Raw genomic sequence first — 72,089 nt, forward strand, 5'->3', positions numbered from 1 at the left:
GCCGAATCGTTATCAGATTTCTTGATCGGACCGTCTAAAAGAAATAACAACCAGAGCCAAACTGCTATTGCTCCCAAGACGGACACCAACCGTGGTAAAGGCAAATTTATTCCCAACTGGAGCAACGATAACAGAGGCATCCGCAACCAATCTTCTCAATACCGCAAGAATTACGAGGAGAAGAAGAAAGGAGGTCCTCGACGGGATGTTTGCTACCTTTACGGAAACTCTTCTCATGCTGCTCGATTTTGCCCTACACTGAGCAAACTAGGAGCAATAGTTGTAGCCCACCAGCAGTAAGGGCAAATAGCTGCACCAACCGGCAACCAACCCGAGGAGTATGTAGCACCAACTGATGGTGCGGGACAAAGGAAAACAAAGTTGTGGACTTGTTCAATCATATGGCCTTATTCAACCACATGGCCATTGCCGATATTGCTGCCCATCCGTCTCGTGTGAGGCCGCGTGAATCATTATTTATCGATGCAAGTTGAACGGCAAAGACGAGCCCATCATGATGGACACATGTGCGACACATAATTTCGTTACAGAGGAACGAGCTAGGGATCTTGGACTTGTCTTTGTATCTAGCGACACGTTGTTGAAGACTGTCAATACCCTTCCCACTACCATTCATGGCTTTGCTCCTAACGTGCACCTTGCCTTAGGAGGCTGGCAGGGATTGACGGACTTTACCGTTGCCCCCATGGACGTATTCAATATCATATTCGGGTTGGATTTCTGGTACGAGATCAACGCGCTAATATCACCGCGTATCAATCAGCTTTATTTAAGCGATCCTGGAGGCTCGTGCATTGTGCCCCTTGTTTGTGTTCCATAAAATGGAATGCATCTGTTTGCGATGCGGCTTGTGAAAGGTTTCAAGAAAGAGGAGCCAACATTTCTTGCAACCCTGACAGGAATCGTCGAGAACTCCCTTGAGGCAGTAGCATTGCCTCCCTGCATTAAGCAAGTCCTTGAAAATAATAAGGACGTGATGCCAGAAGAACTTCCCAAACAATTGCCACCACGAAGGGAAGTTGATCATCAGATCGAACTTGTTCCAGGGGCAAAGCCACTTGCCTTGTCGCCTTATCACATGGAGCCCCTAGAATTAGAGGAATTGATGAAGCAACTCAAGGAGTTGCTAGAGGCTGGCCACATTCGACCATCCAAGGCACCTTACGGAGCTCCTGTCTTATTTTAGAAGAAGAAAGAGGGTACTATGCGCTTGCGTATTGATTATCGGGCCCTTAACAAGGTCACTGTGAAGAACAAGTGCCACATCCCTCTAATTGTTTGCTGATTTATTTGACTGCTTGGGGCAGGCCAAGGTATTCACCAAGATGGACTTGAGGAAAGGCTACTATCAAGTGCGGATTGCCGACGGAGATGAGCCCAAAACAACTTGTGTTACACGCTATGGGGCTTTTGAGTGGTTGGTAATGCCATTTGGGTTGACCAACGCTCCTGCAACGTTCTGCACGTTGATGAACAAATTGTTCCATCCCTTTTTGGATCAGTTTGTTGTCATCTATTAAGATGGCATTGTGGTTTACAGCAACAACCTAGAAGACCATGCGGAACATCTACGCAAGGTATTCAAAGTACTAAGGGAGAACGACCTGTGCGTGAAACGTGAAAAGTGCAGTTTCGCACAGCCTATAGTACAGATCCTCGGGCATACTATCATCCATGGGGAAATCCGGATAGATAGCGACAAGGTGGAAGCTATCCAAAACTAAGAAGCTCCAACGAAGGTACCGGAACTTCGGTCATTCCTAGGCTTAGCCAACTATTATCGGAGATTCATCTTCAGTTATTCGGTTATTGCAGCCCCACTCACTAACTTGCTGAAGAAGGAGCGCGAGTGGAAATTGAGTGACATATGCCAGGAGGCATTTGAGAAACTTAAGGCAGCAATCACCAAGGAACCCGTATTGGCCCTGCCTGATTTCTCTAAAGTTTTTGAAGTCCAGACCGATGCGTCTGACTTTGCTATAGGAGTCATACTGATGCAAGAGGGCCATCCTAAAGCATTCAAGAGTCGAAAGTTGAACGACGCCGAGAGGCATTACACTGTTCAGGAGAAGGAAATGACGGTCGTAGTCCACTGTCTAAGGACATGGCATCACTACTTGTTGGGGGCTCATTTTGTTGTCAAGACCGACAACGTCGCAACTAGCTACTTCCAGACCCAGAAGAAGTTAACCGCCAAGCATGCCCATTAGCGAGATTTCCTAGCAGAGTTTGACTACACCTTGGAATACAAACCAGGGAAAACTAACGTGGTAGCCGTCATTTTAAGTCGCAAAAATGTACTGGCAACCATTGTTAGCTCAGCGAGCAGTGGAATTATTGAGACCATCAAAGAGGGCATGCAACATGACCCTGTAGCAAAGCAACTTCTTGCCCTTGCCAGTCAAGGCAAGACTCAAAGATTTTGGGAAGAAGATGGTCTCCTATACATCACTGGAAAAAGAGTGTACGTGCCCAAGTGGGCAAATCTCAGGCGTACACTGCTGAAAGAGGGTCATGACACTGCCTGGGCAAGTCATCCAGGGCAAAAATGCACTTTGGCCCTAATTGAGTCATCTTACTACTAGTCTCGGATGCGGGACGACATCGAGGTATACGTGCGCACCTGTCTAGTTTATCAAACAGACAAGGTGAAATCTAAACTCCCTGGGGGTTTACTTGAGCCGCTGCCAATTACAGAGGAGCCATGGGATAGCATCACCATGGACTTCATTATATGTATTCCAAATTCAGAAGGGTTCGGCACCATCATGGTGGTTGTCGACAGATTCTCCAACTATGCAACCTTTTATGCCACCACAGCTGGTTGCAAGGCTAAAGAGGCAGTGCGTATATTCTTGAGGAACTCGTAAAACATTAGGGTGTGCCGAAGCACATTATTAGCGATCAAGACCCTCGATTTACTGGTGCATTCTGGAAGGAACTATTCGGCTTGTTGGGATCTGAACTGCACTTCTCAACAAGTTTCCATCCTCAAACTGATGGACAGACGGAGTGGATTAATGCCCTCCTCGAGTGCTATCTGCGGCATTATGTCAGCGCAAACCAAAGAGATTGGGCTAAACTACTTGATATAGCCCAATTCTCTTACAATCTATAACGGAGCGAAGCAACGGGAAGGAGTCCCTTTGAGCTCGCAACTGCGCAACAACCCAACACCCTACAATCTTTGCCCGTCAATGTCGGATTGAAAATTATGGGTGCATATTACATGGCCAAGACATTAGAGGAACAAGTCAACCTAGCAAGGTCGTATCTTAAAAAAGCGGCCCGCAAAATGAAAAAATGTACAGATTAGAAACGTCGTCCAGTCAACTATAGGATTGGAGACAAAGTGATGGAGAAGTTGAATCCATTGAAGTTCAAATCACTGCGAGGCGTACATCAAAGTCTGATGCGCCGATATGAGGGGCCATTCGAGATTGTTGCCAAGGTGGGTATAATTTCTTACCAACTGGACATGTCGCGTCATCTAAAAATATATCATGTCTTCCACGCTAGCCAACTGAAACCATATTTTAAAGACGTGGAAGACAAGTATCGGGGGCAGGCCAACCGCAGTCAAATTTTTATTACTCCACCGGCATCGGACAAACAGGTAGAGGCCATCATAGACCATCAATTGGTCTGTGGCAAAGGTTGGGGAAATTAGAGCGCCCAGTTCCTTGTTCATTGGAAAGGAACTTCGCCAGAGGAGGCATCATGGGAGAAATACGAAGATTTGTGGCAGTTCAGAGAACAGGTCCACAATTATCTTCAGTTGTGCAACACTGGGGTTGTCTCCATTTCAGGTGGGGGAGAGTGCACTGCCTCGCCATCACACCTATTAATTTTCCGCAATTCTAGCGACGACGAGGCTCACCCGAGATCAAATCTTGGACAGACATCACTGGGAAAACACTTGGGCCCTCACGAAAATCATTAGATGCTATCAAAAGGCACCTTTGGCCGAAATTCAGCAGACCAAGGGACAAGCAGCCGAAAGTGGAAGAGCATCTTTGACATTCTGGGCCATGGTTGACAGCAGGATCCCTCTAGGCTGCCTTTCCAGCTTTTCCAGGATGGAATGCACAAGGCAGCTTGCCAGCCTTACCAGCTACTTGCCAGCCCTGCTAACCACTCCCCTTGTACAACCCTTTTTATTTATATAAATAGCCCTTTGGCTCATTCTTTGTAAGCAACTCATAATTAATAAATACAACAGAAAAAGGGCATTTGCCTCCCACATCTTGGTCTCTTTCTTTCATTTCTTTCTTGCTTGTTTTGTGTGATTGTCGTCACTTCAGCACGGTTGTCTTGTTCATTGTTTTTAGGACTGAAGCCTTAAGGAGCAGTTTTTCTCAAAGGGTTGTCCCACGCTTCCTTTGAAAAATCGGCCCCGTGGGAAAAAGAATGTAATCAAGGGTTGGTACCCAGTATTACTGAAAAGAATGTAATCAGGGGATAGCGCCCTGTATTACCGAAAGAAAATGTAATCAGGGGATGGCGCCCTGTATTACTGAAGGAATGTAATCAGGGGTTGGTACCTTGTATTACTGAAATGAAAATGGAACCAGGGGTTGGCACCCTCTATTACCGAGAGGGAATGTAACCAGGGGTTGTCACCCTCTATTACCGAGAGGGAATGTAACCAGGGGTTGGTACCATGTATTATTTTGGTGTGATTGAACCCTAGAGGGAGGCTGCCTACTTATCCTTTAGGAATCAAGTCGAACGTAGTTCAAGTAACTTTGTTTTTGATTTTCTTATGTCCTTTTCTTTTGTTTCTTTTTTTTCATTTTTCATTTTTTATTTTTTTAATAATAACTTCCTGGTTCAAAGAACGGGAACTAACTCAAAGGGTTTGCAAAGGGCTGATAGTGTTTGGATAGCAATAAAGAAAGCCTTCATCATCCCAATCGGAGCATGTTATAACTGTGAAAAAGGGGTCAAACATAATACCTTTTGACCGCATCTGCATTGACAACTGTCTCAGGGTCATTTCCTTTGATGTCTCCAAAATATAACGCTCCCTTCGGCAACACTCTTCTTATAATGTATGGACTTTTCCAATTTGGAGCAAATTTTCCTTTGGCTTCTTCATGATGCGGGAGGATACGTCTCAAAACGACTTGCCCCCATTCAAATTTTCTAGGCCGCACTTTCTTGTCGTAGACACATGCCATTCTTTGTTGGTACAACTGCCCATGGAAAACTGCGGCTAATCATTTTTCATCAATCAATGTCAATTGTTCCAATCGGTTCTTGACCCAATCTTTATCCTCAATCTCGACTTCAACAATGATCTGGAGAGAGAGAATTTTAACTTCTTCCAAATTCATTCGGACTTGGCTTAGGCCTACTGTTCGAATTCTTTGTTTATTTTCTCACAAGCTTTATCTTCAACACATTCTGCTTCTTGATTCATTATTTGGTAAAAATGAGAAATAAAATGAGAGAGTCTTATTGGTGAAAACCCTCACGATCACTGCAAGACGATAGTGAGTAAAGAAACCAAAATAAGAGTCTTGTCAGTGAAAACTCGCAAAGAGCACTATAAGGCGATGGTGAGAAGAGAAATGAGAGAGGTCAATTGGTGAAAACTCGCAAAGGGTGCCACTGATCGAAAAGAGGATCTTCACAGCCATTGGCATTGACACAGTCCTAGGCAAGGTTTCTCGATTTCAAGGCAAAAGTTATGATGAATTTCTGATAGTCGGACAGTTGACACAGAGCATCCAGTCCAAAAGGCATGTCATGTTCATTGAAGTTCTCATGTACTTCAGATAAGTCCTTCTTTTCCTTTCCCCAAAAGGGATACCTTTTGTTTTAAACTCATTCTTCATTCCATTGTTTGTTTTTCTTTGAATCGCTTTTGGTCTAATTTTATTCCCAAAACTGAGACAAATAAGAGATGGTAACACTGATTTAAAGGACTTTCGTTTCCCGCAAGCTGATATTCAAGAGGCACCCTGCCTCGGTGGTGGGCATCAAGTCGACCCTGACTGGCCATGGCGGCCGATGCTTCGAAATCAAAAACTCTTGAAAGGAGAAAATCAATTGAAGTAAAGCCTACAAAGACAAAATGAAGTTGAAAATGCTAAGTCCCAAATGGATAACCGCCTTGGCAAAGTTTGAAAAGCCAAAGGTTCCTCAATGCTCTAAAATTAAAATTGAAAAAAAAGTCATAAGTGAAAGCCTTACACAGGCAAAATAAAGTTGAAAAGGCTAAGTCCCACGCGACCAACCGTCATGTAAAAGTTTAAAAAGTCAAAGGGGCCAGAAATGCAAGTGGTATCCAGGAAACATATAGTGGCAGGTTGAAATCATCATCAAAAGAAGATGGGCACAAAGCCAAGCTACCAAAGACATCAAGGCCACAAACCGACCACCACTTTTAAAACTCATAATTTTTCTTTATTTTGAAGCAGGAACAAAGCAGTGCAGAATGGCAATTCTTAAAGGACGAATGTCACCAAAGGTAAGTTTTGCAAAATCTCCATTTTCTATTATTTTCAGCATGCATCACTATTATAGATTATTTTCTTAGCTTAACCCATGTAGAACCTTTTTGCCTAGGAGGATCCAGTTCATATTTTCGGGTAGAAGTACTCTTCGCTCAAGTTGTTTTACGTAGCTTAACCCAGGTATAACCGTTTCGCCTAGGGTGATCCAGCTCATATTCCGAGTAGAAGTACCCTTCACTCAGGCTGTTTTACATAGCTTAAACCAGGTAGAACCTTTTCGCCTAGGGGGATCTAACTCATATTCCGGGTAGAAGTACTGTTCGCTCAGGATGTTTTACGTAGCTTAACCCAGGTAGAACCTTTTCTCCTAGGGGGATCAAGCTCATATTGCCGGGTAGAAGTACTCTTCGCCCAGGCTTGTTTTTCGTAGCTCAACTCAGGTAAAGACTTTTCGCCTAGGGGGTTCCAGCTAATAGTTTCGGGTAGAAATACTTTTCGCTCAGGTTTTCTTTCGTAGCTTAACCCAGGTAGAACCTATTCACCTAGGGGGATCCAGCTCATATTTTCGCGTAGAAGTACTCTTCACCGAGGTTTGTTTTGCGCAGCTTGACCCAGGTAGAACCTTTTCACTTAGGGGGATCCAGCTCATATTTTCGGGTAGAAGTACTCTTCGCCCGGGCTTGTTTTTTGTAGCTCAACTCAATAGAAACTTTTTGCCTAGAGGGATCTAACTCATAGTTCTGGGTAGAAATATCGCTCAGGCTTTCTTTCATAGCTTAACCCAGGTAGAACCTATTCGCCTAGGGAGATCTAGCTCATATTTCCGGGTAGAAGTACTCTTCGCCCAAGCTTGTTTTTCGTAGATTGACCGGGGTAGAACCCTTTCACCTAGGGGGATCCAGCTCATAGTTCCGAGTAGAAGTAATCTTCGCTCAGGTTGTTTTACGTAGCTTAACTCAGGTAGAACCATTTTGCCTAGGGGGATCGAGCACATATCTCCGGGTTGAAGTACTCTTCGCCCAGGCTTGTTTTACATAGTTTAACCCAGGTAAAATCTATTCGCTTAGGGGGATCCAGCTCATATTTCCAGGTAGAAGTACTTTTCGCCCAGGCTTTCTTTCGTAGCTTAACCCAGGTAGAACCTTCTCGCCTAGGGGGATCAAGCTCATATTTCTGAGTAGAAGTACTCTTCGCCCAGGCTTTCTTTTTGTAGCTTAACCCAGGTAGAACCTTTTCGTCTAGTGGGATTCAGCTCATATTTTCGGGTAGAAGTACTCTTCGCCCAAGCTTGCTTTTCGTAGTTTAACCCAGGTAGAACCTTTTCGTCCAGGGAATTCAGCATTTTATTAGTAATACAGGGTACCAACCCCTGGTTAGATTTCCTTTTCAATAATACAGGGCAACAACCCCTGGTTACATTTCCTTTTCAGTAATACATGGCACCAACACCTTGTTATTTTTTTTTCAGTAATACAGGACGTCAACCCCTGGTTACATTTCATATCAGTAATACAGGGTACCAACCACTAGTTACATTTCCTTTTCAGTAATACAGGGCACCAACCCCTGGTTACATTCTCTTTTTCAGTAATACAGGGCACCAACCCCTGGTTACATTTCCTTTTCAGTAATACAAGGTACCAACCCCTGGTTACATTTTCTTTCAGTAATACAGGGTTCCAACCCCTGGTTACATTCCCTTTTTCAGTAATACAGGGTATGACCCATTATTACATTTCCTTTTAAGTAATACAGGGCACTAACCCCTGGTTACATTTTTTTCCAATAATATAGGGTGTCAACCCCTGGTTACATTTTCTTTTAATAACATAGGGTACACCACTCCCTAGTTGATTTGAGCTTAAATGAAGGGTACACCACTCCCTAATATCTTTATTAATAAATGGTACACCAGTCCCTAGTCGTATTTTCCCAACATAAGGTACATCAATCCTTAGTTGAGACATCATTTTGACTAGAAGGGTACACCATTTCAAAAGAATAAAAAAACAAAAAAAAACCATTATCATGTTTTTCCAGGGTACACCATTCCCGACACTTTAATGCTTTTAATAAAGAAGCAGTTTAGAATTTTGTTACAATAACTCACAAAATTTTTCAAGTGAAAACTAGGGCAGAAAATTTTCGTTCGTTTATTTATTTTGGTATCTGAGCAGGTTTTACTTTGAGGCACAGGGTTCGAGATGACCAAAAGAAGAAAAGAAAAATAAGTAAATCCAAATGCAGAAGCAGATGTAAAGGATATGGACTGCTCAAGACATGACTGAAGTTACGAGCTTTACATTTCCCGTCTTCATCAGAAGAAGCCGTAGAGGAATGAACTAGCACCTGCATCTAGCAAGCATCAAGGTTCAGATCAGAGTCTGCATGAAGAACCAGTCAAGACTCAAGATCATGTTTTAGAAGACATATAGATAGGAATGTTATAACTCACAACTGATAGACTTGTTTAGTTTCTTTGGATTTTGATTTTGATTTAATAACATGACCATGGACCGGAGCCTCGACGGAACCTCACTCGACTCTACAACTCATCATTTCATCATTTTTCTTGAATTACACGCGACCTGATTCCCCTATAACCCGGGATATGTAGGCTGTCCAAACCTGGACTCTGTTGCACCCTATCTTTTATTTCTTTTCCTTTCGAATAACGGTTTGGTCAAAAAATTAGTCATATCTCTCATCGTTTCTTTGCCTGAAAACTCTTCATGTTTCCAAGCAAAGATGGGCATGCTGTGAGCACCTAATTTTTTACCATGCTTGAATTTTTTTTTACTCATATCACAAATACCTCACTTTTCACTCCATCATTCCCGCTCCCATTTTCCCCAAGGGTGTCCCCACTCTACTTTTCCACTCAATCCCCCACTCATGTCCCCCACTCCTTGTCCCCCGCTCATGTCCCCCCACTCTTTGTCTCCCACTCATGTCCCCCACTATTTCCCCTCCACTCACAACCCTCATATCCCCATTTCCTTCACGGATAACACACACACTCACAAATACACACACGAAAGGGGGAAGGAAAAGATAGATCTGGGAAGAGGGAGAAACAAACAAAAAAACAGAGAGGAAACGGAAAGCAAAAACGGGCAGCCTTCTTCCTCAATTCGAGTTTCCGTCTTTCTAGGAGAAAACCCAGAAACTTTCAACAATTCCTTAAATCCAGCTTCATCTCCATCCCAAAATACCAAAAAACAGTCTAAAAATACCTGAAAATCATCCTAAAAAAAGCAGCCACCACTACCCATGAACACTACTCCCCAATAGCCATAAAAGCTAGTTGAAAAGAACACCTAGACATATGCTCCAACGCAACAAAATCGCTGGCGAGATCCCGCTCGAGAGGTCGGTGTTTGAGGTTGCCGTTTGAGGTCCTCTTTAAAGCTCCGTCTGTTGGCTCCGGTCGAGGTCACGTTTAGTTGAGTTTCTTTTGAGAATCCAAAGTTCAAAGGTCCGTTCTTATCTCATCTCTTTAGTAAAGATTTTGGGACCTAAACGTGTTCTTTGTGATAAGATTATTCAATAAATTGATTTGAATCTTGAACTAGTTGTGCCAATATTTTTGGCAGTTTGTTAATGGCTTTACGTGGGGAATATTGTAAGTGGAATTGAAGATAAGGTCTTTTTAAATAAGTGGGTCATGGGAGGTAATTTGAATGAATTAACTGTTATGGGCCATTAGAGAATCAATTTTACTAGGCGCAATTCGTTAGAGGTAACATCTTGTTCATTTCCTTTATAACAATTAGTAATTGGTACATATCAATTCCAAACGGGTAAATTACATTTGTTTCACAATGTTGCAAAATAATTAACAAACCTCTAGCATGCTTTAGACGCTCTTAATTAATTAAATTATCATGATTATGTATACGTACGCGTGACATAATTACGACTTCCAAACTTAAAACCAAGATATGCGTTCGCGCAACTTTGGCCAAAACAATCTTAATATAATAAAAATTCTATTAATTGTGTACACGTACGCGTGATATGATTTTGGCACAATAAACAAAATGAACTCACACACGTGATTCGTTTCAAAGATAATTCCATATTTTAATAATTAAAAGCGGATAGATAAAACATGAAAACCAATAAATTACAGTTTATCCAAAATTAATTCAAGCCAAATTGTAGTCAATAAAGCGACCGTGCTAGCCACGGGACTCATTCAAGCCAAGTTGTAGTCAATAAAGCGACTGTGCTAGCCACGGGACTCGGGAATACCTTACACCTTCTCCCCGGTCAACAGAATTCCTTACCCGAACTTTATTTTCGCATATCAATAATAAAAGAGTCAAATCTTCCTTTGAATAGGGATTTAAATAAAAGGTAACTTGGAACACCCAAAAATAAAATTCCAAGTGGAGACTCTGAATAATAAAATAATTCTTACTTCAAAAATGTCACTTTAAATGGAAAATCTCTTTTAACCCACAACAATTCATAATACATATTTTTTTTTGGGGGGGGAGAGGGGGTAAAAAGAGGTGTGACAACTCTGACGACTCTGCTGGGGATGCCTAATAAGAATTCGAGCTTTGTATATTGATTTTTATTTGGCTTTTATCATGTTTTGGATATTATTGTGTTTGGAAGCCTAATGTGCTATTTGTCGTTTCTTTACCGCTTTAATATTTATTTGAACTGTGATATAAATTGTATCCTCTCTCACACCCCTCTGAGTCTTATGATAGTTAGTTATGTTGTGTTTGCCTACCAGCATCACAAAATTTCTGTCTTGAGATAAAACCAGTTAGCCTACCAGCTTCTGGTGAAGGATTTAGTCACACACGTTTAGGCGGGAGAGCCGTTAGCTAGCCAGTGTTGTTCTACTACTGGTGACGCTTGACGCCCATCGGCTTTGGTTGTCTGCTCGGGTAAGCCAGGTATAGATACCATCTCCTATAGGATTTGAAAATTTAGAAAAACAAGCCACAAGCAACGAACATATCTAGTAGGCTACGCTTTATTTGCATCATATGCATTGGACTTAGCGGGACTTGGCACAGGGACCAGGCCCGTCTAGGACAGGTACTAATTTTTCAGACCAATATGTTCATTTTTCTGTGTTATATGTAACATTATTTGGTAGGCTTTACTCAAATATTGACCGGCTTTAGGATAGATTGATTGACAAAGGAGAGAGAAAGAGAAAATTTCCTCCACGTTTTCATAAAGTTCACATTTAATTTTTTTTAAAAAAGTAAAACGTTTTGAAGGGTTCTAATGTGTAAAATCACAATTTTCAAAATGTTTTTTTTTTAATTTTGACCGAACTACGCGAGTCTGATTCTTATCGGATGTGAGATATGTAGGCAAACCTCATCGGTTCCGGCCCCCAATTTTCAAAAAATCCAATAATATTTTCCTTTACTTTCTTCTTTAAAAAAAGTCTTTCTTTGAGATCCAATTTTTAAAAATCCAAAAATATTTTCTTTTAATTTCTTCTAAAAATCCAAAAAATATTTTCATTCTTCTTCAGAAGTTTTTCTTTCAAAAATTGAAAAGAAAATGCAAATTCCAAAAATATTTCCTTTAGAAGTCTTTCTTTCAACAATTCCAAAACAAAAACAAAAAAAAAATCGAAATCCAAAAAAAATAAATATTTTCTTTCTTCTTTAGAAGTCTTTTTTTTTTTCAACCATTCCCAAACAAAATCCAAAAAATTATTTTCCTTGTTAGGAGTTATCATGGTCTGAATTGTATAAGAGTAAGAGTTAGTTTATTTACTTTATTCCTGATTGTCCTGAACTACGTAATGATCTGATTCATGCGGTGTCATGATACGTAGGCAATCTCCATCGGATTCGATCATAACCATTAATAAACCGAGAAAAAAAAAGAGGAAAAGAAAAAGAAAGAAAGGAGTGACATAAAACAACAAAGAAAAATAAAGAGCAAAAAAAAAACAAGAGTAAAAAATCAAAAAAGAGAACTCTTTGTCCAATTTGAAAAAGAAAATCGCGGAAATCTTCTGTGGGTATGCTGTCAAATGGCACGAGCAAGCCGCCAGAGTAAAGCCTCCATTGGACGAAGAAGAAATGGTTAGGGTCTTTCTACAGGCCCAAGAGGCGGACTACTTCCAGAACATGATGACCTCTATGGGTAATCCGTTCACCGAAGCTATCAAAATTGGGGAGATGGTCGAAAACGGTTTAAAAACAGGTCGAATCTTGAGTCATGCTACCTTTAAGACTACATCACAGACCATTCAGAATGGTTCACATAAACAGGAGGGAAGAGGGAGCCATGATGGCTTCGAGCTCGAGGGGGCCCGCAAATCATTCAACCAATCATATATGCTTCCTAAGGTCCCACAACACTATTATCCCCATCAAGATGATGCTTATGTCGTGGCACCACCTCCCTATGCAGTGATGAACGTGAAACCTTACACGCAGCTAGAGCATTATATACAAAACCGAGCTCTACATCCCAGAAATACACGTCCATACCAAGCTCCATATAATCCCCAACCAAATGTTCCCCAATACAATCCTCGCCCAAGAGCGCCCCTCGGAAGGAATAAATTCACCCCTATTGGTGAATCATATTAAATTTGTTTGAAAAGCTAATCGGGCTAGGTTTGCTGTAGCCAGTGGCCCCGAACCGGTCGAACCCTGAGTCCCCCTCGTACCGAGCTGATACTAGATGAGAATACTACTCTGGAGCAGTGGGACATGATATTGAAGATTCTTGGACTCTCAAAAGAGTAGTGAAGGACCTCATTGAGGTCAAAGTCAATAGTTCTCAGGGAACAATAAGCCCATAATATGACGAACAATTTGTTGCCTGCTCACAATACTGGCCGAGTCGTTAGAATAATCTGTGATGATGGGAAATTTGATCCAGCATTGAAAGACATAGTATCCATTGCCGCGGCATAGGAGAAACCAAAAAAAAGGGGAGCCGAACCTGAAAATTTCTCTATCAGACGGGAATCTCGGTAGCCGGTTTTGCTATCCTTTCTACGTCTGGATTATTTCAGGGTGTAATCCGTACGTTTTACTTTTATTGTCTTTCTTTCTGATATAAACCCTTCTATCTTTAATTTTTTTTTTAAAAAAATCAAATGAAATTAATATTTCATTGTCCATGAATGTCTCTTTTCTTAATTTTGTCACCTTTCTTATTCTTTATTCAGTTATGTTAATACAGATTTTAATAACATGACATGCTTGCAGACTTCATGCCCAGATCCTAAAATGCTGTCAGGCCTCGAAATAATGAATTAAGAAGCAGAATGTGTTGAAGATAAAGCTTATGAGAAAATAAACAAAGAATTGGAATAGTAGGCCTAAGCCAAGTCCGAATGAATTCGGAAGAAGTTGAAATTCCCTCTCTTCAAATCATTGTTGAAGCTGAGATTGAGGATAAAGATTGGGTCAAGAACCGATTGGAACAATGGACACGTATTGATGAAAAATGATTGGCCACAGTTTTCCACGGGCAGTTGTACCAACAAAGAATGGCCTATGCCTACAACAAGAAAGTGCGACCCAGAATATTCGAAGGGGGTCAACTCGTTTTGAGACATATCCTCCCGCATCATGAAGAAGCCAAAGGAAAATTTTCTCTAAATTGGAAAAGTCCATACATTATAAGAAGAGTGTTGCCGAAGGGAGAGCTGTATTTGAGAGACATCGAGGGAAATGACCCCGAGACAGTCGTCAATGCAGATACGGTCAAAATAAATTATGTTTGACCTCTTTTTCACAGTTACCCTTTTTCACAATTATAACATGCTCTGATTGGGATGACGAAGGCTTTCTTTCTTGCTATCCAAACGCTATCAACCCTTTGCAAATACTTTGAGCCGGTTCCCTTTCTTTGATCACCCTCTTTGGAACCACGAAGTTATTATTAAAAATAAAAAAAAATAAAAAAAAAAGGACATAAGAAAATAAAAAACAAAGCTACTTAAACTACGTTCGACTTGATTCAGAAAGGATACGTAGGCAGCCTTCCTCTAGGGTTCAGTCACACCAATATCAAAATCCACATTCCCAAAAACAAAAAGTTAAAACTGGGGCAGATGTTACAATGGTTCGGCAATGGTTTCGTTTGAAAGGTTCAAAAGTTGTAATTCAATCCAAATCCCTTTTACCCAAATCCTTTTCAAGTCCTTCCGATCAATCAACGAGAATGTTCAAGAATTGGAGGATACAATTACTTGGATCTGAGACAACCAAATAGGAGAAATAAAATAAGAGAGTCTTATTGGTGAAAACCCTCACGGGCAACGTAGGGCGATGACGAGCAGAGAAAATAAAAATGAGAAAGTCTTGCTAGTGAAAACCCGCAAAGGGCACTATAAAAATGAGAGAGGTTAGCTGGTGAAAACCCGCAAAGAGCACTACTGATCAAAAAGAGGATCTTCACAGCCATTGACATCGACACAGTCCTGGGCAAGGTTTCTTGGTTTCGAGGCAAAAGTTGTGTTGAATTGCTGAGAGTCGGATGGTTTACACAGATCAGGCATCCAGTCCAAAAGGCATGTCATTTTCATTGAAGTCCGCTTGTACTCCCAGATAAGTCTTTCTTTAATTTCTGTTCCCCGAAAGGGACACCTCTTGTTTAAACTCATTCTCCATTTCATTGTTGTTTTCTTTGAATTCCTTTCGGTATAACTTCGTGTCAAAATAAAGGCAAAGAAAGGATGGTAAGACCGATTACAGGGCTCTCATTTGAAGCGAACGGATACATAGAAAAGGCACCCAACCTCGGTAAGGGCATCAAAGCCACAAACTGACCACCACTTTGAACACTCACAATTTTTCTTTGCTTGCGGCAGGAACAAAGGCAAAATGGCGATTCCTAAAGGACGAATGTCACAAAAGGTAAGTTCCTCAAAATTTCCATTTTCTTATATTTTCAGCATGTGTCACTACTATTCATACCTCCCCTTTTCGTAGCTTAACCCAGGTAGAACCTTTTCGCCTAGAGGGATCCAGCTCATAGTTTTGAGTAGAAGTACTCTTCGCTCAGGATATTTTACGTAGCTTAACCAGGGTAGAACCTTTTCGCCTAGGGGGATCTAACACATAATTTCGGGTAGAATTACTCTTAGTTCAGGATGTTTTACGTAGCTTAACCCGGGTAGAACCTTTTTGCCTAGGGGGATCGAGCTCATAGTTCTGGGTAGAAGTACTCTTCGCTCAGGATGTTTTACGTAGCTTAACTCAGGTAGAAACTTTTTGCCTAGAGGGATCCAGTTCATAGTTCTGGGTAGAAGTAATCTTCGCTCAGGATGTTTTATGTAGTTTAACCCGGGTAGAACCTTTTCGCCTAGGGGATCCAGCTTATAGTTTCGGGTAGAAGTACTCTTCGCTCAGGATGTTTTACGTAGCTTAACTCAGGTAGAACCATTTCGCCTAGGGGGATCCAGCTCATAGTTCCGGGTAGAAGTACTTTTCGCTCAGGATGTTTTACGTAGCTTAACCCAGGTAGAACCTTTTCGCCTAGGGGGATCCAGTTCATAGTTCCGGGTAGAAGTTACTCTTCGCCCAGGCTTGCTTTTCGTAGCATAACCCAGGTAGAACCTTTTCGTCTAGTGGGATTCAGCTCATATTTTCGGGTAGAAGTACTCTTTGCCCAAGCTTGCTTTTCGTAGTTTAACCTAGGTAGAACCCTTTTGCCCAGAGGATTCAACATTTTATTTGTAATACAGGGTACCAACCCCTGGTTACATTTCCTTTTCAATAATACAGGGCAACAACCACTGGTTACATTTCCTTTTCAATAATACAAGGCAACAACCCCTAGTTACATTTCCTTTTCAGTAATGCAGGGCACCAACACCTTGTTACATTTTCTTTTCAGTAATGCAGGGCGCTAACCCCTGGTTACGTTTCATATCAGTAATACAGGGCGCCAACCCCTAGTTACATTTCCTTTTCAGTAATACAGGGCACCAACCCCTGGTTACATTCCCTTTTTCAGTAATACCGGGTATGACCCCTGATTACATTTCCTTTTCAGTAATACAGGGCACTAACCCCAGGTTACATTTCCTTTTCCGTAATATAGGACGTCATCCCCTAGTTACATTTTCTTTTAGTAATACAGGGCGCCATCCCATGATTACAATTTTTTCCCAGTAATACAGGGTACCAACCTCTGATTACATTCTTTTTCCGTAATATAAGGTACCAACCCCGTGTTACATTTTCTTACCAGTATTAGGGTACACTAATCCCTAGTTGTGTCTTTCGACATATGGTCTCCACTCCCTAGTTGTTTTTTATATTTTCGATATAGGGTCTCCACTCCCTAGTCTCCTTACCAGTATCAGGGTACACTATACCCCATAGCATTTTCCCCAACATAAGGTACACCAATCTTTAGTTGAGGCACCATTTAGACAATCAGGGTACACCATTCCCAAATTATCATATTTTCCCAGGGTACACCTGCCACGCCTCAAACTCGGGGAGCGCGACCGGCGCTCAACCAAGTGAACCCGGTCAAGCAAGCATGTTAGATACTTTCTACCCAAACTCACTTATGAATATAAAACAAATACATAGTTTCGTTATTTATACGATAAGGAGACCATGTATACAATACCAATTCATTACCATAAGTTACTTCATTTTAAAGTCTCCAATTACACACATTTTCATGGTCTAAAATGAAGTAATTCCAACACAACATAACATGGTTTGACTTTCCCAGCACCAATATACAACCCACACTTTGTCTACGGAGCCTCTAATAGATATAGAAGAGTATTATGATAATGCCAACAATAAGGCTCTCACTATACCTTAAACACAATACACAAGGAACAAAAGATACATGACACCGAAATGAAGTGGCTCACCAAGTCAGCTGGGAAGAGGGTCTACCGCTATCACTGATCAATGTCTCCTGCTGTGGACCTACCTGCATCCATTGGAGATGCATCACCCCCGGCAAAAGGGATGTTAGTACATATGGAATAGTACTAGTATGAATGACAAAACACCCTCTCAATAAAATGATAAATAATACAAGGAATAACACTCATAATATCACTCGAAGCCACAAACAACATCAAACCTCAAATTAGGATCAAGACAGTATTCAAATTAATTTCCATATCTTAAGTTGGGAGATCATTAATACCAATATGCCACCGTTCACGATACCAATATTCACAATACCAATACCACCGTACTTTTAGCACGGAGTCCGATCATGACCCGATTGGCTAGGCCATCTCACTAGAGACATCAACCACAATCACAATTTCAATTTACAATTTCCAGCATAATCACCACCATGTGTGCTGCATGGCGTCCGATCACGACCCGATCAGCTAGGCCGTCTCATTCGAGACATCATCCTTTTTATACCAATCATCTCATTTCATACTTCTTTCACATCTTTATATTTCATTGGCACTAGTGGCCATAATTATAAAATCATTCTTGGTACCTCGGCTGCATTTAGTATTCTTGCATACTTCTTTCACATCCACAACAAGTCATTTCAAATCAACGTTTTTAGTACACATGTGAGCACTTAAGAGTCTTAGGCACATAGATATTTTTCACAAGATTTGGCATAATAGCCTTCGTTTGGACTTGGCTTGAAGTCGAAACATTTTTAATGCACAACTCATACTTTGAACACATTCTCAAATGATAACATAACACGATAAAAGTATTTGGTATACATATTGAACATATATCTTTCAACACAACTCATTCGGAATAGCCAAGTTTTTTTATAGTGAACCACTTGGGACTTACATAAATTACATGAATAACATGTGATTTAATTCTAAGAGAGGAGTTTAGCCAACATACCTCGATTTGAGCTTTCCTTAAATTACTATAATATTCCGAAAATCCCAGCAATCCCAATATCAACCTTCAAGTTCCGGAAATACTACAATGCTCTAATTGATTAAAATGTCCAAATACCACCTAAAATTCAATATCTACCATTAGATATCCCAACTACATCAAAATAAATACGAAAAGATTCATAAATATCTATTTACGCTTCATAATTCAGCAACAAGCCTTCAACCATCCCAAATTATCCAATAGGCTCATCCATTAGCCTATTCAATTTAATTCTTATCATTTAATACTCATTTGGAGTCATCAATAATACTATGTTAATTACCTAACATCATCAAGTCACTATTCATTGCCTTCTCCAACAAAACTCTAGGTTCAAGAACATCCATTTTAAGAACTAGTGGTATATCTTATCCAAATGGTGATTCCTAATTAAATTCATTCATCAATTAAGTTATCAAGTCTATTGGAATCATTAGAAACTCAAGACATATGTATTTATATTAATTCATCACTATTCATCTTCTTCTTTACCCAAAAATGACATTCTTAAGACCCACCCTTAGGGTTCATACAATATCCCTTTATAACTTCAAATAAAACTCATAAACATGCTACCCATACTAAAATATAACATATATATGAAGCTCAAGTGAAGGGATTACCTCTTGGTGGAAGAATCTCACTTTTTCTCTTTTTGGTATTCTTGAAGATTCAACTTATTTCCTATGAATTTGATCCATAATAATGTTAGTGTTATCACTAAATGATGTTATATAATCATACTTGTGTCAAAACAACTTACCTTGAAGTGTATCCATGGTGGAAGAGTTCCTCCTTCTCTCTAGAAATCCATTCCAAGAGTCGAGGAACGACTTGAAAACTAAGTTCATAAGATCCATGAGTGTTGCCGGGGCATTCGTTAGCCCAAAAGACATCACAAAAAATTCAAAGTGCCCATATTGGGTTATAAAATTTGTTTTCGGAACATCCTGATCTTCAACTGGTGATACCCAGATCGTAAATCAATTTTGGAGAAGTACTTAGCACCCATCAACTGGTCAAATAAATCATCTATCCTTGGCAGTGGGTACTTATTCTTGATTGTGACCTTGTTGAGATGCCGATAGTTGATACACATTCGTAGTGACCCATTCTTCTTCCTTACAAAGAGAACCGATGCACCCCAAGGCAACACACTTAGCCGGATGAAACCCTCTTCTAACAAATCTCTCAATTGTTCCTTTAGTTCCTTCAATTATGTCTGTGCCATTCTGTAGGACGGAATAAATATAGGCTGCGTGTCTGGCATCACATCAATCCCAAAATCAATCTCCCTATCTGGTGGTATACCAGGGAGCTCATTCGAAAAGACTCCCGAAAATTCATTCACAACAGGAACGGACTCAAGTGTAGGTGCCTCAACATCGATGTCCGTAACACAGACCAAATGGTAAATACACCCTTTGTTGATCATATCCGTGGCCTTAAGGCAAGAAATAAACCTACCCTTCGGCACCACATCATCCCTCTTCCACTTAACTGGCTTATTGGGAAATTCGAACCTAATGGTCCTAGTTCGGCAATCAAGCTTGGCAAAACATGAATAAAGCTAATTCATCCCCATTATTACATCAAAATCGACCATGCTTAATTCAATGAGATTGGCTATGGTTTCCCGACCACGCAACGTGACAGCACAATCCCTATAAACCCGCATGGCCAAAATAGACTCACCAACTAGAGTAGATACAGAGAACGACTCATGAAGCTGTTCCAGTTCTATCCCAAATTCCATAGCAATATATGGAGCGACATATGACAAAGTGGAATCGGGATCAATAAGAGCATACACATCATGAGATTGGACAGTCAATATACCTGTGACAACATCTGGAGAAGCTTCTGAATTTTGGCGACCCCTCATAGCATAGAAACGGTCGGATCCTCCCGAACTCTATTCTCCACCCCTAGCTGCACTACGCCCTACGGGTGTTGGAGTGCCTCGAGCTGGAGGAGGTGTTGTGAATATAGTAGCTGCAGAACTGGTTGGCTGTGCTGGGCCTCTGCTTGCACCCTGGCGGGACGAACGATAATCCCTCTGAATGTGGCCCCTCAATCTGCATATGTAGCATACGGGTAAGTTTATATAACATATTCCTAAGTGAATCTTTCCACACCTAGGGCATAGGGTCCTCCGCTGCTGTCGGAATCTACCACCATGATGACCTTGCTGATAGGAGCCCATGTTGCCATGACTGGTCCTGAAATAGCTCCACTGCTGTTGCTACTACTGACTGGGCCCTGATGGCTGTGCACTAGCCGAAGACTGAGCCAAGGATTGAGATGGCCCTGACGACCCTCCCCTGAACGTTGACCACCAGAAGAACCACCAAAGTTGCCCGCAGACTGGGCCTTATTGCTACCCTCTCACTCCATCCCGTTCTTCAATTTGCTGGTCTCTGTTGCTTGAGCAAATGGCACCATTTTCCCATAGTTCAAATCAGAATTCAAGGCAACTGTAGCGGCCTCATTAATTATTAAGGGACTAAGTCCCTGCACAAACCGACGCACTCTAGCCTCCATAGTGGGCAACATGTAAATAGAATACTTGTACAGGTGCGCGAATCTCATATGGTACTCCCACATACTCAAGCTACCTTGCCTCAGGCTCTCAAACTCAGCGGCATGGGCTGCCTTAGTCTTAGCAGGCAAGAAATGATCAATAAAGGCATCGACAAACTCACCCCACCTCGCCGGAGGGCTCCCTTCTTCACGGGACTCCTCCCATAGTTCAAACCAAGAATATGCCACCTCTTTCAGGTGATAGGAGGCTAATTCCACTGCCTACGTCTCAGTAGCACGCATAACTCAGAGAGTCTTGTGCATCTCATCAATGAAGTCCTGAGGGTCCTCCTCTGGGTTAGTACCCGTGAATACTGGAGGATCCAACTGAGAAACATGTTCACCCTGGAACTAGCATAATCCCCTGGCTGACTGGAAGAAGTGGGAGAAACATTCGATATCTGGACTTGGGAAGCCATTATCTGAGCCAACATCTGTATGGCTCCCCTAAGATCAACATCAGAAATACCAAAATCGGAAGCTGGAGCTGGAGCTGGAGGCGGAACTAGAATATCAGTTGGAGGGACTGTTGCACCCTCAGTAGGTGTAGGGATAGGTGCAGTCTGATCAGTTGTAGTAGAATCATGCAGTGTAGTAATTGGGGGAATATCCTCACCCCTTGGGTGATCACCCGCATCATCAAATATAGGATCAACTGCCACTCATGAGGCGACATTGGCTCTCTGGCCAATTCTTGCCTTTCTTCTTAGGTGCCATGTACTGAAAATTAGAGCAACGCACGAGATAAAGGAGGAACAATCTTTCAATCAGCTCTATTGCACGATCAAGAACATGAAAGAAGGGTATCATTCCAAAATACCCAAGTAGCCTCCCCATTATAGATGTGGTCGACAACACACCGATAAGAAGGACTCTACTAGACATGGCTCCGAGACATCCTAGGACACTTTAAAACCATAGGCTCTGATACCAAGTATGTCACGCCCCGAACTCGGGGACCGCGACCGACGCTCAACCGAGTGAACCCGGTCAAGCAAGCATGTTAGATATTTTCTACCCAAACTCACTTATGAATACAAAACAAATACATATTTTCGTTAATTATACGATAAAGAGACCATGTATACAATACCAATTCATTACCATAAGTTACTTCATTTTAAAGTCTCCAATTACACACATTTTCATGGTCTAAAGTGGAACAAGTAATTCCAACACAACATAACATGGTTTGACTTCCCCATCACCAATATACAACCCACACTTTATCTACGGAGCCTCTAATAGATACACAAGAGTACTATGATAATTTCATCAACAAGGCTCCGGCTATACCTCAAACACAATACACAAGGAACAAAAGATACATGACCCCGAAATGAAGTGGGGCTCACCAAGTCAACTGGGAAGAGGGTGTACCGCTATCACTGATCAATGTCTCTTACTGTGGAACCACCTGCATCCATTGAAGATGCAGCGCCCCCGGCAAAAGGGACGTTAGTACTTATGGAATATTACTAGTATGAATGACAAAACACCATCTCAATAGAATGATAAATAATATAAGGAATAACAATCATAATATCACTAGAAGCCACAAACAACATCAACTTCAAATTAGGATCAAGACAGTGTTCAAATTAATTTTCATATCTTAAGTTGGGAGATTTTTATTACCAATATGCCACCATTTACGATACCAATATTCACAATACCAATACCACCTTACTTTTAGCACAGAGTCCGATTACGACCCGATCGGCTAGGCCATCTCATTAGAGACATCAATCACAATTACATTTTCAATTTACAATTTCCAGCACAATCACCACCATGTGTGCGGCATGGCATCTGATCATGACCCGATCGACTAGGCCGTCTCATTCGAGACATCATCCTTTTTATACCAATCATCTCATTGTATACTTCTTTCACATATTTTTATTTTATTGGCACTAGTGGCCACAATTATAAAATCATTCTTGGTACGTCAGCTGTATTTAGTATTTCATGCTCATATTTTTCACTTTCAAACATCATTATCATCATTATCCACAACAAGGCATTTCAAATCAACATTTTTAGTACACATGTGAGCACTTAAGAGTCTTAGGCACATAGAGATTTTTCACAAGATTTGGCATAATATCCTTCGTTTGGACTTGGCTTGAAGTCGAAACATTTTTAATGTTAACTCATACTTTGAACACATTCTCAAATGATAACATAACATGATAAAAACATTTGGTATACATATTGAACATTTATCATTCAACACAACTCATTCGGTATAGCCAATATTTTTAATAGTGAACCACTTGGGACTTACATAAATTACATGAATATCGTGGGATTCAATTCTAAGAGAGGAGTTTAGCCAACATACCTCGATTTGAGCTTTCCTTAAATTACTATAATGTTCCGAAAATTCTAGCAATCCCAATCTCAACCTTCAAGCTCCGAAAATTCTACAATGCTCCAACTAATTAACATATCCAAATATCACCTACAATTCAATACCTACCATTAGATATCCCAACTACATCAAAATAAATACGAAAAGATTCATAAATATCTATTTAGGCTTCACAATTCGGCAACAAGCCTTCAACCATCCTAAATTATCCAATAGGCTCATACATTAGCCTATTCAATTTAATTCTTATCATTTAATACTCATTTGGAGTCATTAATAATACTATGTTAATTACCCAACATCATCAAGTAACTATTCATTGCCTTCTCCAACAAAACTCTAGGTTCAAGAACATCCATTTCAAGAACTAATGTTGTATCTTATCCAAATGGTGATTCCCAATTAAATTCGTTCATCAATTAAGTTATCAAGTCTATTGGAATCATAAGAAACTCAAGACATATGTATTTATATCAATTCATCACTATTCATCTTTATCTTTACCCAAAAATGGCATTCTCAAAACCCACCCTTAGGGTTCATACAATATCCCTTTATAACTTCAAATAAAACTCATAAATATGCTACCCATACTCCTATATGACATATATATGAAGCTCAAGTGAAGGGATTACCTCTTGATGGAAGAATCTCATTTTTTCTCTTTTTGATGTTCTTGAAGATTCAACCCATTTCCTATGGATTTGATCCATAATAATGTTAGTGTTATCACTAAATGATGTTATATAATCATACTTGTGCCAAAATAACTTACCTTGAAGTGTATCTATGGTGGAAGAGCTCCTCCTTCTCTCTAGAATTCCATTCCAAGATGAAGAACTAACACATTCTCTCTCTAAACCCACATTTTCAGCTCCTTAAAATGACCCTTGAAGTTGCGTAGGCTTCGCACAAAGGCTACGCATGGTGGACTTCCATTCCCCTTCAATTGGAAGTTGCTGTATTTGTCTATGCAATGGTGCATAGGCTACGCTGCTATGGTGCGTAGGCTACGCTACTATGCTGCGTAGGCTACGCAAGACTCGCGTAACTGTTCTGTCACCCTTTAGTAAAAAGGTCATAACTTCTTGTAGGAATCTCCAAATGACGAACGATTTGAAGCATTAGAAACTAGACACATAGACCTTTCATTTGATAGATCATAAACCATATAAAACCATATAAACCATATAAAACCATTAACCATAAACGAGAGAGTTATGCTTGTTTGAAGTTAGATCTTATGCAAACTCACTTGAAACTTTACCCCATCGTATAATTTTCCAACTTGACTTAGCTTTGGGGCATTTCTTAGACCATAAACCATTATTAATGCACCTCATACATATATTATCATGATAAATTGATATCATTCATATTATTACTCTTGTTCATACACGAATTAATATAATTAGTAAAATGTCAATCTTCTTAATGGTCTTAAAACACTTCAAAATTTTTCGGCATGTTACAACACCAATCCTGACTTTTTATTGCTTTCAATAATGAAGTAGTATAGAGTTTTGTTACAAATAACTCATGAAAATTTCCTAGTGAAAACTAGGACAGAAAAATTTCGTTCGTTTGTTTGTTTTGGTGTATGAGCAGGTTTTACCTCGAGGCACGAGTCCGAGATAATCGATAGAAGAAGTCTCAATCTAAAATAAAGAAAAAAAACAAAAAAGAAGGGAATCCAGAATGCAAAAGTGGATGAAAATATGTGAACTGCTCAAGACATGACTAAAGTCAAGACCATTGCATTTCCCGTCTTCATCAGAAGAAGCCGTAGAGGAATGAACTAGCACCTGCAGCTAGCAAGCATCAAGGTTCAGATCAGAGTCTGCATGAAGAACCAGTCAAGACTCAAGATCATGTTTTAGAAGACATATAGATAGGAATATTATAACTCACAACTGATAGACTTGTTTAGTTTCTTTGGATTTTGATTTTGATTTAATAACAGGACCATGGACCGGAGCCTCGACGGAACCTCACTCGACTCTGCAGCTCACCATTCCATTACTCACTTTGAACTACATGCGACCTGATTCCCTTATAACTCGGGATATGTAGGCTGCCCAAAACCAGGACTCTGTTGCACCTTATCTTTTATTTCTTTTTCTTTTGAATTACGGTTTGGTCAAAAAATTAGTCACATGGCTCACCTTATCTTTGCCTGAAAACTCTTCATGTTTCCAAGCAAAAGAGGGGCATGCTGTGAATACCTAATTTTTTACCATGCTTGAATATTCCCCACTCATCTCCCCAATACCTAACTTCCTACTTCCCTCACTCACTTCCCACTTCTCCTACTCACACTCCTACTTTCCCCACTGGTGTTTCCCACTCACATTTTCTTCCCCTCCAAACACTCAATTACACACAGATTGCACTATATATACATAGCAATAGAGTGGGATGGATATAGATAGAGAGGACGTGAAAACAGAGAGAGAATATACATCTGGAGGAAAACAAAAAGAAAGAGGAACGAGAGAATGGAGGAGGATTGGGTCTTCTTCTCCAAAAACCCATCAACTTTCAGCCATTAAAAGCTTTTTCTTACACCATTAACAGAGCCTTTCTCCTCTATCCAAGTACCCCTATCTTCCTCCATTAAAATACACCAAACTTACCCCCATAAACTCCACCGAACAGCCATGAGAGCTGGACACTAAAACTCCATGAAAACCATCCAAAATTAGCTCCAAAATCATCCATCCATAGCCATGTAACCCAGCTCCAAAACCCCATTTTTACGGCCATGAAAACCGGCCAGAAGCTCCCATGAAATACCCCGAATTCCAGCTCCATAAATCACTGCCAAGCAGCCCCAAAAATAGCTCCAAATGGAGCAAAAACAACCATTAAATCATCGATTTTGCAAGGTCGATTGAGGTAGCAAGTTGCGATTTCCGCTCTAGTTTTCCGCAATACGGAGGGTCCGGTTGAGAGCTATCCAATAATTGAGTGGTTATAAATTAAATTCACAATCATCAATACAAATGTTCACATTCTTTTCCTCTTTCTGTTACACTACTAAAACATGAACGAATGAATTGATGCTTACTCATAAGTTGTTTTGTTTGTTTGGATTGTTTACTGCAATTATTAGTATCCTATTTTAACTTGTTTATTTCATTTACAACTAGATTAAGTAAGGTTTAATTGAATAAGTATGAAGATATCATTTGTGGTAATGGAAAATAATTAGGCATGGTTTTCTTTAAGATCCAAACAAAAAGCAAAAAAAAAAGGTTACGGTGATTTGGGTTTAGAATAATATTAAGTTTTAATAACTCTAGTGGTTTTCACATTGTTCAAATGCAAATTATTGTAAGATTATACCAAATAGCTAAAACACACTTGGCCTACAATGCTTATCCATAATTCATGACCTTACAATAATCTCAAAATTTAGGAAGAATAATGAACACCGTTAGAGTGCTTTAGGCGCGCTTTTAATTAGTTCATTGCGATTATGTATATGTTAGCGTGGCATAATTGGGATTTCCAAAAGTAAAACCGAAGTCGCGCAACTTTGGCCAAAACAATCTTAATATAATAAAAATGTTATTAATTGTGAACACGTAGGCGTGACATGATTTTGGCACAATAAACAAAACGAATTCACACGCGTGATTCGTTTCAAAGATAATTCCATATTTTAATAATTAAAAGCGAATAGATAAAATATGGAAACTAATAAATCACAGTTTATCCAAAATTAATTCAAGCCAAGTTGTAGTCAATAAAGCGACCGTGCTAGAATCACGGGACTCGGGGATTGCCTTACACCTTCTCCCCGGTCAACAGAATTTCTTACCCGAACTTTATTTTCACAGACCAATAATAAAAAGTCAAATCTTCATTTGAATATGGATTCAAATAAAATGTGACTTGGAACACCCAAAAATCAAATTCTAAGTGGCGACTCTGAATAATAAAATAATCCATAATTCAAAAATATTACTTTAAATGAAAAAACTCTTTTAACCCACAACAATCCATAATACATATTTTTGGGGGGTAAAAAGGGGTGTGACAGTCATCGATTTGACATGAGATTTTGTAAAACACATATAGATGATTATGATCCATTCATGATGTGAATGTGACAACATGTGATTTATGAATACATATTCATTCTTGGGAGACTATGAACGTGCTAGTGGTACTGAATATACCACAATCATCTTTAGTAGGTTTGAGATGAAATAAGAAAATAATTTTATTGTTTTGGCATGAATGGTCATTGATCACGTACCTATTGTGATTATGCCAAAATATTATGGCAATATGGTTATTACAGGTAAAAGTAATAGAAATAACATATCTTGCCTATAATGATTTTGACCGTGACCATAATGGTATAACTTTCTCCTTGAAAAAAACATTCACCATATAGATATTGATGACTATGTAGTAGTACAAAATTAATCGAAAGCTCTAGAAGAGCCAATTATACTATTTTGGAGAAATAAAGTTGATTATCACTAAAGTATTGTGTCGAAGTAAGTCTCAAAGAAATTTATTCAGTTTCTAAAGTATTCACGAAAGCGGTTGGTTATATTGAGACTATAAATAAAAGAAAGATTCAATATCTTCTATTACTACAACTTATAGCGGGGTAATATGTATGTGAAAAGCTACCTGCTTTATTCTCCAGTTTGTATTATACAAATAAAAGTATGCAACAATCAAGCAAAAGTTTATTGATATTAAAAACATATATCATAATAAACTTTGAGTTTATTAATAATTGCACACGTCATGGTGTAAACCTCAAGTTTATCAATATTGATAATTTATCCAGTTGGTATAACTAGTTTAGCCATATCAATTTAAGTATGATATGCAAAAATAAAAGAGAATTCACATGAGTAAATATTAAAGAACTAGAAGGTTACATGAGATGTATCTATGAGATGGTTACATGTGCAATTATTATTAACCCGCAACTTGACGTTTGCAAGGTAACTTGCTCAATAATTTAATTTCGAACATAATTTTCATTTTTTTTCAAGATAGTTCATTTTGATAAGTTGGTTTATATCACAACAAGTTTAGCAAGATGATTTACTGAGTGCCTCCACTTAATAGTTAAACTATTGCTTATGATAACAAAGTTATCTATATCAGTTTGATATAGGTTATATATGAAAGTATATTACATTCTCCCCTTACAAGTGGTTCATGGCCAGGAATCAAATAATTCCATCTTATTATTATTGATGTGTGGTGTATATTTCAATTAGCAAAGGCGGGTTTCCAAAGTTGAGGAAGCAAGATAGTTTTTCTAACATGAGGGGAGACATGATAGATAGTTGAGAAAAACTTACATGGAATGAATTATCATTTATACATATAGATCCTCGAATAAGATAATATGCATTTGAAGTTCATAAAAAGATAATTCATCTGTAATATATTGCAAAGCATGACAGACACATTTGCCGATCTAAAGAAAATAACTATATTTTCACTGCAAATATTTCTATTAGAATAAGTCCTAAAAGGACAAAGTCTATGACACGCTTAAAGCGTATAGACAAATCGGTTTCAAATAAAATTCTTGATAAAGAAGATGAGAAAATGATCATAATAAGGAGGCAAGTGATCAAGAAGATCACATGACATAATACTTTATAAAATCTTAGTAGAGGTTTAGGTACCTGAAAATATGAATGAAGAGATCTCTTTGTTATGTCTTTAAGAAAATATGTTAGAACCGATATAACATGTTCGTCGACGATATCTATGATAGCGCTAAATATATATGAGGATCTTAAGTCCGTCGAATACAGACACAAAAATATTGGCCAAATAGAAGAGACAAAACTTGAATAGAATTGGTTTAATATGAAAGACATGTAGTTTTGAACATGCAGTTCAAACACTCAAAAATATAAAGCCAATGGTGTGCGTGCAATCACTTTCATTTATCTTATATGTCTGGCAAGACATGAAAACTTGATATGCATCTAAAATCTATTTATATGGCTTATTTGACTATACTTATATGACAATCCATGAACGATTCAAAATGCTCATAACATATACAATTCTTGGGGAACTTCTTGCTCCCGAATTATCACATTCTAAGTGTAATTTGTGTACATATATCTTGCAATAACTATACGTATGATAATATGATAACAAGAGTTTTTTCCCCTATGTGATGACATTGAAATGACGATTCCAACAAGATCATATGAAGACAATATATTTCTATCAGGAATGATGATTTCAAAGTGCAATATATTCCTTCAAGTTAATGTGTCTGATTTGTTTATCAAATATCTACCAATAATCTTTTGAAGATGGTGCACAAGATTGGAATGTGAAGGCTCAAAGATGTGAATTACTTGTCTCATTATGGAGAGTTAATACGTATTGTACTCTTTTTTCCTTATAAGGTTTTGTCCCACCGAGTTTTCCTTGTAAGTTTTTAACGAGACAACTAAAAGGCGTATTTCTAAATATGCATACTCCTTTTCCTTCTCTAGAATTTTTTCCCACTGAATTTTATTTTAGTTAAGGTTTTAACGAGGCACATTATCATAGACATTCAAAGGGGAGTATTATAAATAAAATTGTATTTAAGGTAAATGTCTATATTTTAGAGAGATTTTAGGATTTGTTACTTGGTGGTTAAGTCACTTTTTTCCTATAAATAGAGAGGTTCTATTCCATTGTAATTTATCCCAAATGAATAAGAATTTTCTCCCTCAATTTTTCTCTGCAATACTATTCTTCTTTAATTATTTTATAACAATGTGTAAATTTTGATTTTTCTCTCTAAAAATTTGGACATACTTTCATTTTTAGTAACACGTTTCTCACAAAAAATTACGACTTCAAAAACTAAGAGCCCATTTGGACATAAGAATTTTTTCATTTTTTTTATTTTTTTCGAAATCAACGTTTGACCATAACAATAACAACAACAATAACAACAACCCAGTATAATTTCACTAGTGGGGTCTGGGAAGGATAGTGTGTACGCAGACCTTACCCCTACCCTGGGGTAGAGAGGTTGTTTCCGATAGACCTTCGGCTCCCTCCCTCCAAGAACTCCCCACCTTGCTCTTGGGGTGACTCGAACTCACAACTTCTTGGTTGGAAGTGGAGGGTGCTCATCACTAGAGCAACCCACTCTTGACCATAAAATTTCCAATTTTCACTTGAAAATGAATTTTGAAATTTTTCGAAAATTTAAAAAACTCCAAAAAGCTATTTTTTAAAATTTTCACTCAGATCACTCACAAAACTTCAAAAATCACCAAAAATTATATTCATGTCCAGACACAATATATTCAAATATAATTTTCCCTTGAATTTGTTTTTCATTTGTTTTTGGAATTTTACAATTCTGATGTCCAAATGCCCACTAATACTACATATATTACTACATATATTACTAGCAATTAAGAGTGTCATATTTGGATAGAATAATAAAAATATCTATACATAACTCCTCAGTCTAAACCAAAATCCGTCAACGAAACCCACCCGGCCCGATCACCGAACCGGAACTGACAAACCCAAATGGCATTGCTCGGCGACGACGGCCGGGGTTACGAGCTAGCTCGGAAGCTAGAGAGCCACGGAGTATGGCGTTCATGGCTCGGCGATTCACTGTATACACACTTCATTCACTTCCTTTCTTCTCCTTCTACTTGGGATTCCTTCATGCGAACCGACGATTCCAAATCTAGGGTTCAGATTCAACTCCAGCTTCGTGCTCGTGCTCTCCTCTTCGATAAAGCTTCTATCTCTCTCTTCCTCCGATCCGATAAATCGCCGCCATCAATTCACAATTCTTCTGCAATTTCGAAGCTCAATCCGAACTGTACGCGACGCTCTTTTGAACTGTAACGCGTGTTTGAGTTTCTAGGTTTTTTGAGTTTGTTAAGTTCATTCTTTTGCTTGCAGATTTGCAATTGCATGGTGATGATGTGTATTTTACTCTCGAGAATTGCTCGCAAGATGTTGCTAGTACAAGCACTGTATTATCTAAGGTATGATATAGCTTAAATATATTTCCTTTCATGTGAAAATTACTAGTTTTAGTAGGTAGTGTTCAAATATAGTTTAGGAGTTCAAGTTAGTGTAAAATTATTTACACAGTCAGGTCACATTAGATAATTACAGATTATCTCTTGATAAACATTAATTGAAGATTTAACTAACCTGCTACGAAGGGCAGTGTGGTGCTCTAAGCTCCTGCTATACGCGGGGTCGGGGAGGGCTGGACCACATTGGATCTTATGTATGCAGCCTTATCTTACATTTCTGTAAGAGACTATTTTCACGGCTTGAACCTGTGATTTCCTAGTCGAATGACAACAACTTTTAATTAACCTGCTATCACATATTGAAATTGGATGTAGAACAATCGTTACACTGTCAGTGTATATACCTTAAATCCTTTAAGTTTTTTGGATGCTTAAGGAAGTGTGTAAAGCAAGCTGCGGTTTATCATTATACTCGGAAATCTGTGTCTTCGACATATAATGCATAGAGTCCATGCGTTTTCTTTACACCTTGTTTTGTTTAAGCAATAGGTGGAGATGATGTCCCTTTTGCTAGGAAAGGGCACGTCTTTTCCTTTGTAGTATCTGAAATTAAGTAAGAGAATTTCCAATTTTCATTAAGTAATATATTTTATTGACTACGCTGTGGTCTCAAACTAGTTGGGATCAGCTATATGAATCCTCTTTGTCCTTTTTGCTTTATTCAGACAATTTCAGTTGATCCTTGGGGTAAGAAACTGTTGTGGGATAAGGATTACTGATCTGGAGTCGATGACTTACTCTTAGTAGGAATGGAGACTGGATATAGGTTTTCAGTTTGACAAATTAATACTAGTTATTTTGACTTAATGAACCATATTTCCTTCACTCTTCTATCTTCACACATCTCTTTCTCTCTAAATCACCGGACCTCCGGTGGACCAAGTAAGACCCCCGGCCCCCACCCCACCCCACCCCTTGTCTTCTTTTCCTCTCTTTCTCTCTCCTGCTTTCTCCTTCTTCCCGTTACTTCCCTTTCGCCCCTCCCTTTCTTTCTTGTTTTCTTGTCCCCCTTTTTTGCTCCCCAGATCTGCCCCCCTCCCTTTTATATTTTCCTTTCCCTTTTCTTCTTCTCCCTTCTTTCTCTCCCCTATACCTCGTCTCTTCCACCTCGTCCCCCTATTTTCTGGCGCACTGACCTAGCCTAGCGGCGGCGGAGACTATTTTCCAGCGAGCCTCGGGCGAAGCGGGCGGGAACCTCCAAAACATAGCTGCTGTGGACAACACCTTTCTCAGCACTCGTTGTGACTTCAGGTTCTATTGTTCTTGCTTAAAATTTGCTATTTGTTAATATTGGACTCGTGTGAGTTGGTACCTCCCGTTTTCCAATTTTTCTTTGTTGTGTTAGTTAAATTGTTGTCAACTTAGTTCGTATTAGTTTATTCACCGTATTAGTGTGCCTGTAGTTGCAACTTGTCTTCTTCTGGTTTGGTCTGTTATATTGTGCGTGATAGTGATTCCCCTTACTCTGCCGTAGGTATAGTGGCTGTGGCCTGGGATGGTCGAGTGAGGTCATGTCCTCGGAGGGAACGGGGATGAGGCGGGAGGTAGGGCAGGGGTTAGGGGGTGGGGCGGGAGGCAAGAGAGGTAGAGGGAACAAGGGTGTCTGTAGGTTGAGAATTGGGTCATGGAACGTAGGTACATTGACGGGTAAGTCTATAGAGTTGGCGAAGATCTTCCAGAAAAGGGGAGTCAATATAGCGTGTCCAAGAGACTAGGTGGGTAGGGTCGAGGGCGAAGGACGCGGACGGGTATAAACTTTGGTACTCAGGAGTCCAGAAAGGTAAGAATGGAGTGGGCATCTTGGTGGATAGGGAACTCAGAGAGTCTGTGGTCGAGGTTAGACGAGTGAATGATATATTGATGATTATTAAGTTGGTGTTTGGAGAGTGCGCCCTAAATGTCGTTAGCGCCTATGTGCCGCATGTAGGCCTAGATGAGGTGGTTAAACGACGCTTCTGGGAGGGGTTAGATGAGATTGTGCGTCAGGTTCCGCCAACTGAGAAGCTATTCATAGGAGGGGATTTCAATGGGCATATTGGGTCGACTGCAGGTGGTTATGGCGAGGTGCATGGAGGCTTCGGTTTTGGGGAGAGGAACGGAGGAGGTACATTGTTGTTGGACTTCGCTAAGGCTTTTGGGTTGGTGATTGTGAACTCTAGCTTTCCAAAGAGGGAGAGGCATTTGGTTACTTTTCAAAATGCGGTGGCGAAGACTCAGATTAACTATCTTCTCCTCAGGAGAGGTGACAGAGGAATGTGCAAGGATTGCAAGGTGATTCGGGGTGAGATACTCGCGACGCAACATAGGCTCTTGGTGATGGACGTTGGTATTATGTATAAGAGGAGGAAAAGGTCTACTCGAGGAAGTCCGAGAATCAGGTGGGGAGCCTTAACTAAGGATAAAGCCCAAGAGTTGGAAGGGCGGTTGTCGGCTATAGGAGCTTGGAGGAGCGGTGGTGACGCGAGCACTATGTGGTCAGCGACAGCAGACTGTATTAGGGAGGTTGCGAGAGAGGTGTTAGGAGTCTCGACGGGCGTCTCTGGTGGGCACAAAGGAGATTGGTGGTGGAATGAAGTGGTTCAAGGTTAAGTGGAAGCTAAGAAGGTGGCGTACCTGAAGTTAGTGGGGAGCATAGATGAGGAGGAGAGGCGAGCATGCATGGAGGTATAAGACAGCTAGGAAGGAGGCTAAGCTGGCGGTCACAGAGGCTAAGACTGCTGCATATGGTCGTATGTACGAGGAACTGGGGAAAAAAGGCGGGGAGAAGAAGTTATTCCGGCTGGCCAAGTTGAGAGAGAGGAAGGCTCGGGATTTGGACCAAGTGAGATGCATTAAGGACGAAGATGGTAGAGTATTAATGGAAGATGCCCAGATTAAGAGGAGATGACAGACTTACTTTCATAAACTTCTGAATGAAGAAGGGGATCAGGATATTGTGTTAGGCGAATTGGAGCATTCCGAGAGTCACCGTGACTTTGGGTACTGCAGGCGTATCGAGGTTGATGAGGTCGTGGGAGCTATGCGTAAGATGGGTAGGGGCAGAGCGACCGGGCCATACGAGATTCCGGTGGAATTTTGGAAGTGTGTGGGGAGAGCAGGTTTGGAGTGGTTGACTAGGTTGTTTAATGTTATTTTGAAGGCGAAGAGGATGCCGGATGAGTGGAGGTGGAGTACGGTGGTCCCATTGTATAAGAACAAAGGTGATATCCAGAGTTGTAACAATTATAGGGGTATCAAATTACTGAGTCATACCATGAAAGTGTGGGAGAAGGTGGTTGAAGTGAGGGTACAGATGACAGTGTCTGTATTCGACAACCAGTTCGGGTTCATGCCGGGTCGTTCGACTACAGAAGCTATACACCTTGTTAGGAGGTTGGTGGAACTGTACAGAGAGAGGAAGAAGGATCTGCACATGGTCTTTATTGACCTAGAGAAAGCGTATGACAAGATTCCTAGAGAAGTTCTCTGGAGATGCCTGGAGGCAAAAGGTGTATCGGTTCCCTACATTATGGCGATTAAGGACATGTATGATGGGGCTAAGACTCGGGTTAGGACAGTAGGAGGCGACTCTGAGCAGTTTCCGGTTGTAATGGGGTTACACCAAGGTTCTGCGCTCAGTCCGTTCTTATTCGCCCTCGTGATCGACGCGTTAACACACCATATTCAAGGGGAGGTGCCATGGTGCATGCTATTTGCCGATGACATAGTTCTGATTGATGAGTCGCGAGCCGGTGTTAACGAGAGGCTAGAGGTTTGGAGACAGGCTCTTGAGTCTAAGGGTTTCAAGTTGAGCAGGACGAAAGACGGAATACCTGGAGTGTAAATTCAGCGCTGAGCCAGGGGAAGTGGGCGTGGATGTGAGGTTTGAATCACAGGTCATTCCGAGTAGAGGCAGCTTCAAGTACCTTGGTTCGGTTATCCAGGGGGGAGGGGAGATCGACGAGGATGTCACACACCGTATTGGGGTAGGATGGATGAAGTGGAGGTTAGCATCTGGAGTCCTGTGTGACAAGAGAGTGCCATCAATACTCAAAGGTAAGTTCTATAAAGCGCTGGTTAGACCAGCCATGTTGTATGGGGTTGAGTGTTGGCCCGTTAAGAACTCACATATCCAGAAGATGAAAGTAGCAGAAATGATGATGTTGAGGTGGATGTGCGGGCACAATAGGATAGATAAGATTAAGAATGATGTTATTCGGGAGAAGGTGCACGTGGCTCCCATTGATGACAAGATGCGGGAAGCGAGGCTTAGATGGTTCGGACATGTTCAAAGGAGAAGCCCAGATGCTCCGGTACGGAGGTGTGAGCGGCTGGTTGTAGAGGGCACGAGAAGAGGTAGAGGGCGGCCTAAGAAGTATTGGGGAGAGGTGATCAGACAAGATATGGCGAGGCTCCAGATTTCCGAAGACATGACACTTGATAGGAAGATGTGGAGGTCGAGTATTAGAGTTGTAGGTTAGGATGTAGTTAAGTCTTGACTTATTTCGTACCATTGTGGGACTGGCCACGTAGGGTTTTTGTCTAGGGTAGCTAATGACAATGTTGTGTTTTACTATTTCGCTTTTCAGTGCATGTCCTATTTACTAGCTATCGTTTTTGCTTTGCATCTTTCTTCTGCATTTCATGGTGTTCCTATTTTTTCTATGATTGTTGTGGTGATACTAATGTTGTCTCCTCTTGTCGTTGTCTTTTTGTTTCTTGAGCCGAGGGTCTTTCGGAAACAGCCTCTCTACTTCTTTGGGGTAGGGGTAAGGTCTGCGTACACACTACCCTCCCCAGACCCCATTAGTGGGATTCTACTGGGTTGTTGTTGTTGACTTAATGAAGTAAGGGAGATGAGAAAAGGCTGAAACTATTATTGTCACCTAAAGGAAAGTGTCACCTCTCTCTTTAGTTTAACGGCTCGTTAGAAGACGGAGTATGGCTCTTGCTCTGAACTCCATGATTTTGTTTGGTTGCTTTTTCTGATTTGTTCGTGTTTTTAACAGCATGACTCACAGTCCTACATATTATCAGGTCCAATCAAAGTCAAATTTTGGTGTTGGTTCAAGATATAGCGAGTCAGAAGCTGATGCTATGTCGCAGAGGTTGAAGCTTGATGATTTACCTGAAACATGGTATAACCAGTTCTTTGAAAAATACAAAGCAAGTAAATCATATAGGTTACAGTTAGGTGACAGGGAAGCAGAAAAACGAACACCTGAACAGATGTCCTTTTATCTTAGAATTGTTGAGAATCACAAGAGACGGCGAGTAGCGTTTAAGGTAGATCAGAACATTGGTTTTGGCATGTTGGATGATGGATCAAACCTGCAATCAAACTCAGTTTTAGATAATGACAACCCATTTTTTCCTGAAACAATGTCTGCTATGAATTGTGTTCCTGAAAGTGCAGTCATGCGAACAAGTCAATTGAAAGAGAACCAGAAAGTGGAGTTCAACGGGGTTCTAGATACTTTACCCCAAATAATGACCAAGAGCCCTATTAGCCCTATTATGATTGAGAGGCTTGGTATTAGACCAGAGTACCTGAGCATGGAACAAGGCAGTAATCAAAATCATGGAAAGAGTGGTGGTGAAAGGACTAGGAAATGTCTTGGTGAAGAGCAAGCATTAAAGTTATCTCAAAAAGTGATGGCACAATTGCTGGGAAATGTGGGTTTCGAAGGCTCATCTGAAGTTCCACTAGAAGTCTTGACTAAATTCCTGAGTTGCCATATTCACAAATTAGGTGCTACGTTGAAACTCCTTTCTGATAGCTACAGAAAGCAGTGTTCAGCGATGGAGCTTCTGCAGATGTTTCTCCATACAGCTGGACATAGGTTGGTGGTGCACAGTTTCATATGATATTTTCAGATATATGCTTTGTTCCTCTTCACTTTGTTATATTCTCTGTTTTCCTTTTTCTTCATGAAGTATGATCCATTGGGTATTCTTCATCTACACTGCAAGTTTTAAGCTCCTAAAATTGGCCTTCGAGTATTAAGGCATGAAAATCAGGTCCTCATTGATGCAACATTTTTGCCAAAGAACATCATAGTAATGTTGCTTTGTTTACAAAGAACTTCCCTAGTGATTAACCATGCACTTCACACTTTATTCTCTTAGGTTGTGTATTTCTCATGAAATTGTTGCTCGCTGAAGTATGTGAAATCCACAATGATAAAGATATCAGAGCAACATCTTTTCAGGGATCTTGATTTTGCTTGAGAAAAATATAGTTAGGTGAAAGATGTTGCTCCAACAGCTTTATCAATGTGGTTTCAAAACTTAAGTTCATTGCAAAACTTAATCATTGAGGTTTTCTGTACAAAAGTTGGTTTGCTCTTGGATTATTGAAGCACTTGGAAGCCCCATCATGCCAACAAAGAAACAATTTCAGTATAGTCTTTAGTCTTTACCTACCTTAATTGGGAATTGCTGGTGTTAGAACTATTACTACAACTTTTTCTTGACTCCGAGGGCGGATTACCGGATTACATTTTATAGCTGAAGTGTCTGCATTTGATGTCTGTTGCAGATCAAATCATATACGTCATACAAGTATGATCTCAGTAATTGACTCTTTTTTCCTCTTTTGTGAAAATGTAAAAGCTCATCCCTTTCCAAGAGACTTTTCACGTTCGTTTTTCTGCCGTTTTCTTTTTGGTGCTTTATACTATGAGAGTGAATATGCTTCAGATGAAATTGGAGCTGATACTCCAATCAATTGTTATTGAACTTAGCTAAGACAGATGCGATTTTGTTGAGTTGTTTCATGGATTATTCTCCTTGTGCTCCGTGGTTCTAGGAAGTTCTCACTCATGCAAATGACGCAATAGTCATACCAATTGTACCCATATATTGAAAACCATTGCCATCTGAAATTTTGATCTCTCTCTCTATATATATGTACACACACACGCACACACAAAAAAAAACCTACTACCTTGTGTGTGTGTGTGTGTAAATTATACATATATACACACATTGATAATCTTGATATGCTCTCTCTATGGCCTCATAAAAGAACAATGGTTTTTCTCGCTCGCTCCCCTTTCAGTATCTAAGTCATTTTCCTTGTATTGGCAGTAATCTTGCAGTGTTATCTGAACTTGTGAAGGATAATACTAGAAATTTTGTGCAAACTCAGCAGCAAGTACAGGGATTCCAACAGCAGTTGCAACCTCAGCATCAAGCTGCCATTCGGCAGTCACAGCTGACACAGCAGGTACATCGGTTTTTTGTCTGTGGTATCCATCAACTCATATTAATATCGTCATTCTTGCTATAATGCTGTTCATATCTGCAAATGGCTATAAGATTATGCTAACAAGTATAGAGTTGTTTGGTTTGCATGAATATTCTTTTATTGGTAAGCGAACAGCTTTCTCAGGAGATCAATCTAACTTTGTAGTGCTAGATGCATTTTTCTATTTTGTTTCTTTATTTTTTCTTGTATATGTATAATTATCATACTGGACAAAATAAGTAGAAAGATCCCTTTTGAATTTTTAGGGGTCATTCATCTAGTGTTTAATATGATGTCAGAATAAAATTTTAAGTTCCAAAGTACTCTTGCAACAAACTCATTTATTTCACTTCACAATATACAATTTTTTTCTCATAATTCATTTTCCGTCTCAGGAATCCAGTTCCAAATAGAAAAACTTCCAATTATATAGGCAAATTTTAGAAAAAAAATTGCAGCACTACAAAATTAAGAAGCAAATAAATGATTAAGAAAAAACTTAAGCTAATTTGCAGAAAATAGATTATCAACGGAATGCAGAAAACAAAGAATATCTAGTGAAACAAGACATTACCCGAACATGATTTGAGAAAAAACTAGTTGCGAAATGCTGCTTAATGTTTTCCGGGAAAACAAAGAAATTGCAGAAGAGTTGGGGGTGCTGAAGCCATAGGGGGAACAGGTTATAGATTGTATCTGCTGTTGGACGAGGGGGTGGGGTGGGGTGGGTGGGGGGGTATTTGGTAAGGGAAAGGTTGAAGTGATAGGGGGTTTGCAATGTCAGGAGAAGGAGAAGATTTTGGGGGGCTAATGGAAAGGGAGGAGAGATGGAGAGCTGTAGTGAGAGAACAGGAAAAGGGGATTTAAGGAAGTGAAGAAATGGGAAAGAGGTTTGCCTGGATTTTACATATTAGGGGCATAAGGTAGTAGCTCAGATAAATCTATCTTGAGACCTGCCATTGATATATCTCGTGGAATAGAGGTGCGTGCAAGCTGGCTTGGACACCACCGTCATTAATAAAATGAAAAAAAGAATCTATCTGGAGACCTGTTGCAGAGGTGTACCAATTGCGGGATAAGGCTGGATGATTTATCTTGTTCTTTATTCCACATACCAGATGTCCTTCATATTTTAAATTTGCCTAATGATATTCTCACTCTTTTGTTAGATCATCTATAAATACATCTTGGGTTATATGCAGATATTAAGAATGCATCCTCAAATGCAGCAGATGATCAATTCCCAAAATCTGACTCCTCAGCAACAGCAGCTGCTGTTGGAGAGAATGCGAAGGCGCCAGCAGTTAACACCTCGTCCTGGTATGAGTATGAATATGAACATCGACAAGGACAGGCCAGTGGTCCAAGTCAAGCTTGAACATCCAACTGATTTTCCAATGGATAATAATGCCTTTAATGCAATGGCTGCGAGACAGCCCCAGATGCAGCAGTTTCGCCAGCAACAAATTGCAGCTATGTCATCTCCCTATGCTCAAAACACAAATCAGTTTAGGCCGGTGGCTTCTCTTCAAATTCCGCAAGTGCAGTCACCGTAAGTAATATTATATGCAATAGAGACTGTAGGCGTTAAAATGCATCACATGCAGTATTATCATACTTGATTTTCTACAGGAACACGGGAATGGCCAGGGCTCCCCCTGTAAAAGTTGAAGGCTTCCAGGAATTGATGGGCGGAGATGCATCAATGAAGCATGATTCTGAAGAAAATAAGTTAATGTCTCCTCAAAAATAGCATTGTGCCGATGGTTAGTAAGTATTGGAGTAGCAGTAGACGGGTTCTTAAATTAGCTGTTTACTTGTTACTTTTGTGAACTCCTTGTTTTGTTACATTGTTTAGCTAAATCATTTATGTGCATGTGACTGCAATAACAAAATTTAGGCGCATTAGACTTTTGTCATCAGGATGGCTGCTGTGATCAGGTGTACACCATATTACTTTGTCGTTGGGCTTTGTTCCTCTGGAAATGTGCATATGTAGTATTTGTATAATTTTATTGTATCGACTCATGAAGCCTTGTAATACTCTTCAGCAAGCATATTATAATACGTGCTCATGCGCATAGAGTTTTTCTGCCACTATTTTAAAGAATTCTATATTTCAAACTACCAAAATTTAAGCAGATGGATCATCATCTCGGCTAAGCATTTTGCCAATGTATTCCAATAAACATAGAAAATAAGTAGGTGAAGAAACTTATTTTGATTGCTTAAAAATATAACTTTCAATTTAGGACTTTCATAAGATAAATTGACGTAGTCCTTATTCTAGAAAAGGACAGCCCGGTGCAATAAGCTCCTGCTATGTGCGGGGTCCAGGGAAGGGTCGGACTACAAGGGTTTATTATACGCAGCCATACCCTGTTTTATTTATTAAAATAAACAAAAGAGAACCAGAAAAAAAAGAAACAACCCACTCTATGAATTTGCTTTCTTTGATTCTTGCCTTGCTTACGTTTTCACACTCAGAATGAGAAATTTCTGCAGTTCATTTGTTTGTCAAATATTAACACGCAAATTCTTTATTTTGTTGAATAAGGCATTGTGTATTGATTGCTTAGTGATTCTGCTACTTTAGTTGCTTTAGAATATATTCTTCTTGGAGCAAGCAATACAGGCTAGTCTTTGATGTTTTTCACTGATTCTGATGACCATTTGGCCACACTTTTGTACGCAAAACTTGCATTCAACCGATATCCGCCCGGAATGGTAACAAAGTTAGCTGACCTCAAAAATGGTACTTAATACTTTATGATAGAGCTCCATCCTTTGTGAGTTGAGAAACTACCAACTAATTCATATTTCAGTATCTTCAGCTGAGGAGCACAAATCCTCAAACTATTCTACCAGCGCAACTGATTCAATATTGTTTGAATCAGATGACTGAACAATCTAAACATAGCAGCTTGATTATACACCAACATGAAACCATCATATCTCTAAGACGTCATAGGAAAAAATAAGAAAAATATTGACAACTAGAATCAAAAAAGAAGGAAAAGGTAAAGAGATCATGCCATTTATTTTGGTTTTACATTGAGTTCAAGAATTTGACCCAGTGGACATCTTTCCATGATCTTCCTAGAACTGAATTAGATCTCCTACGTACTTGTCATGTAACTTTCTGTTCCCAAATATTGAACTGATTTCTTTTGCTTACATTCTAATTTTCTTTTCATCCATTTCCACCACTACCAACTTCACTTAACTGGACACTCAGTCCCTTGTGTATGACCCATCATCCTCTTGGTACTTCTATACCAATTTCCCTGTCCTCTTATGATTCTTACATTCAGACCTTGATCAACCAAAAAGGCAACATAATCAATGGGTGACCAAATATTAGCCCTTCTATTATCAAGCTCCATCCACAATGAGTTAAGAATCCGCCGACTCGTGACTTAGTATCTTCGACTGAGGTACCCACCTCTTTCTTAGTATATTCTCTCCTCGAACCCATTGGGCAGTCCAATATAATCCATGTCTCTCGAGTTCAATGGCTTCCTCAGAACCCCAAAAATGGTAATCCAGACAACTCCATCCCATTAGCCAACTCGCCGATTTCCCTCGGACCAATAGTCACTTCACTACCTAAGGCTACATAAACTACTGAGCCTTTGGTTTGCTTATCTAGCCATTCTTTAATGCATTGTCCAAAGTTTCATCGTTATCATCACTGCTATTTTGCAATAAAGTTGACATTAGCCCCACAGGAAGTATAGGCATGTGGTGAAGATCCTCCAGTAACTGTAGCCACTGGCCTTCGAACTCGTGACACTGACATATAATAATTAGGTCAACATCTTGGTATGATAAAGGTCTGACACGCCAGACACATTCTTTTGCACGGCCTCGATTATCCACTTAGCCTCGTGGCGATTAAAAGCCATCTTTGTTTGAAATGGTATCCATTTCCGTGGCACCATTAACTCCTCTGGTGTTGGTGGTGGATTAGTCGAACCAGTGAGCATCATGTACGTAGACCCAAAATAGCCAAAAACCAAGCATTGATACCCCTAGAAATCCCTAACCTAGTTGTAATTGGTGCTAACCAATACGGTGCAAAATCATGAATAACCCAATCAGGAGAAGTTTTCTTGGGATATTCAAGGGGGAGTTTTGGGAGGCGATCAATATTTTTTGGGATGGAAATGAAGTAGGTTTTGTGACCTTTTTTAGCTATTAATTTGGAGAACTCAAGATATGGTATAATATGCCCAAAAGCTAGCCAAGGAAACATGGCTATGTGAAACTTATCAACTCCATCAGTCATTGATTTCATAAGTTCAGTAGCCAAGGCTTAAAGAGTTTAGTATATGTATGTTTTTCTTTGCTTTGTTAATGACTAAATCACAAATATATAAAGAGCTTCGACGTATTTCTTAGGGGAATATTTAAATAAACCAGTACGACAAACATTATTTAACTGATCACGATAGTACGAGACACTAAATCTAATGACAATGTTTTTTTTTTAACTATCGATAAACTATGCTCAGTTATAAAATTTCAAAAGCATTACATTTCCCAAGTGAAAGCAATCCTCAGCAAAATTCAAGAACTATTTGAAATGAAAGGGAACTATAAATTTTGTCGCATTTCTTAACATAAAAAAGTAAACTTAAGTAACATCTAAAACCAGATCAATTGTCATTTACCATATAAGCCAAGTTAATGCTGAAGCAAAGGTAGTTGAAAAGCTACTTTCCACCACAACACCTATCTCAAGCATATCATAAAATTCCTTAGTTCTTCTCGGGTTGTTCCAATGGTGCATCTTCCAGGAACCTCATGCTTTACTACCTTTACTCAATGGTAAAATCATTCGATACGTAGCATCTCAACTATAAATGCCATAACTGAATCGGGTGATATCTCTTCCTCATCACTATCACAAGGCTTGAAAACTTCACACCATGGTCGCGCCGCATCGGTTGAAATTCTCCTTTTGTCCCCAATTTACATTCCAACTACACCCTCATCAATACACGGTATGGTTCCACCAACACCTATTCTAAAATTTAGGGTTCTGTTTCTTTTGTTTGTTTTGCCCTTATCCAGCTCCAAACTATATCGTACCTGAACCTTCTTTCCTGGGAGGGCTTTTTTCTGCTCCAACTCCTTTATTTCAAATCCATTGTTAAAGCACCAAGTTCGAGGAAAGGCACGGTTCAGGCTCTCTGAACCATCTTCAATTTCCTTAGAAGGCTTCCCTTCATTCTCCTCTAAATTATTCTTTTCTGCATCATCTGATGCATCGACCTTTGAACCATCACTGCTTTCTGCATTCCCACTCTTCTGTTGGTTCTTTTCTGCATCATCAACAACCTCTGAACCATCATTGCCCTCTCCATTCTTCACTACTTTGTCATCTTCACTATGATAAGTGGATTGCATGGTTGCAGAAATGGATGGCTCTGCACCTTGTCCAACAATGTACCAATCCTCTCTCTGTAGCAATCTCAAGAACAAAACCCTAAGAGAGAGTCGACGATGAGAGGTTGTAGGGTTTTGGCGTTACATTAGTTTTTGTTTTTGCTTTTTTAATGACAGTGATTGAAAGGAAATAAAAAAGTTTAATTTTGCAATTGTAGCTAGGCACGACCTTTATGAGGACGCAGTGATACACGTTAATCTATTACTTTCGAATTAGTAATAATAGTGTTCTATGAAAGGATCACAGGACGATTAATCTCCTATAGTTTAATATTTATTGCTATAATTAACTAACCGTGCTGTTAAGATATCAGACGTAACATATCATTTCTAAAGGATGTAACTATTATTATACATTGGTAGTAAATGACTTTGAAGGGTATCTTAACCGTTAAAACAGGTTATTTGGTAAATATTTCGTTTACAAAATTGGAATTAATTTTTGAGTCTTGGGAATAAAGAAATTCTTGGTAGGGAGCTAGTGTGTCCTCTCTCATTATGCGTTACGCAGCGTGAATCTAAATTAGTCCGTTTAGTGAGTTTTGAATACTAAATGATTAAAAGGAAATAAGCTGCCTTGTACAAAAGTTAAAACAACTTTCTTTATTATTAGTAGTAATATTTAACTGATGGAATGAGGTAACTCTAGCTAATATTACTCTCTGGCCACTTAAATGGACTAAAATCGTTTTTTGACATCTTTGTGCTCCTGAAAGATTCAAGCAAATTCACTCTTTCGAAAGATGTATATTGTAAAATGAATGGTACAGTAATATTTCTCTTTATAATGCAGAGTAGATATTCTTTTGGGGCATTTCTATTTTCAATTGAGACTTAAAAGAGTAATCTCTAACTTTTATTAATCATCATTTTACTTTCAAGGTCCCATCTTTTTAATTCATATTTCCTTAATTATCTAATTTTTATCCTAAAAAGGGAGAATAGAATTCATAGACTAGAGTTGTATATTACTAGTCTAACGGTACACTGCATGATCAGTGGCTTTCGTAATGGCATTTGGTAGTTTCGAAGTTGTGATCTATTAGTGGAAAAGAAAGCAATTAGAGTTACTGATATAATTTTTCTGTAAGATATTTTTCTCCTAAGCATTATATTTAAAAGTGGAGAAAGGCATGAAAAGACGTTGGTTCGTTTATTCTAAAGACTTGGACAGGGTATTTCGTTTTTGTTATAAATTGTTTAATACTGCTTCTAATACTATGTAATAGTAAATTAGCTAATGAAGGTAATAGAGCTTGGAGAAATTTTAGTATTAAACCTAGATCTCATGAAACAACCAACGAGGATTTTATTATATGAGTGCAAATATTGATTTAGAAATGAGATTACATAAAGATACAACAACTGACAAGAATTTCATGAACAGATTAGTATCGATAAAGAGCGCTAAAATAAAGTGCTAAATAAAGAATTTTTGCCGTGATAAAGCTATTGGAAAATTTACTTTGGCGTTAAAGGAAAAAGGAAACGTAAACAATCTATTCAGTGGCGGCTTGAGGCCATAAATCATGTATTAGGAAATGTTTAACACATTTTCGGTAGCTCAGTAGGTCACATTTTCAAGGCACTTTAACTTGTGGAGCAATAATCCTATGATTTCCCCCTTTTTGTGTTTAATCTTTGTAATCTGAATTAAATTAACCTAAAGTCGATCGAAAATGCAATAATTCTATGATTTCCCCCTTTTTGTGTTTAATCTTTGTAATCTGAATTAAATTAACCTAAAGTCGATCGAAAATGCTCATATTTTATACAGAAAAGGGCCAAAAATGCCCCTAAGATATTGAAAATGGCTCAATTTTGCCATCCTTCTACCTATTGGGCCATAAATGTCCTTAACGTTAGTTTTTGTGCTTAAACTTACCCCTATATCTAGCAGGGTCAACAATACCCCTAACGTATTGAAAATGGTTCAGAAATACCATCCGTTAACCTTTTGGTCCGCAAATGTCCCTAACGATTTTTTTGGGCTCAAACTTACCCCTATATATAACAGAACTAACCTGGTCAATTTTTGACTTTAACTTTGCCATGTAGCATTTTCTTAATCCGCCACGTGTATTATTTATATTAAATAAACCCATATGTATCTTTTAAAATACCCAACGACCCTGACCCGCTCCTATATATTTGGACGGTCAGCTAAAAATAATTACATTCGCTAGTTAAATATACAAAAAATATAAATTGATTATATATAAAAATATGTATATTATACATTAATATTTTAATATATATTTTACATGAAATTATTTTTAGGAGAAATTATACGGTGTAGTTTTCCCTTCAAATTTTGCAAATCTTAACAAGTTTAACAAACATAAATTTTAATTTTCAAACAAAAAAATGATAATGTTCTATTTATATGATTCTAAAAGAGAAGCAAAGAAACAGATGTAAAGAAAATTATTTAAAACCTTCAATTATATACATATCCAACTCTTAGCACATTAATGGACTTCACATGATCTTTTCAATGGGAACTAATAGTGTTTTAATATATAACGATAGAGCTAAAATATTAAAAAAAAATATCGTTCCATTGTCATATTTGCTTAATAAATTCGAGTTATAGATCATAATTAATAGAAAAAACTACACCATATAATTTCTCTTAAAAATAATATCGTGTAAAATATATATTAAAATATTAATGTATAATATACATATTTTTATATATAATCAATGTATATTTTTTATATATTTAACTAGCAACTGTAATTATTTTTAGCCGACCGTCCAAATATATAGGAGCGAATCAGGATCGTTGAAAATTTTAAAAGATACAAGTGGGTTTATTTAATATAAATAATACACGTGGCAGATTAAGAAAATGCCACATGGCGAAGTTAAAGTCAAAAAATTGATCAGGTTAGTTCTGTTAGATAGAAGGGTAAGTTTGAGCCCAAAAACAAACGTTAGGGGCAATTGCGGACCAAAAGGTTAACGGAGGGTATTTTTGAGCCATTTTCAATACGTTAGGGGTATTATTGGCCCTTCTATTAGATGTAGGGGTAAGTTTGAAGCCAAAAACTAACGCTAACGGTATTTATGGCCCAATAGGTGGAAAGAGAGCAAAATTGAACCATTTTCAATACCTTAGGGGTATTTTTGGCCATTTTCTGTATAAAATATGAGCATTTTCGATCGTCTCTAGGTTAATTTAATTCTGATTACAAAATTTTTGGTTCATATACAAACAAAACAATCAATGAATAGAGATAAGTTTGAATTTTCTCTTAACTCAAATGATTAAAAAACTAGAAGCAAAAGTAAGGGAAAAATATACCAACAGAAAGGAAAGCGCGTTTATGAATTGCAGATAAATTGATGAATATTTTAAGCTCTAGCGAGAATTAAGGACTTTTTCTATACTTGTAGGAACAGTTCTTTCTAAAATTCATATTCAACCGCTTCTCCCTTTAATGAGCCTATACGGAAAGAATTTATGAAAATAGCGCGTACTGGCCAGTTTTTAAATTGGTAATTGAAAAATAGCCATTATTTGTAAAGTCAATTAAAAATAATCACTATTTTGCTGAAACACGAAAAGTTCTAGCACAATATACTAGATTATAGAGCTCCTGCATATAAATTTCCAGCATATTATGTTGAAACTCCAACACACTTAGTTCCAACACAATATGCTAGATTACGGAGCTCCTGTGGATAAACTTCCAACATATTATGTTAAAACTCCAGCACATTATGCCGGAATCTCATATGTAAAAAATTCGAACTCCAACATATTATGTTGGAATTTTTTCGGAGTTTTAAGGGTATTTTTGTTAAGATTTATCTTTACATAAAAACGTGACAAAATTTCGATTACTTTTTAAACTGTGACTAATTTTTATTACCAGTTATAAATCTGACTATTTCTGATATTTCTCAAGAATTTAGAGTAATCGGGCGCGTGATACTGAAATCTAGATGGTTATACAAAAAAAAAAGAAGGTGTTATCTCTTTTTATCTAATCTTGAGTAACTAACGTTCCTTTTCAATTGATATAAAGCATCCTAGACTCTCTACTTGTATAATATCTTTCCTCAAGAAATATAAAAGTAATGTGAAAGGAAAAACATACCATACTAGTAATCTACAATTTATATATGCTTACAAAATATTTTCAAGGTAATAATAATTACTGTTCAGAAAACCATCCTTGCCAGAAATAATCAATTAGAAAGAATAGAATCAATACAGAATCTGAATGTTCCTATAACCCACAGCTCCTAATCATGTATACATCAGCTTGAAAAAATTTATAAGAAAAAAAAAGAATATAAACATATTGCAGTAAACTTGTAATTAATCCTCCTAATTATGTAGTATAATATTCACTTGAAATCAATTTTTTGGTGGAGGGCCTTCCAAACGAATGTAGTCATAGTGATGTCCATAGAAAGGATTACCACTTTTTATTTGCTTCAAATATATTATATTTTCTCCCTTTTGTAGTTCATACCCTTGAATTTGGAAACTGAAGAGCCTATATAGTCCATGTATTCCATGTCTAGCTATTGCATTACTCCTTCCAATTGCTGGAATTTCAAAATGAGGCCTTGGTTTAGATGGGTCATTGATCCTCCCCTAAAATTGCAAAAATTGACCAAAATATGTTATTATCCAAAATACCTTTAAGGGTAAAAAGTAACGTTGACTCAAAAGAAAGCGAAAGTTACATAGTTGGCCATTCAGTCAAAAAGTAGATACTTGATGTTCTCGGCTTCTGGATTTTAGTAAAAACGGATTATCGGATAAATTATTTATACATAATTATTGAATTTCTTAACACGAATATAAGATTTTGGCTAAAACTATTGAATTTCGCAGAATTCGTAGTAAGAACTCTAGCTCCACTTCTCTCTCTTATTTTTTTCTTTGTTTATCTAGAATTTTGGTAAATGGAGAAATTGTTAATGAGAAATTTAATCTGGATTATAACTTATGTACCTGCAAATGTGAATAGGTTGCAGAAGCCAATGCGATACGTAGTGTATAAGTTCCCTTTGGATCAACACTTGGAAGTCCAAATAAAATTTGCCATGTTGTTGGTATATAATTCTTGCTTCTAGTTCTCCTGCATTAATGCAATATAAAAGTTCAAAAACTTAAAAAAAATAACAAATATAATTACTTGAATAAATTAAAATTGGAGGAAAATACGAATTAGTCACCTGGTTACATGAGCAAAGAACCAATCTTTTTGATAATCACTAACACCAACTTTATATACCAAATCTTTATTTGGATATAAATCAGTGTAACGATCCCACAAACCATATTGTCTAAATCTGTTGACAATAAATAATCAAATTTAGTTTTTGAAGTATGAAACTATATATGTAAAAAAGAAGCAAATTTAGGGTAAAAGGGAGACTGACTTTTGTGTTATATTATTATTATTGAATAACTGGTTATATTATTGTTGAACAACTGGTTTCTGAGACCAGGCAATGGATCAGGCACAAAGAATTCTGCACCAGTTCGATCAGGAATGCCTATTTCCCATAGAGTTGGACCATTTCTTGGAGGATAAAAAACTAGGTGACCTAAGTTAATATCACTTCCTGTAAAAATATTGGTGTCTGTATCAGTTTAATTTCTATGCACTGATTGTACAAAACAACATGTACATACACGGTCTACTCATAACATAATCATGGATAAATAGCTATAATAAATATTAGTTGGTAATGTGATAAAAATAGTAATTAATTAACTTGATATGACAAGTTAGACTATACGGATCGGATAATGTAAAATCTTTGTAATAACAGTGTATATAGGTTAAATTTTGGCCCATTAAAAAGACACTATTCTTTCTTTTGACATCTCGCTCGATGGTCATTTCACTAATTGGAACAATGAGGGTAAATTTGAAAAAGTAGAAAATGGATTTTTATTTTTTTAAAATGTTAAATACTTTGAAACAAATTCAGTTTGTCAAAATAACTACGAATATTCAGGATAGGAGAAGTAATTTAAGATAGAGAAGGAAAAAAAGGAAATTAAAGAAGAAAATGACCTTGTTTGACATTTATATCATAGTTGTACTTGTAATCTCCAATAATTCCAGGGACCCAAGAATACAAGCTATAAGTTCCAGATCTAACACCAGTGATCTTGAATTGTCCAGTCTTGTCTGTTTGAGTCCAAAATTGATAACCCTGAGCAGTAAAAAGAAATTTTTTATCTTACATACACTTACAATATAAATATTATTTATGTATTTTTCTATATCGTAGGGTCGTGGCAGATTATCTGCCTTATGTTATGGCTTTGTAAAAATTGAACATGGCTTACTTTGGTCTCATATTGCCATGATCCAACATGTCCAGGAAGAGCTAATCCAATATATGCAGATTTTGCATAGAAAGGATCTTTGTTTATGTACCTAAACAAGATTAACTGTCAAAACCCTTTTGATATTTTTCTCATAATACTTTACAACTGCTACTGAAAATAAATCCCTACTCCTTGTGAAACAATAGAAACATAGGAATTAATTAATTAAATTAGTACCTGTCTCGTACGAATAATTGACCTCTAACTATACCCCGTTCATTAGCATGGGGATAGTCAAGAGATTCTGGGAAATCATATGGCCATTTTGCAGTTTCTTCCTGCATCTGTAGAGTAATAAAATTCACGAATTAGCATTTTCGTCGTTGCTTTTATTTAACAGGTTAAAATACACTGATTATAAAAAAATCTTTATACTGTCGCTATGGATAGTTAATTTCTTTCTAAATTAGAGAATAAGTTAGACCTCTCTATAACAATCATTCTTTAAATTGCACTAGGCAAGCCCCATGCAAAGAGCTCAACCAAGAAAGCATGCGGGGGGTTTCAAACCTGCGACCTCCTATTGGGGGATCTCCTGCTCAACCAACTCGGTCACCCTTGCAGGTTTAGTTGCTTTTGTTTAACATGTTAAAATACACTGAATATAAAATATATATATTTATATATGGTTAAATTATTTCTAAATTGGAGTATACTAGTTTCATGTGATACTGTTTAATTATAAGAGAATGAATTTACCTGTCTTTTAGCATCTTCCCAAAGTGTACGGTGGTTGTCACCAGAGTCCGAGTTAAGATAGAAGAAAACAGGGCCAAAAACCTTTTTCCATGCCTCTCCTTTTTTAAGTGTAACTCCCAACTCTGGCCCTGCATAATGCCCGCTGAAAAATACCTGTATCAGAGATATGGTGGGATAGTTAGAATCTCTCCGCTCTTAATTAAAGGTTTTTATTTCGAGTTCAGAAATAAAGATTCACTCGATATATAGGGAGGGCTTTATCGCCCTTAATGGATTTATCCTACGCAAATTTAATTTAGTAGATTTAGTAAATTTTGAATATCGAATGCTTCAAAAAAGTATATCGTAGAAATTCCTGTTAAGGAGCACTTACTGCTAAGGACGTAGGACCAGCATGAGAAGTAAGATCTTGCTTCATTGGTCCGCCGTTACAGTATTCATTACTAGATGTGATCACCCAAAACCCTACGTGTGGTGTATTACAAACCCATCCATGTACTTTGATATCCTTATTTTCGAACGAATATTGGTATTTGTCATCCACCTAATGGTAAAACGGAGATGGTAATTAAACAAAATGAGTTCGAGTTTAATTTATGTATACTGATAGTGTAAAGATATTTATAGATTTAGTTGAATATATTAAGTTTCTTACCTCCCCCTTAAGTTTAGGATTTGATGGATGTGTTAGTAAAACAGCTTCTTTGTAGTCGAGGACTTGGCCAGCAGAGCGATCTTCATCTGTTGGCATCATCCTTTGCATATCATCTGATATGGCCATATAGTGAAACCTAATTATTGGAAATTCAACAAAAACAAATTCCAACTTGTGATCAGTTTAATTAACAATAATTGTAATTACAACTCAATTATATAATAATCTCAGTTTAATTAGCTTATATACACAGTGTATGTACTATGAGCAAATATAAATTAGAAAGTTTTACAAAAATAGCCAGTTAGATTCACTTTTTATTTATTCTAACCGATATACATAGATTATACACTGATTATACATAATTATACATATATTATGCATGGATTATACTATATCCGTCAGCTATTTTCAATATAAGAGATGGGTGGGCGACTTAATTCTTCTATAAAAATTAAAAGGGTAGCCCGATGCATGAAACATCCCGCGTTCACGCGTGGTCCGGGGAAGGGTCGCACTCCAAGGGGTGTGACGTAGGCAACCTACTCTGATGCAAATATTATTGGCAAATTCCACGGCTCGAACCCGTGACCTATAGGTCACATAGAGACAATTTTACCGTTGCTCCAATTCACCCCTCTAATTCTTCTATAAAAATTAAATCACATAATGAGAAGTATAAATAATTGGAATCTTACAAAGCCCTTCTGAGCTTGATGGCAATCCTTGCTTCCTCAATAATTAGACTGGGCCAGCCCTTCAAGTGTTCAAATATCCCATATGAATAAAATCCAGAACTCCCACGCAACATCACAAACCTGCAAAGTTTAGTTTATCTTTATTCTTTTGTATTTATACAAAATAAACCTTTTTATTACTACCACTTTAACTTGATAATTAAGGTACAAGCTTACCTTTTGTCGATGTTTAGAGGAAGATCATGGGCAGAACTGTTAATGGAGGGATTCCATGTTTTTGTGAAAGAAACTTCGACTTTGTTTTCGTTTTGTGCAATAACCCTGAAATTTGTCGCTAAAAGCCTGCAAATATTTATATTAATTGGCATTTCAAAAATATAATGTATATATTTTCATCTCTATGTTTTCTTTTTTTCCAAACCCCAGTGTCCAGTACCTGCATTGAGGACCGAACTACATTTGGATTCGCGTCGAAAAGTCCCACATTCGAGGTATAAGTCTTTCCTTAACAAAGGTGACTTCATACTCAGAGCTTGAACTCGAGATCTCTAATTAAGAATGAATAAGTATTTACTACTCTACCACAACCTTTGCTAAACACCTTACAAGCAAATAATATTAATATCATAAATTAGAAAAGAAGTAATTAACTTACATATCAAAAGTGTGACCCTTGTCTTCAGGACGTTGCCACACGGTATCCCAATATCTACATTATTTATAAATTGAGAAAGTTATGCATTTCCAAACCTTAATTAACTATAGAGATAATAAGAGATCGAAATTTATTTTTCAAAATTATAGCTTACCCTCTATTTGTATCTTTAAAGTCGTGCTCTAGGACATTATCAATACCATTGTAACGCACCCCAGCAATGGCTCCAGTTGGATTAGTTAGGGTAACTTGGACAATGCCATTATCCATCACTACCTGATAATTTTCCAGACTTTTAGCTCGATAATTATATGGTAGGGATCGATGCCAAACCTCTGCCACCACAAGGCGGTTTTAATAATAAAATAAAAAAAGCTCAACAATCAAATAAAACAGATATCCATAGACCTTTACATATTTTATTAATTCAAGAATTTAATTAAAATACCTAGAGAATAATTATTTTTTGAATATTATTATGTCAATTAAAAGATAGCTATAAGTAACCATTCGAAATAAGTATAATTAGTAACATGAAAATTTACTAAGACAGATTATCTACTATAAGGGATATTTTAATGTATACTAACAACAAGAGAAAAAAAATAAACACTACTAGAGTTTCTTCTGTCCTTCACAACCTATAATAGTATTGTACATTTATGTGACAATATTTCTTTTCTAGTCAGTTACAAAAAGAATGACAACTTTTTAATTGATAATTTAACTTTAACCTGTAAACTTTATCATTAATAAGATAATTTATGGCCACACAAAATATTATGACTTGGTTTAGATCACAAGTTTCAATTTTTTTTTTCTTTCTTCTTAAAATGGAACGAGGGTGTAGTTAAAACGGATAAAGGTCAATCGCACAATATTTTTAACTATATGGTTGATTTATTGATGTGTAAAGGTTTCAAGTTCTTTTTTTGTTTTGTGGAAAGTCTCAGACAGTTTATTTGACACATAAAAAAGTTTCTTTTCCTTTTTAAAGTATATTTGACAAACTTATTAGGCACTGACCATTCGAGAAAATTAGCGATAGTGGTGGCTTACATAATTACGTGAGATAAGCAGTTTGACAGGAGGAGTAGTTGATATCAACTTTTGACTAATCCTCAGTGGAGCTTGCCTGCAATTAGGATTTAACAGAGAAAAAAACATGAAAATTTGAGTTTTAAAATAAAGTCAGCTTAATTAGCTGGGTTAGTTTTGGCTACAACTAATAAATAACTAAACCATCATAAATCCTTTGAATTTCTATAACCAAACCTGAGATGTTGTATTTCTATATATTTTTCATACACTTCAAAACTAAACCATTATTTAATTTCTTGAAACAAAATAGAATTTAATAAGATAACAAGTCAACCTCTGCAAAGAAAAGCTCAACGTTACCACGGATTTATAATTCCTTTGTACTGAGTGTACAACTGAAATAATATGTTTTCCGTTGTTGTCTGTCTTAATTTTCAGGTTACTATATATAATTAACTTTTAGTTGACCATCAAAAATCTTTTATTGTCAGCGAATAGAAGTTAAACTTACATTACCACAGGTTTCATTTTAGTGTAAATCGAATTCAGATAATACTACAAATCTATAATAGAATAATTTAGAAGAATTAATCTAAATAGTATGTATAATCAAAGTATATATGCAGTGGTGAACTCAAGATTTTTTAAGGATGGGTTCACCACTAGTTTGATAGTATAAAAAAATAAAATAAATGAGCTCTATAAGGATTGATCCCTGGTCCCTGTGGAAAAATTTCAATTACATAACCAGTGAACCAACCCAACAAATCAAACCATGTGTTCACAAAGGTAGTATTTAGACAAATTATATGAATTATACACATAATATACATAATTTTTGTCGAAGATCACGGGTTCACGTGAACCCTTTCAGTACACTGTAAATCCGCCCATGTATATATGTATATAATCATATATAATCTTCATACCGGTTAGAAAAAGTAAACAATGAAAGTTGTGAAATTGCGCTAATTTTCCTTACATTCATAATAAAACTAAGAATGGAGAGGTAGAATGTGAAAAGAAAGGGAAAACAGAATCAATTTTAGGACCATAACTGACGACTTTCGTGCTAGAAAGTAGTAAATGAATGTAACTTTTTTCAATTGCTAATGACTTTATAGGATGGAAGTATCATCTAGTGAAAGTAAAGAAGAAATAAACAAATAAAGTTAAATTCTTCGTGGAGATCAATTGTCTTGTTTGATGGCTGATTTACTAAAAGGATGACACAAGTTGGAAATGCATGAGTTTCTCCTTTCCTTATAGATTAAATTAGAACACTAACATTTTTAGATTTTTTTTTTTACAACTTTCAGTTAGTTTATCTGTTGTAACAGGTCACTTATTACCATAATCTACGTACATTAAATGATGCATACTGCAGAGAATTGCCTGTAATAGGCTTTTAAATGATCTAATAGTTCAAATGAATTTAGGCCATCAATGTATAAAATTTAAACTCTTTCCTTTTTTCTTTTTTCTGAATGGATATGATGAACATGTTCATACATTTATTTAACAACAACAATAATAATAACGTCTCAATCCCACACAAGCATGTAGTTGACTATCTAAATCCTCACTGACTATATTTTTTCAGTTAAATTCATCTCAAATTGTCATTATACGATATAAAGATCATAGCTTATATTGGTAAAAATTTAAAAGAACAAGTCATCAGGAATACCTAAAATGGTCCGTCGTTGAACCACAAACAAGCAAGAAAAGCTGGAAAACAATAGCACAAAACAATGAAACCAGACGCCATTGCCTCTTCCAACCTATCATATTCTTGTTTTAACTCTGCAACAGAAGTACATAACTAACATCAACATTAACGAAAAGCTATCATAAATTTACTCCCTCCGTTTCAATTCATATGGCTAAATTGATTGAGTTTAAGGAAAAAAGAACAAAAGATTTTGAACTCATGCTCTTATACATGACATGAGGTTTTTATGGCTATAAAGTAAACTATTTTTAAATATACAAAAATGTTATTTTTTTAAATGAGATAATAAAGAAATAGGGCCAAATAAACTGGATCAAAGAGTATTAGAAACCATGCAAGAAAAAACTATGATGGCAAGGGATAAGAAAAAAAAGTAGGGGAAAAAAATTGCATGCTTACCCTAATTAGGCGAAGTGAAAAATATTAGCTGATATAAAATGAAGCAGAGAATAGTTATGGAAATGAAGTCGTTTACTTTCTTTAGATATATATAGGGTTCGAAGGTTATATAGGTTTAGATTGTCTGATGTAATAGTGAAGTTAGTAAGACAAAGCCCAGCTGAACACGATACCAAAGTGGTATATTTATTATAGGTAGTATATAACCAATATTTTCAAGTTTATGAATTTAGAATTCTACTATTTTTAAATTATTGAATTTTAAATTAATATTATATTTATATTCATTTTTTTAATAAAAATATAATATTTAAACTAAAGTTATATATTGAGTTTGTCCCTATACTTAGCTCCACCCTTGATAGTAAAAATGCATAATATAATAGAAGGTTGACTTTTAGTTGTATTAGGTATTTAGGTAGTTAGTGTTGACCAATGAGCTTTTTTATCTGGCAAAAGCGCATGCAGACACATAATAGGGTTTAAATTTCTTTCTATACACGGCAGTTGCTAGAAAATTTTATAAATATAGCCAAAAAAAAACCAGAATTGGTATACCCTGTGCATTCCATGATATCCTTTTTCACTTTTGGAAAGTTCTAAAGTATTTGACATACCTTTATAATTTTCACAACTTCAAGTACTCAAATTAATTGAACTATTTAAACTTTGAATTTTGATGTAATATTTTCTATTTAGTAAATTTTTATGTAAAGTGATTTTTGTGGCTTCTGGATGTAAATAGTTCAGCCGGGAACTAAAAGTGATCTTTGCCCCATTTTCAATCCTTCATCACTTTAATATGTATTCCTCTATTGATTAACATTCACATCCATTCAAATGCTATTATATAAAATAAAACTGCAAGAGTATTTTCCTTTCTTCCCATTTTTTCAAGGCTATCAACAATGGTTCCATATTAATTAATCCCATTTTAGGACTAGTTTTTGTATTTATTTCATGGGAACTTTGGTTTTTCCCTTTTTATTTATTTACCCCGCTTTTAATTTAAAATATCCAATTATCAATTGGAGGGCCTGAGGGCAGTTGCACAATTTGGTCAAGTGAAGTCGTTAGTGGGTTTGTCAAAGTCTGTTTTGGTGGTTGGCCCAAACTTTAATTTGGTAAACATTCTAGTCATTAAGATGAGATTATACCCTACCTACAAATTCTACAAAATATACATTTATGGCGAGGAATTTGGAGAACTAACTTGTTTGAATTCAATTTTAATAGTTGTACTTTAAACAAAGAATTATAGGGAAGCCAACAATATTGTACATCATATAATTTCTTTCCTTTAATTAATTTATCTTGTTTAGTTACCTCAAATAGTGCTAATGATATCTTTTAAATTAATTTTGTCCCAAGTGGCACAAATATGGACTCGTTAGGCACCATATGTTCAAATAATTTTCTTTTCCTACCTATTTTCCAAGCATTGAAAAGATGTCTTTCTGATTTAGCATTAGATAGCCGGTCAAATTTACTATATTTACTTTTTCTAATTGGTATATTTGTATATATTTACACATATATTATAGAAAAATTATATATCCGCCAACTATATTTAGTTTAAGCAGTTGCGAGCAATTCTTTCGTTTAATTCTTCTTAATTAATTTGTCCGGTAAACTAGATATAAAAAATATTATGCGAAACTAATAAAAAAAAGGTTGTTTGTTTGGATGAATTTCATGGTTCTTTAATTTAAGCTTATGTTTGGCCATAGATTTTGGCAACTTCTTATCGAATATTTTTTTTAAAAATATTATTTGTTCATGAAATATGACCAGTTTTTCAAAAAATTCTGAATTTTGTTTCTCAAGTTCGCAAAATCTGGTTTATGGTAGTTTTTGGATGAAATTTTTCAAAACTTCAACTTTTTCTCAAATAAAATGCATGCCCAACACACTTTCAACTAGGGGTGTGCATAATTTGGTAAATACCGAATTACCATACCGAAATCGAAAATTTTGGTATCTGGTATTCGACATTTTGGTATTTCGTTTAAGTTTTTAAAATTTTTTGGTATTAGGTATGGTATTTGATCATTAAAAAAATAATACCGAAATACCGATAGCGTACCGTAATATATAATACGTTACACAATACACATATTATTAACTATAACATACAAAGTTACATAATACTTTTCTTTGGGGCCTATGTACTTCTTTAGGAAAATTGAGGAACAATGTAGGCTGTAGATTTTGACTCTTATTCTCTAGGATGCCAAGCAGCTTAAAGTAATACTTTTACAATTTTGGAATATTTCTTCTCGTGTATTGAATTGCATCTGTTGGATTAGTTCATGTTGTATTCTTTAAGTTCGGGAATTAGCTCTAAGCAAGCAATAAGACATTTTCAATGATTAAATTTATTCATTTATGTACTTTTTTTCTCTCGATGGGTTGATATTTGCTGGTTTTGAACAATTTTTTTTTATGTAGAACATTTTTATTTTTATATTTGTGAGCACTTTAATTAAGAATATTACAGTTTATGACTCTATACACTAGTTAATATTGAAGTCGAACAAACCGAAGTTACCGTACCGAATAAACCGAAACCGAAAGGAGAAAAACCGAACCATACCGAATTTAATTAGGTACGGTATTTTGTATAGCATTTTAGGAAACCGAATACCGAAAATACCGAACCGAAATATCTAAATACCATACCGTACCGACCGACGAACATCCCTACTTTTAACTTTCAAAAATTATTTTCAACACAACTTCAATTTTTTTTTTTCAAGTTTAACCAAATTTATGTTAAATCTCTATGATCAGCGGTAATCATGAAGACTTGTCAAAAGTTTAGAAAACATTATTTGGGGTCAAATCCAAATAGTGTTATTTAATTGGTCGTTTTGCCATGTCATCGCGTGTGAACTATACGCTCATTAGTTTGTAGATTCTATGAGCAAAACGTGTCTAAGTGACACACTTTGAATAGAGTTGCAGTATAAAACAAGCTTAGCTCAGGTGGCTCGATGGAATATTTGGAAAGGTTTAGAGGGCCGTCTATGAACTATGAAGATTCACGGAGGTAAATGGTACTCCCTTCTTACGCTAAGAAAATACTAGTAATTAGGACGGGTTTCTTACTATTTTATCTTTGTTTATGTTTTAGGATATAATCCCTCCTTGTTGAATATTTATGTAATGATCCGATAGGTCATTTATAGTTTTACCATTCATTTATGTGTTTCGAGACCTCGAATAGTTTTATTTATCCTTTCTCGATTTACGTGCGCAATTCATATCCTTTTTCCGGAAGCTTTTTATGAGAAAAATTAATGAAAATGTGAAATCGTGCCTTAAAACTCATTTGAGTTGACTACGGTCAACATTTTATGTAAACGGATCTGGATCAGTATTTTGACGGTCCCCACGGATCTGTATCGTGATTTGAAACTTGGGTTTATGCCCGAAATCGAATTCGTAAGTTCCTAACTTGAATTAACGCAATCTGTTGAAAACTAGTAATTTAAAGGTTTAAAGAATTTCTAAGTTTGACCGTAAGTTGACTTTGTTGCTACCGTGTTTGAATTTCAGTTCCGAAACTCGGTATAGGTTCATTATAGTATTTATGACTTGTCTGCAAAATTTGGTACAAAACGAAGTTGATTTGGCATGATGCGAACGTCCGATTGAAAAATTGAAAGTTCTTAAGTTTCATTAAAAATTTCATTTATTTTGGTGTCCGATTCGTAGTTCTAAGTGTTAGTTTGATGCTTTGATCGCGCGAGCAAGTTCGTATGATGCTATTACACTTGTATGCATTTTTGGTTTAGAGTCCGAGGGGTTCAGGTGAGTTTCGGATATGCTACAGAGTGATTTTAGACTTAGAAGAATAAGTGATGCTTTTACTGTTGCTGGTGCTTTGCTGCAGATCTTGCATTTGGGAGTCTCGCTTTTTCGAACAAGGCTTCACATTTGCGAGCATGGGCTGGATTAGGGGAGTCTCGCATTTGCGAGGTACATGTTCGCATTTGCGAACTTGCAGCTACCGCTTTTGCGAAGGCAGAGTCGCATTTGCGACTCAGTGTGTCCTGGGCTAGTTTCGCATATGCAAAGGAATGGTCCGCATTTACGAGTGGTATGGGTTCGCATTTTCTGAGATGGGTTCGCATTTGCGACCTCTTTCTTGCAATTGCGAACAAGATATCGCAATTGCGACATTCGCAATTGATAAAAGAGGGGGGAAACGAGATTTAGCTCATTTCTTTCAAACACTCAACCCTAAACTCCCTAGAGGCGATTTTTTCAAGAGATTTTCTTTCTATATTCATTGGTAAGTGACTTTAATCTACTTCTTTTCAATTACCCATTATATTTCATAAGTTTTCAACATCAAATCTAGGATTTTCATGGTAGAAATTAGGGATTTGGTGATAACAACAAGGTCGGGGAACCAAACTAGAGTAATTTGAGATGTAAATGCGGAAGCAATAACAATAAGGAATTGAACAACTAGAATCAAAGTACAGAAAATAAAGGATATGGAAAAATTCAAGGAAAGAATTTCAAGACTTTCTATGAATGCAAGTTCTATAGCCTTGATAAGATCCAAGCAACAACATTTTGATTTATTGACGAAATCAAACTTCTTTACTTAAAAACAAATCAAAACAATAGATTCGGATCTTGACCCCTTTACGAGTAACTTGAGACAACAATTAATAACTCGTATTAATCGCCTTCTAAGAATATCAAAAAGTAATCAATGATATCACAATAAAGAAGTTATCTTACTACCTTGAACTAAGAACTAGTAAAGGTTGAAAGATAAAGCTCAAAGCATAAGTAACAAAGGTTCAAAAGAACTCTCAAAGTATAATATTCTTAATCAATAATAAAGTGCCTAATGAATGAGAAGAACTCCTTATTTATAGGAGTAAAAGCCCTTAAAATTAGGTAGGGGATTGCTAAGGGGTAACAAAAGTCATCAAAATTAGGTAGGGGCTGCTAAGGGGTAACAAAAGTTATCAAAATTAGGTAGGATGGTTGCTAAGGAATAAAAGATACAAAAATATAAGAGGGTGGGAGACCAAATCCCTTTGGGCAGCTTTGGACCTTAAAATTACTAGTTTGGGCCATTGGTTTGGACTCCAATTGGGCTCCTTTTGAAACACCCCCTTTTGGACCTCTTTTAAGCTCATTTTGAGCCCTTTTGGTGGACTTCAAGGGCTGATTTGGTGACCCAATCTTCCTCCTCTTGGACTTCAATTTGGACCACTAAATAATTATAAAACTTGGACAATTCATCTTCTTTGGGCTTGAGCTCTTCCTCTATTAAAAGCTTCTTTATTTGTCATTGAAGTCCAGCAACCTTAGTCTGTAACTCTTTAGCTTGAAATCTCATAATTGGCTTTCTTGGTTCTTCTAAAACTCTATGTGTCCTTGATGCTATCACCTAGCCAATTCACATCCTTTATCCTTGAGCTCTTCCTCCCAATTAACAACTTTTTTATTTGCACTTGAAGTCTAATGGCCCTGTTTTGCAACTCTTTAGCTTGACATCTTGTTAAAGGCTATATTTGAGATTCCAAAGCTTCATCCTCATCCTTGAATAGAGTTGAGCTTCGTAGGATGCTGTCATTCTCATCTTCTTAAAGAAAATTCGTCCTCGAATTTTAACCTTGCAAGAAAAAGAAAACACGCACTAGTAAATGACATCCACTAATCTGAAAAAATAGTAGGAATAAAACAAGATAGTGACCATGTGCCCATTTAACCCAATTAATCCTAATAGGTGTAAATACTCCCTTATAAAGTATATGGACATCATCATCCCAATAAAATTTATGCCTACCTAGATCAATACAATAAAAACCTCTCTTAGATGCGCCATGCAATGGAACTTGCAATTTGATCTTTTCGGTAAGGTAGTCCATATGTATACATGACAAAGAAATTATAAAAGATTGACCACACATCCATTTAATATAAGTATCTCTACCACATGTATCAAAGAAGATACTTTCATGATATAGCCAACTGTCTATAATTACAAATCTCATGGATTCCTCTACAAGAAAGAGTATTTGATCACAAGTGTTACAATAATCATGCATATCCTCTTTACTAGTAACAAACACTTTCACAAGCTCACAGTGAACATGACTTGAAGAATGACTCCCCATCACACAACAAAAATTACATTCTAGCAATTTATCACATGAAAACTCATTAGCCACTTGAATAAGTGAAGAAGAAATATTTAACTCATTCGCAAGCCTCTTCTCATAAATTTCATGCATCTTTCCACCAAGTTGGAATACATAATCATCTATGTCATACACAATTTCAAAAGGAAGCAAATTACTCTTGCACTTTAACTTAGATATTATAGTTAGTGACTTGACGTGCATCAAAATATCATCATCCACAAAAAATATAAGTCACCAACATAAGAAATAAGAGTATAATTAATTACTTCCAAAAATACCTTAGGTGTTCTAGAAAGGTCAAGAATGCAAATAAACCAATTATACATATCATACTTGGACTTATTTACCAATGGAACATCATCACCTTGTATTCTTTTATGCAATGACTCCAACTTAGCAATGCTTTTAGGCAACTCCATGTCATAACCCTGTAAATAAGATTCGAAATAGTCAAAAGGTTCAATAACAAAAAATTTAACCAAGATTTTATCTTCCACCATCCAACAAGAATAGATATCACCAAATTTATGTTGGAATCCAATTGGATATTTTGCCACCATCTCCTATGCCTCACCACCCTTTTCAAAAGGTATTTCAACTCGTGGCTGCACAAGATCACAAGAACTAAAACAAGAAAGAGTTAATGGGTTAGGAAGTAAAGAAACTTTTTTCTTGCTTACACTCTCTTTGGCTTTTATCACAAGACTAACGTTTTCCTCACCCTTAGCTTCTTTTCTCTCACTAAAGAGTTTTCTTTGCTTTCACTCAATCCCTCTTGTTTTTCTCTCTCTACCTCACAAACTTTTGTTATCTCACTACCTTCTCTCTTTTCTTTTTTCTCAAGATCACTCTTTACCTCACTTGACATCCCACTCTGTTCACTAAAGACAACCTCTCCTTTTTCCTCTCTTGGAATGTCAACATACACTCCCTTACTCCTCTCATTCTTTTCTCTCTCATATTTTTTCATATTCTCTTTAACAATCTTTTCATCTTCAGAAATTTGTGAGGGAGTCAAAGGCCCAAGAATGAGTTTCTTCCTATTAACCTCAAAAGAGTATCTATATTTTTTCATACTATATGAAGCACTTCTATAAACATACCATGGTCTTCCCAAAAATATATGAAAACTATTCATGGGAATGACATCACACCAAATCACATCCTCATACCTTCCAATAGAGAATTGCAATAACACTCTTTTATCTACCTTTACTTCTTTCAACATGTAGGGTTCAATATGTTCAACACAAGGCAAGTTCAATTTCTCAACCATATAAGTGCTAATTAAGTTATAGCTAAATGCTTTGCCAATTCTAAGGGCATAAATTGCAGATATCACTTTAGCTCTTGTTTGAAAAATAACTTTACCATTTTCTTCCTTCCATTCGGTATACTGTAAGTTCGGCTTTTCAAGTTGTTGAGTCATAGCTCTCCTCCTTCCACTGTAACTACATGTATGAGACATCTGGACATAGATTAAAGGAAATATATATCTCTCAAATTTGGGTTTTTCCTATAATGCTCTCACCTCTCTTTGCCTTTTTTTCCTCTCGAAATAACCTTTGAACAAAATTCTTTATAGATTTATAGTTAAATCCAACTCGTATGAAGTTCTTAGTAGTAAATTTCAGATTTTTGGGGAACTAATGAAAGAAGAACCAAATCCTAGAACTATTAGGCTCGGTTGAAATAAGACACGAACAGAAAGGAAAGGATTATATATTTATAGAAAGAGTAAGAAAAATTGAATTTTTTTCTTATCTTTGAAATCTAGGATCCTCTCTTCTTGTTTCCTTTGTTAATTTTTGGAAACAAATTAGATACAAAAGAAGTTTCCTGGAGAGCAAGAAATTCTTTTTTTAAAACTGATTTTCATTTTTTTTCCGCTCTTAGTATTCAAGAAATCCCAAGAATTATCAAGAATGAAATTTTTATAGAACCGATCTGATACCACTTGATAACAACAAGGTCGGGGAACCAAACTAGAGTAAGAATTTGAGAAGTAAATATGAAAGCAATAACAATAAGGAATTGAACAACTAGAATCAAAGTGCAGAAAATAAAGGATATGGGAAAATTCAGGGAAAGAATTCCAAGACCTTTCAAGAATGCAAGTTCTATAGCCTTGACAAGATCCAAGAAACAACGTTTTGATTTATTAACAAAATCAAACGTCTTTACTTAAAAATAAATCAAAACAATAGATTCGGATCACCCCTTTACGAGTAACTTTGAGACAATAATTAATAACTCGTATTAATCGTCTTCTAAGAATATGTAATGACCCGACCGATTGTTTTGAATATTACAACCCCATTCCCCCATTTACTGCTCAATTTTCACTTTACAGTTATTATATGACTTGCCGGGGTAATTGGTTCGAGTACAGTGAGGTCTTGGAATGAATTGGAACACTTAGTTCCAAAGTTTAAAAATTAAGTTGAAAGGTTGGCTGGATGTCGACCTATTTGTAAACGACCCCGAAATAAAGTTTTGATGATTCTAATAGCTCCGTATGGTGATTTTGGACTTAGGAGCGTGTCCGAAAAATTATTTGGAAGCCCGTATCTAAATTAGGCTTGTAATGGCGAGATTAGAAATTTAAGTTTAGAAGTTTGACGGGAGAGTTGACTTTTTGATATCGGGGCCGGAATCCAGTTCTGAAAATTTTCACAGGTCTGTTGTATCATTTATGACTTGTGTGCAAAATTTGAGGTCAATTGGACTTGATTTGTTAGGTTTCGACATCGAATGTAGAAGTTAGAAGTTCTTAGTTTCATTAAGATTGAATTGGGGTATGATTCGTGATTTTAGCGTTGTTTGATGTGATTTGAGACTTTGACTAAGTTCGTATGATATTTTAGGACTTGTTGGTATATTTGGTTGAGGTCCCGGGGGCCTCGGGTGAGTTTTGGATGGTTAACGAATCAAATTTGGATTGTATTGCACGCCACAACAGGTGAAATAAGGGAGGATTGTATTTGTACAGTGGGAACGGGTTGCGCACCACAACAGATTTTGTGTTTTGTATTCATTGTTGTACTCTGTTAGCTTTTGATGCTTTCATACAAGATTCTGAGTACTGGTGTTTCTGGTTTTAACGATTCCGAGGATTGAGTTTATTTTCATAAGTTAATTGCCTTACTTTCCTGTATTCCTTCCTGTTATTATTATTATATTGCTTACAAGTTATTGTAAGTGACCCGCCTTAGCCTCGTCACTACTTCGTCGAGGTTAGGCTCGATACTTATAGAGTACATGGGGTCGGTTGTACTCATACTACCCTTTGCACTTCTTGTGCAAATTTTTGAGTCGGTCCTAGCGACCGTCACTAGATTGCTCGGATTGATTGCCAAATTGGAGACTTGAGGTACAACTGCTCGGCGTTCGCAGCCCTGAAGTCCCCTTCTCCCTTATCCTAGCTGTTTATTTTATTTCAGATAGTTTAATTTCATTCAGACCATTATCTGTATTATTCTAGTCGCTCGTGCACTTGTGACTCCAGTTCTGGGAATGTATTAGATATTACGGTTATTATGGGTTTTTCTCACTCTATTTCAGTTTATTTAGTTTATTTGGTATCAGTTAACTTGAATTGTTTAAAACAACTAAAAACTATTCTAACGTTGGCTTACCTAGCAAGCGAAATGTTAGGTGCCATCATGGTCCCGATAGTGTAAATTCCAAGTCGTGACAATTTACTCCATAATTAATGTTTCAAGAATAATTACTAATATTAAGGGTAAAATAGGTGTTAAGAGATTGAGTCCACCATAGTTGCAGAGAAGCTCGATGAAGAAGGAAGAAGAAAAATGGAATTCTACTCTTCCATTGATTTTTGAATGAATTAACAAGAGGAGTACATACTCTGTTATATACACATCTAACCGACTACACTTCCTTAACTTACAACGGCCACTATATGATTGGACAACTGGCTAACTAACTAACTCACTCTAACCACCTACTTAACACCCTCCCTTAAGCTGATGGTTTGAAGATATCCTTCAATCCCGGCTTGGACATTAAGTGATCATGTTGCAGTCTTCCTAAGATCTTGGTGAGAAGATCCGCTTGCTGCTCTTTTGTAGGAATGCGATGAGTCTTCACAACACCTTGTATGATTTTCTCTCGTACAAAATGACAATCAATGTCTATGTGTTTGGTCCTCTCGTGAAAGATTGGATTAGCTGCAATTTGGATTGCAGCTTTGCTATCACAAAAAAAGATCAACTGGCAGATTCACATCAACCCCTAACTCTTTGAAAAGTCCTGTGAGCCAAGTTATCTCATCAACTGTAGAAACCATACTTCTGAATTCAGCTTCAGTAGAACTCCTTGCAACTGTGTCTTGTTTTTTAGATTTTCACGAGCTCAAGGCATTCCCAATCTTAACTAGGTAGCCTGTTACTGATTTCCTGATCTGTAATCAACCTCCCTAGTCTGAGTCACAATATGCTTGCATCTTATCTAATCCTTCTGAAGGCATTAGTAGACCAAGACCTGGAGAAGTTTTGACATATTTCACAACCCTCAAGGAAGCTTCCAGTGTGACTGCTTAGGCTTGTGCATAAATTGACTTAGTACTTCTACTACAATATTATATCAACTCTGGTCATTGTAAGGTATAATAGCCTCCATACCAGTCTTTGATATGCACCTATATCATCAAACAACTTGTCTTCACACTCAGGTGATCCTACAACAGTATCATACTCAACAGATGTACGCTTTAAGTTTGTCTGTAGAGATGTTCCATCAGGTTTAACACATGTAAGTCCCATTTCAGATATCAGCTCCAGAGCTTATTTCCTTTGACTCATAACAATTCCACTTCTGTATCTTGCAAATTCTATTCCCAAAAAGAACTTAAGTTCTCCTAGATCCTTCATTTTTAACTTGAGTTTCAGATCATTTCTAGTCTGAGTGATCGGATTTAGGCTGCTCCTACTGATTATCAGATCATCTACATAGACTAACAAAACAACAAGCTCAACTTGAACCTTATTTGTAAATAGGGAGTAGTCAAAATGACTTTGAGTGAAGCCCAACTGCACCAGGGCATCAGTCAACTTCCTGTTCCATTGCCTGGGTGCCTGCTTCAGGCCATACAGTGATCTGGAAAGTTTGCAAACCTTGTGAGACCCTCCCTCGCTTGCAAACCCTTGAGACACATCCATGTACACCTCCTCTAGAAGCTCACCATGCAAGAATGCATTGTGAACATCCATTTGGAAAAGAGGCCAATGCTTGGCTGCCGCAACTGCAATTATTGACCTGACAGTTACCATTTTGGCTACAAGTGAGAAGGTTTCTGTGTAATCAAGCCCTTCCTTTTGACTCTAATCTTTAGCCACTAACCTAGCTCTGTATCTTTCAACCTCACCTAAAGTTGTATACTTTACTTTGAACATCCATTTGCATCCAATAGGAACCTTACCAGTATGTAACTCCACTATAGACCAGGTGTGATTATCCTCTAAAGCTGAGATTTTAGCTTTCATAGCTGTAATCCATTTTGGGATCCTTGATAGATTCAGCATAGAAATGTGGCTCCACAACTGCAGAATAAGAAAATAGATATCTGGCATTATAGTCACACACATTATTATAGCTAACATGTGCTGAAAAAGGATAAGAGCAGTTAGCTTTGACTTGAGGATTGGTAACATAATCTTTTAGCCAGATAGGCAGTTTACTAGTTCTCCAAGATCTTCTAAGAGATGAAGGTTCTATCAAATGATTATTGGCTCTAAAGGTCTGATGAAGAGATTAATCATAAGTAGATTCAGCTAATGATTCTGGGTCAGCCTTAGTAGCTGCTTGAGTTGATTGGTCTGGATTGTGATGAGTTGGTGAAACAGAAATATGAGATGGTGTAGGAGAGAATGAGGATATAGAAAAGGGCGTAAGAGGAGATATAGAGGTATCATTAGGAAGTGACACTTGAGTTATGTCAATTGCAGGAAACAAAGAAGGTAGAGAAACTGGATATTGAAAAAGGAATACATTTTCTTTAAACAGAACATCTCTGCTTACTAAGAACTCCTTAGTATGGATGTTGTACATCCTGTATCCCTTTTGAGTCATATAGTAGCCAAGGAAAACAACTGGTGAGGCTTTAGGTAAAAATGTCACGACCCAAAATCCTAACATGTCGTGATGGCGCCTAACGTGGTACTAGACAAGCCGATTTCTCACAAATATTTCCAACACTTTTAACAAGAATACATTTAAATTAGTTTTAATAGTAAAAGTTCTCATAACCGGGATAGAAAACCCAAAACATAATGCGGAATTCCCAACTATCGGGGTGTCACTGAGTACATGAGCATCTATACCTCACAAGTCTGGAAAATACGATCTATAATAGTCTGAGACCAAATATATTAATCAAGAACATAAGGAAGGAGAGACAAGGTCTGCGAAACACCTACAACTACCTCAGAATCTCCGGATAATCAACTATGCGAAGAAATCAACACTCACTGTGTCTAGAAACACCTGGATTTGCACATGAAGTGCAGGGTGTAGTATGAGTACAACCAACTCTGTAAGTAACAATACTAAATAAAGAACTGAAAGTAGTGACGAGATTCACAACTGAGTCCAATTATAATAATTTCCAACATAATAAGGTAGGCATGCTTTCAAGCTCAACATTTAAGGCCAAAACAGTAATTTCATGTCAAGTTCAACTGAAACATAAGATAATATCTCTCAAAATTTTCCAAAACAGTGATATATGACAGTTGAAGTGTAACAATAATGAAATCAAATGCATCCTTTCAGGACCACAGTCACTCAGCCATGCTATTCACTCAGCACTCGCACTCAGTAGGTACTTACGCTCACTGACGGTGTGTACAGACTCTGAAGGGGCTCCTTCAGCCCAAGCGCTATAATCCACACGGATAACTCACGTGCTATAGTATAATATATGGATCCGCACGGACAATGCACGTGCTGCACGGACAACTCACGTGCTATAGTATCAATATCTGGATCCGCACGGACAACTCACGTGCTGCACGGATAACTCAGATGCTATAGTATAATATCTGGACCCGTACAGACAACTCACGTGCTGCACGGATAACTCACGTGTTATAGTATAATATCTCACAATCAGGCCCTCGACCTCACTAACCATAAATCTCTCCAGTCTCCCGGGCTCTCAATAATTATGATAATAGACACAAACAATAATGATATGATGCATCAATAATGAATAATAGAGATTGGGATAAATAAACAAGTAAACTGTGCCTGAGTACAAAACAATAATTTAGCAGATAATTCAACATGTACACGACCTTTGTGGGTCCCTACAGTGCCAACACATAATCTAAACATGATTTGTGGTTCAATTTCTCTACTACATGGAGAATGTACAGATAACCATAGATTATTCAACTACACAGTTCCATGGAATTTGACCAAGTCACAATTCCTACGGTGCACGCCCACACGCCCGTCACCTAGCATGTGCGTCACCTCAAAACCGATCACATAACACAAAATCTGGGGTTTCATACCCTCAGAACCAGATTTAGAACTGTTACTTACCTCAAACCACAAAATTCTTTATTTTGTTATTCCTTTGACTCGCGAATCGATCTCCAAACGCCTCGAATCTAGTCACAAATAATTCGATTCAGTCAATACAAATTATAGGAATTGATTCCATATGAAAATATTAATTTTCCAACAAAATCCAAAATTACACCCCAAAATCGCCTTGGAACCCGACAAAAGTTACAAAATATGAACGCCCTTTCAACCACGAGTCCAACCATACTAATTTTACCAAATTCCGACATCAACTCGACCTCCAAATCTTAAACTCTTATTTTGAAATCCCTAAGTCCAAATCCTCTAATTTTACCTCAAAAATACTTAATCTAGTCGAAATACTCAATGATAATTCAATATTATTGACTAACAATGATCACAAGTGACTTACCTCAAGTTTTCCCAGGAATTATCTTTGAACATCGCCCCAAAACCGTGTTGAAAATGTCCAAAATGACAAAAATATCGGAACCCCTCTGTTTTGTAATCTGTTTAGGGGTTCCGCTTCTGCGGAAAAACTAACTGCAACTGTGGTCCCGCTTTTGCGGATAAGAGTCCGCTTCTACGGACTCGCTTCTGCGGTCTTGCCCAGCTCCCCTTGCCTCCACTTCTGCGCAACCAAGCTAGCTTCTGCGAGCTAAATTACGCTGGTGCGGTTACACCAGAAGGCCAAAATTTTCAGCAGTTGTTTAAGTCCAAATTTCAATCTGTTAACCCTCCGAAACTCACCCGAGGCCCCCGGGACCTCAACCAAATACACCAACAAGTCCTAAAACATTATACGAACTTTGTCAAAGCCTCAAATCATGTCAAACAAAGCTAAAAATATGAATCATACCCCAATTTAAGCTTAATGAAACTAAGAAATTCCAACTTCTACATTCAATGCCGAAACCTATCAATTCAAGTCCGATTGACCTCAAATTTTACACACAAGTCATAAATGACATAACAAACCTATTATAATTTCCAGAATCAGATTTCGACCCCGATATCAAAAAGTCAACTCCCCGGTCAAACTTTCAAACTTAAATTTCTATTTTAGCCATTTCAATCCTAATTTAACTACGGGATTTCAAATAGTTTTTCAGACACGCTCCTAAGTCGAATATCACCATACGGATTTATTGGAATCATCAAAACTCTATTTCGGGGTCGTTTACACATAAGTCGACATCCAGTTACTATTTTAACTTAAGTTTTAAACCTTGGAACTAAGTGTTCCGATTCATTCCAAAACCTCACTGAACCCGAACCAATCACCCCAGCGAATCACATAACAACTGTAAATCATAAGTTGAGCAGTTAATGGGGGAACGGGATTGTAATACTCAAAGCGACCAGCCAGGTTGTTACATTCTCCCCCTTTTAAACAAATGTTCGTCCTCAAACAGGTTTAGAATTATATCTGGAGTCTCAAATATGTGTGGATATTTGCTCCGCATCTCCCGGTCAGTCTCCCAAGTAGCTTCTCCGACTGGCTGGCCTCTCCATTGCACTTTCACTGAAGCTATGTTCTTTGATCTCAACTTTTGAACCTGCCGGTCTAAAATGGCCACCGGCTTCACATCATAAGTCAAATTACCATCCAACTGCACTGTGCTAAAATCCAAAACATGAGATGGATCCCCGACATACTTCTGGAGCATCGATACATGAAATACTGGATGGACATCCGATAGACTAGGCAGCAACGCACGTTCATAAGCCACCTCTTCAAACATCTTAAGTATTTCAAAAGGCCCTATATACTGAGGGCTCAACTTGCCTTTCTTCCCGAACCTCAACACACCTTTAATGGGTGAAATCTTGAGCAAAACCTTCTCCCCAACGATGTAAGCAACATCACGGACCTTCCAGTCGGCATAACTCTTCTGTCTAGACTGCGCCGTGCAAAGCCGCTCCTGAATCAATTTAACCTTCTCCAAAGCACCCTGAACCAAATCAGTACCCAATAGCCTAGTCTCACCTGACTCAAACCAACCTACCGGAGACC

The 72,089-nt window shown here is 37.4% G+C and overlaps 3 protein-coding genes, 1 long non-coding RNA gene and 1 pseudogene across 4 annotated transcripts; 3 read left to right on the plus strand and 2 right to left on the minus strand.

The window, feature by feature from the left end:
* The first annotated feature begins 862 nt into the window (after positions 1 to 862).
* Positions 863 to 2,606, plus strand: LOC142167997 (uncharacterized). Its single transcript, XM_075228639.1, has 5 exons — positions 863 to 1,195; positions 1,329 to 1,442; positions 1,562 to 1,598; positions 1,837 to 2,115; positions 2,278 to 2,606. The coding sequence occupies exons 1-5, from the start codon at positions 863 to 865 to the stop codon at positions 2,604 to 2,606; spliced, it is 1,092 nt and encodes a 363-aa protein (XP_075084740.1).
* Positions 2,607 to 9,404: 6,798 nt separating this feature from the next.
* On the plus strand, positions 9,405 to 14,408 carry LOC142167800 (uncharacterized). The gene is made up of 2 exons (XR_012697914.1): positions 9,405 to 9,963; positions 13,703 to 14,408. It is a non-coding gene; the product is annotated as an uncharacterized LOC142167800 (long non-coding RNA).
* A 16,339-nt stretch (positions 14,409 to 30,747) lies between these two features.
* On the plus strand, positions 30,748 to 40,727 carry LOC107760146 (uncharacterized). The gene is made up of 6 exons (XM_075227758.1): positions 30,748 to 31,170; positions 31,254 to 31,339; positions 36,413 to 37,218; positions 38,468 to 38,606; positions 39,830 to 40,179; positions 40,260 to 40,727. Exons 1-6 carry the CDS (start codon positions 30,867 to 30,869, stop codon positions 40,378 to 40,380), a joined length of 1,806 nt encoding a protein of 601 aa, XP_075083859.1. The 5' UTR covers positions 30,748 to 30,866; the 3' UTR covers positions 40,381 to 40,727.
* A 960-nt stretch (positions 40,728 to 41,687) lies between these two features.
* On the minus strand, positions 41,688 to 44,042 carry LOC142167998 (putative UDP-rhamnose:rhamnosyltransferase 1; annotated as a pseudogene).
* A 4,216-nt stretch (positions 44,043 to 48,258) lies between these two features.
* LOC107760147 (putative rhamnogalacturonate lyase C) lies at positions 48,259 to 56,421 on the minus strand. The gene is made up of 17 exons (XM_075229073.1): positions 56,337 to 56,421; positions 55,893 to 56,008; positions 54,221 to 54,296; positions 53,316 to 53,437; positions 53,162 to 53,215; positions 52,723 to 52,848; positions 52,507 to 52,626; positions 51,809 to 51,944; positions 51,527 to 51,697; positions 51,154 to 51,306; positions 50,632 to 50,738; positions 50,413 to 50,503; positions 50,135 to 50,276; positions 49,529 to 49,676; positions 49,284 to 49,409; positions 49,060 to 49,186; positions 48,259 to 48,696 (listed from the first exon to the last, which is right to left on the minus strand). The coding sequence occupies exons 2-17, from the start codon at positions 55,991 to 55,993 to the stop codon at positions 48,454 to 48,456; spliced, it is 2,043 nt and encodes a 680-aa protein (XP_075085174.1). The 5' UTR covers positions 55,994 to 56,008; positions 56,337 to 56,421; the 3' UTR covers positions 48,259 to 48,453.
* Positions 56,422 to 72,089: the final 15,668 nt, after the last annotated feature.

This window comes from Nicotiana tabacum, chromosome 13 (genome assembly GCF_000715075.1).
Source record: "Nicotiana tabacum cultivar K326 chromosome 13, ASM71507v2, whole genome shotgun sequence".
NCBI classification, from domain to species: Eukaryota; Viridiplantae; Streptophyta; class Magnoliopsida; order Solanales; family Solanaceae; genus Nicotiana; species Nicotiana tabacum.

Coding starts and splice junctions, on each gene's coding strand:
- LOC107760147 (XM_075229073.1), bottom strand. CDS start 55,993: ATGATAGGTTGGAAGAGGCAATGGCGTCTGGTTTCATTGTTTTGTGCT. Junction 51,307..51,526: donor CTGGTCCTACGTCCTTAGCA/GTAAGTGCTCCT, acceptor TCTCTGATACAG/GTATTTTTCAGCGGGCATTA. Junction 49,677..50,134: donor TGATATAAATGTCAAACAAG/GTCATTTTCTTC, acceptor ATATTTTTACAG/GAAGTGATATTAACTTAGGT.
- LOC107760146 (XM_075227758.1), top strand. CDS start 30,867: ATGGCATTGCTCGGCGACGACGGCCGGGGTTACGAGCTAGCTCGGAAG. Junction 31,340..36,412: donor CAAGCACTGTATTATCTAAG/GTATGATATAGC, acceptor ACATATTATCAG/GTCCAATCAAAGTCAAATTT. Junction 37,219..38,467: donor CTCCATACAGCTGGACATAG/GTTGGTGGTGCA, acceptor TTGTATTGGCAG/TAATCTTGCAGTGTTATCTG.
- LOC142167997 (XM_075228639.1), top strand. CDS start 863: ATGCGGCTTGTGAAAGGTTTCAAGAAAGAGGAGCCAACATTTCTTGCA. Junction 1,196..1,328: donor AGGCACCTTACGGAGCTCCT/GTCTTATTTTAG, acceptor TGCTTGGGGCAG/GCCAAGGTATTCACCAAGAT. Junction 2,116..2,277: donor AATGACGGTCGTAGTCCACT/GTCTAAGGACAT, acceptor AATACAAACCAG/GGAAAACTAACGTGGTAGCC.